Source organism: Amaranthus tricolor, chromosome 1 (genome assembly GCF_026212465.1).
Source record: "Amaranthus tricolor cultivar Red isolate AtriRed21 chromosome 1, ASM2621246v1, whole genome shotgun sequence".
In the NCBI taxonomy this organism is placed as follows: Eukaryota; Viridiplantae; Streptophyta; class Magnoliopsida; order Caryophyllales; family Amaranthaceae; genus Amaranthus; species Amaranthus tricolor.
The window spans coordinates 10,057,135-10,129,076 of NC_080047.1; the positions used below are offsets into that span (position 1 = coordinate 10,057,135).

General features: G+C 31.5%; 5 protein-coding genes across 6 annotated transcripts; 4 read left to right on the forward strand and 1 right to left on the reverse strand.

The window, feature by feature from the left end:
* The first annotated feature begins 1,757 nt into the window (after positions 1-1,757).
* LOC130825110 (cyclase-like protein 2) lies at positions 1,758-9,678 on the forward strand. 2 transcript variants are annotated; one of them, XM_057690157.1, is made up of 7 exons: positions 1,758-2,232; positions 2,462-2,506; positions 3,873-3,945; positions 5,499-5,596; positions 6,277-6,347; positions 8,135-8,270; positions 9,231-9,678. In XM_057690157.1, the coding sequence occupies exons 1-6, from the start codon at positions 1,875-1,877 to the stop codon at positions 8,258-8,260; spliced, it is 771 nt and encodes a 256-aa protein (XP_057546140.1). In that variant the 5' UTR covers positions 1,758-1,874; the 3' UTR covers positions 8,261-8,270; positions 9,231-9,678. The 2 variants fall into 2 exon arrangements, with proteins under 2 accessions (XP_057546140.1, XP_057546147.1); XM_057690164.1 differs by having other exon boundaries at positions 1,784-2,232; positions 9,221-9,568.
* Positions 9,679-9,808: 130 nt separating this feature from the next.
* Positions 9,809-13,922, forward strand: LOC130825101 (uncharacterized). Its single transcript, XM_057690146.1, has 2 exons — positions 9,809-12,859; positions 12,993-13,922. Exons 1-2 carry the CDS (start codon positions 11,362-11,364, stop codon positions 13,769-13,771), a joined length of 2,277 nt encoding a protein of 758 aa, XP_057546129.1. The 5' UTR covers positions 9,809-11,361; the 3' UTR covers positions 13,772-13,922.
* A 2,564-nt stretch (positions 13,923-16,486) lies between these two features.
* Positions 16,487-28,805, forward strand: LOC130825124 (DNA-directed RNA polymerases II, IV and V subunit 3-like). Its single transcript, XM_057690176.1, has 3 exons — positions 16,487-17,058; positions 26,707-26,944; positions 28,304-28,805. Exons 1-3 carry the CDS (start codon positions 16,616-16,618, stop codon positions 28,562-28,564), a joined length of 942 nt encoding a protein of 313 aa, XP_057546159.1. The 5' UTR covers positions 16,487-16,615; the 3' UTR covers positions 28,565-28,805.
* A 12,247-nt stretch (positions 28,806-41,052) lies between these two features.
* LOC130825132 (cyclin-D3-1) lies at positions 41,053-46,932 on the reverse strand. Its single transcript, XM_057690185.1, has 4 exons — positions 46,123-46,932; positions 45,837-46,038; positions 44,651-44,781; positions 41,053-41,686 (listed from the first exon to the last, which is right to left on the reverse strand). Exons 1-4 carry the CDS (start codon positions 46,630-46,632, stop codon positions 41,303-41,305), a joined length of 1,227 nt encoding a protein of 408 aa, XP_057546168.1. The 5' UTR covers positions 46,633-46,932; the 3' UTR covers positions 41,053-41,302.
* A 10,587-nt stretch (positions 46,933-57,519) lies between these two features.
* Positions 57,520-58,491, forward strand: LOC130825360 (uncharacterized). The gene has a single exon (XM_057690574.1). It carries the CDS (start codon positions 57,520-57,522, stop codon positions 58,489-58,491), a length of 972 nt encoding a protein of 323 aa, XP_057546557.1.
* Positions 58,492-71,942: the final 13,451 nt, after the last annotated feature.

Sequence of the window (71,942 nt, forward strand, 5' to 3'; positions counted from 1 at the left end):
ATTAGGTTGAAATGAAAAGCTGGAACATGGAGAACATTGTTAAGAATGAGATCTGGACTTAAAATAACAGTGCCTTTATGAGCTATTGTTATAAGATTGCCGTTTGGAATGGTTATGGTATTAGCAATGTTATCAAAAACATCAGTGTAAGACTTAAATAAAGAAAGATCACAACATATGTGGTTTGTAGCTCCACTGTCAATTATCCAAGTAGAGTTGGTCATAGAAAGAAAACAAGATTTACCAGCTAAAAGGCAGGTGTTGTCATCATTATTAGTCGCAGTTATTGGAAGACTTTGAGTATCATGTTGACCAAGAAGGGAAAGAAGTTGGTTGTATTGATCAACTGTAAGAGTTGGAGATGCAGTGTGATTGTTGTTGGAATTATCTGCTTGGACCATGGCAGCAACCTTTTTGTTGTTCCAATTGTCTCTAGTAGAATTAGTTGGGAAACCATGCAATTTGTAGCAATTTTCTTTTGTATGACCCTGCTTCTTGCAATAGTTGCAGAATAGGTTGGATTTTCTTGTGTTGATGTTATTAGTGCCATAGTGAGGAGGTCTATAGGTGATATTTTGAGACTGAGATGCAGTATTGGTATTGGTATTATAGAATTTCTGTTTATTAACGGCAGCAAGACCAATAACCTCATCAGTAGTAGGATTAATGGGGGAGACTAAAGTAGAATGTTTCTCCTCTTGCATGATCAATCTATAGGCATAAGATATGCTAGGTAGAGGTTGTTGCATGAGAATATTACCTCGGATAGTTTTGTAGGCAGGATTAAGTTTCATAAGAATTAGAATTAACCTTTGTTCTTCTCGCATTTGTAGTAATTTGCTGTTGATTCCACAAGTACAATTGGTACAATTACAAGTAGGTAGAGGATTTGAAGTATCAAATTCATCCCATAACATCTTGATCTTTGTGAAATAAGTGGAAAGACAATCGGAACCTTGGTCAATGTCAAAAATTTGTTGGGTGAGAGAATAGATCTGTGTTCCAGAAGTAATTCCAAATCATTCTTCAAGATTTTGCCAAATTTCTTGTGCAGTGGGGAAATACAACACACTTCTAGCAATTTGAGGATCTAGCACTTTCATAAACCAAGAAAGGATGGTACTGTTGATTATTTCCCAGGCTTTGAAATTAGGGTCAGTGGAATTAGGTTGTGGAATTTGACCATTAATGAAAGCAAGTTTATTCTTGGATGAAAGAGTGATTGTAACTTATCTTTTCCAATCGTTGAATCCAGTACCATTGAAGGGAATGGGAACCAATAAAAGCTGAGAATCACTAGGATGAAGATAATAGGGTGAAATGGGATCTTGAATGGGGTCAAGGGTTTTGTTGCCGGAATTGTTTTGAGTAGTAGACATGATTAAAGGAGAAAGATGAATCAGAGGAAGGAAGAAGAAGAAAGAAAAAAAAAATCAGGTGTAAAAAAAAAATCAGTAAAGAATGGTTACCAAATGAATAGAAGAGGAGTTGTAGGCGTCTGATACCATGATGAAGATTGAAGTATAACCCATTTGTGATGAGATCTAGTAATAAATTGTAGAAGAGAAAGAGAGAAAAGAGAAGACAATATTATTGATAATGAAAAATGAAACATTATTCTTATGCATACAAGAGAAAAGTATATATATATATATATATATATATATATATATATATATATATATATATATATATATATATATATATATATATATATATTTATCAAGAAAGAGAAACTAAGAAAAGGAAAGACTAGCTTAACAAAACTAAGAACATGTATTTTTATTTATTTTGTTCTAATATCATTAACAATATTCAACCTCTCACTCTCACTTACACTCGTTCACCAACCTCAGAAAACTCCAGTTTCCACTATGATCAACATCAAACTCCTTCTCATCATCTTCTTCTTCTTCACGTCATCCAACGCTCAATACATGAAAGAATCAATCAATCTTAATCCACTGATTAGGGTGTTCGGTGATGGTGGCCGCATAATCGATATCACCCACCGTATCACCCCATCTATGCCCGATTTCATTGCTCGTATTGATGGTTTGGGTCAGTTCATTTGGCTTGTTCAAACCATGAGAAATGGCTCAATAGCTAACTTCTCTAATATGAAACTTCCCACTCATACTGGGACCCATGTTGATGCTCCTGGTCATTTCTTTAACCATTATTTGGATGCTGGTTTTGATGTTGATACTCTTGATCTTGATGTTCTTAATGGTATGTCAAAAGGGTTTTAGTTTTCGAGATTACTTGTGGGTTACTTTTTGATTTTCGTTCATATCTATTTGTGTTAATGAATAATGAATCATGGGTATTTGCTATTATGTTGAATTAGATTATCTGTTATTTGTTTTTGATTTTCAATTGATAGTATTGAACTAGTGTATTGTGTTGGTTGGTGATTGATTTTGATTATTGCTACTGTTTTGTTTGGAATTAATTGTAGGTCCTGCACTGGTGGTTGATGTACCGAGGGATAGCAACATAACTGGTAGTGTATCACTCTTAACTTGTATGCATGTATTATTTGTTGAAAAATAACCCACACGTAATCCCACGTGAAAAAATTAGAGTGTACTATGACCAATTGGTTTTAGGATGGATCCTCAATGGGCAACTTTCCCTTATGTCTTGTTGTATATGAGTCTATTGGCATATTTATCATTATTCTGAATAATGTTCAATAAAGGAGTTACTTTTTTTTTGTGTTGTACTTGTTGCTAAGTTAAGAGTAGGAGATTTTGAAGAAGACCATCATCATGGAATCAATTTCTCCTATTATAATTAGGTTATGCCTCAACTATAAGCTAGATTTCCATGTTTTTTCCCTTTTACCGGTTACGATACCATTAAGCTGGATTTTTACTAGTTTTAGATTAGTATTAGAAAGGATTGAATAAAATATAATCTTTGTTAGTGAAGATTTGATTTGCTTTGATTAATGTAGCCGACCTCATATTGTTGAGAGTGACTTGGCATTGCTGTGTACTTGTGTTTTTGTTTTTGTTATTGACTACAATATATTAATTTAACTAAAATTTGATTGAATTGGAAAGAATAAACATCTCTTCCCTTTTTTTTCATCTTTTGTTTTGTGTAACAAAGGATCATTGTTTTTCTTTTTCTCTATTTTTAATTTTTTCATCCTCCAAATTATGGTACAAGCTTAGTATTATTGACTATCTCTTTAACGAAGTAGCTTGTATCACCAAACATTATTGTCAAATCACAGATGTGAAGTCATCACACTTTTCTAGAGCAAATGCTGAAAAAAAAAAGGCTTTACATGGGTTTGGTCACTGTCACATTTCATGTAATGAGTGTTAAATTGGGCCGGATTTATTGTCAGTGCCAACATTTGATCGGTGATTATAAAGTGTGTATACCATCTTTAATTCATCAATGTGGGACAAGCCATTCCTACAATGAACTGGTTTTACAGTGGCTAGCCGCTGACGACTTGTAATCTAGTAAGGTATATTGTTATATCATGGAAGGATTCCTTATAAACATGAGAAAGCTTAGTTTTTTGGGTCATTTTTTGTAACTTCATGCTCATCGAGGGTGAATAATGAATGTTTCACATCTTAACTAAACCAAGTGTTCTAGCTATGTATATCTGCTTGCTTGCACACAGATAATTACTGCATTAATTGCAATTTACACAGCATCTTGTGTCATATTTGTTTCTTTTAGTGCATTGCTAAATACATGGACTTGTCATACTGGTTCGTTTACATTTTAGTATTAGATTGGGCCTATATCCCATTCGTTTTCTGGTTGCCATATTCATAAGTTACTGTCGTTGGAATGCATTAATAGACTGAAGGCACTTAAAACATCATATTTTTATACAGCGGATGTGATGAAGTCTCTAAAAATTCCAAAAGGAGTTCGTCGTGTGCTTTTCAGAACCCTAAATACAGACAGGTAAACTGGCACTTGCTCTTATTCCTCCAGGCATACTTATTCTTGATCATTCGTAGATGTCCTTGAAATTCTAATAGAATTTTTCAAGCATCGCTTTCTTAGCTATATTGCTTAGTGAGAGAACTTGATTCATTCAATCACAAAAGCATAATTGAATTTCATGGTTGCAATATTAGCTATTGTGTCACTTCTATTGCTTTTATGCAAAATATTATGCTTTTGAGTGAAATGTTAAGGACAATTTAGAGGATACTCCAGAGCATTGGTGAAGCAACACGGGCTTGGGGAAGACTCGAAACACGTGCCTCAACTATTTTAAGCCCGAGCCCTTTCTGGTTTATAATTTATGATATAAGGGTTGATTAAATATTACAAAATCAAGGAAAGTTCATTGGTCAAAGTAATAGAAATGAATTTTGGGTTTGTGGTTCGACTTTTGAGCCCTTATACATGTTATGAATTAATTTCATATGTTATAATTTACTATACTTTTATCTTACATCATAGAATTTCCCATTTAAAAAACCAGAAATTAGACTTGTTTTTATAATCATTTTGTTAGCGAATCGACTGACTGTAATTGATTTGCTAATGTCTCGGCTCTTTGGTCTCCCTAATTTATTTTATTATCTTCACCCTTCCCCTAGAGTAACCCCTCAAAGATTTTGGATATTTGTAATGAAATACTAGGATTTGACATTGAGATTCTTCTAGTTAAGATGTCAAGCATAGGATTCACTTAAACCTTTATTAACTGCCATATATGTCAATTCATACTACTACTTGATGAAAGGACCTCTCTTTTAGGAATTCGGTTGGCAAGTATCGTACTAGTTTTGGCATGTGATTTCATATGGTATGTTATCGCTTCCGTGCACGACATTCCAAAAGCATGGTATCTTATCACAATTTAAGTGCACTGACTTATTATTTATTTACGACAATATGCTTAATGATAACCCATCCTTGCAACTTCTGCATAAAACTAGCTTATGTGAAGATTTTTATTTTTCATTGGAAGAAAGAAGTTTTTGCATCATTATCTATATGCATTATGAGGTTTTTGAACTCCTTGTTGAGTAATCTTCTTAGATAGTTATTGAAGTAGATTAGAGAAACCAGAAATATACACGGAAAGTAGATAAATGAGTATAAATGCAAGATAAAGCTTGTGGTTTCCTTAGCTGACTCAGTTGACTGACTGTTAGACTTATGAATCTTGAAATCTTTATGTGTGTGACAGACTGCCAAGTATGCAATGTTCAACCAAAAAATTTTAACCATTTGTCATGGTTTCTTAGAATGTGAACTCTTTTATTAGTATTTGTGATATAATTATGATGATTTATGATGTGATGGTTATGATATGATGTTGTTGATTGTTGTCGGTATCTGAGCTTCTATTGTAAGATGGATTTGAAAAGCTTATGATCATCATTTAAATGACTCAAAGTTTAAATTAACATACAATCTTGTCATCTAGTGTCTTCTAAATTTTGTCCAAAGTTGTTACACATCATAAGAAAGTGATTTACTATTTCTGCTTACACTAGGGGCCTTATGTTCCAGAAGGAGTTCGATACAAGTTACGTGGCTTTCATGGCAGATGGGGCAAAATGGTTGGTAGAAAATACTGACATCAAGCTTGTTGGTAATTTTTTCATAAATCTCCTCCAACTCTCTATTCTAGAGATCAATGCCTTCATTTTTCAGTTGTGAATGAAACCTAATTTATGCACGAGTACTGTAAATATAATAATGCCTGCACTTATTATTAGTACTAATGGAAGCTCTTTTTCTTTACCATGTTGTTTAACGCCCGTTTGGTAGGTGGTAATAAATGGGTGTAATATTGGTTGAAAAATCTTTTGGCTACTTTATTGAACATGCTTGTCCAACTTCAATCATCTCATTTTCTTCATATAATTCATTTCAATGCATTACTATTGGGAGAGGTGGTATTAGGTGGTAATGGAAATTTGTAAACAAAAAAACTTTTTTGTGATCAACGTTTCATTACCATGGGAATAATTGGAACTTTTGATGAAATTTTACGCTATAAATCATTCCCATTACCACCATTTAGTACCACTGATCAAACGGACCGTAAATATTGTTATAGTTAGACTACCATGTACGATTCTATAATGTATAATGTATAACTTTTTTTACTAAGGTTAGGATTGTCTATGTACTCTGTTTGGGCCATCAAATATTATCTTGATGCCCTTTCGTGAGGCTAATGTAAGAATGATGTGAAGACTGTTATAGAATGTATAAGATAAAAGTGTTTTCATGTATAATGTATTAATTATCACATCAATGGTGTAGGTGTTGACTACTTATCTGCTGCTGCTTTCGATCATCTAGCTCCTTCTCATCTTGTTTTCCTTGAAAGTAGAGTAAGAGCTTTACTCTTTTTTTTTTTTTTTTTGGTTTTGAATTAGGGTAAGAGCTTTATTGTAACTACTATCAGAATTTAGTGCAATAGTTTATTTATGTGATTAGAAAGAAAGCTTTTTAAGAAAAAAGACAAATATTAGGCTATATTCTTTTGACCTTAACTCCACTTATTTGAATCTTTTGATGCATATCTGAACTTACTAGAACTCATTGTAGCTATGAATTGAACTTGGGTTCTTTTACCTGAACTTGTTGGAATTCAATTTTAATTTATTGTCCTTGAAATCTTCTCTTAAGGTAAAAAGAATTAGGACTTTAAAAGGAAGTGTAACTTTAAAATACAAAAAGGTTTTCTATTGTAAATGTGAAGCTTGGGGTGTTCATGAGCTTATGACAGTTTTATATATTTACGTTGCAACTTGCCTTGTAATCAGCTTTATTGATACGGTTGCTTGAGTACTAATGTATCTTATGTAGGAGTAGTAGACCTTGGTTTTTGTCTGGTTATGCAATCAAACTTATACGACAGTTTCTAATAATATTTCTATCAAGGACAATATCCTTGAGACAATTTTTTGGGAGCTTATATCAACTTAATGGAACTAGTTGTTGCAATGAATTGAACATGGGATTTCTTTTTTGAACTTGTTGGAAATTACTTTTTCGTGCTTTTGTGTTAAACCCTTTTTTAAACTCTATGATGCAAGATTCATATCTTAAGATGGATTACTAAACCTACACCAAAGGATACAATTTGACACAGAGACACAAAAAAAAGATTCTTGGAGTCGCAAATATGGAAAATTAAATGATAAAAATTGTTTACGTTAAAATATTCATGTGCAAAGAAGACTGAAAGATGCACCGATCAAAAAGTAAAAGGTTGGAACTTTTAGGAGCTTTGAAGAGGAAGAGGAAGAGGTAGAGGTATGCCGAAGATAAACTCAATAACGGAAGTGAATAATGACATGGAGAATTGGATTTGTTAGAGCATATGATAATATATAGGAATGAATAGAGGAGTATTTTTACGTAGAGGATCATTGGAATTGATTTTTCGAATTGTCAATTAGTATTATATAGGGTTGAATAATATATATCCTTTGTGACTCCATATTGTCAGAATTAATACGTTGCTTTTTTGTTGTGATATTTCTCATACCAATACTGGAACGATACGTGATTTTTAACTTTGAAGATGTGTTTGCTTTGGCAATTGTCAGTTTTGGGTTTTATAACATCTGGAGCGAAGCCACTATCTTAAACTGTCCAACTTGGTTCTTTTGAGCATCACTTACGGCCTTTACAAATTCAATCGGAATTGGTGGCAATTGATCGATTTTAAGAAGTTACACATCAGTTTCGAATGGGTATTGTTCGGAACCATTACATGTTAACCAACCTTTGTCATCTGAATAATTTCTATGGACTTTGAGCAACCTTTGACACTTTTGCGAATTCAGGACAGCTATCTTTCATTTATTGTCTTGGCTTCCCTGTCATATCCAGAATGAGGCTACCCTGTTCATAATAGATCTTTCTAACATCAACAGATAGTACAACTTGATGATCCTGGAAGATCTATTTATTTTCCCGGTTGCATTATTCTCTTATGGTAGATTATGCATTCACATTTTCTGCTATCTTTATCATATTGTACTATCTGTTGACGGCAATTGTCGTTCAAAGATATATTGTGCATCTTATATAATATCTATGTATCCTGTGTACTGATGTCATTTCAAGATAATGTTACAACAGTGCTAATTCTTGTGTCATGCTGCAGGAAATTATACTTGTGGAAGGTCTAAAGTTGGATGGTGTTCCGGTAGGAATGTATGATGTTCGTTGTTTGCCCCTAAGGATGTTGGGTGCTGAGGGATCCCCTATAAGATGCATTCTCCTAAAATGAAACTCCCATGGTAAGTATATTCCATTTCGCAAAATTTAAAGGTCGGCTGGTACGTCTTGACTCAGAGAATATATGTATTGTGTGATTCTACATAAAGTGATGTGTTCACAAGAATACATTATAATCTCCTGATTTTGATTTCAATTGGAATCAGGTTTCAAATTTGAGTTTCATGTTTTATTGTCTTTATGTAAACATTGGAGAGATCGAGAAAGAAGAAATGAAAGGAACGGCGTAAGGTAAGGAGACAGTCAAATAGGGTTCAAATTTTTGCAATTCCTGCCTAAAATCGAAAAATATTTTTCTCCTTGATTACCTTTTGCACTCGCAGCTGATTGTATTTATTATATACTGAATATAAGATAAACACCATTAGAGCATCATGGGTTTGCCTAGTGGTTGAGGGCATTGTGTAAAAATGTGATAATGGTCGTGATCGCGGTAATGGAACGCTGATGCGGTAACAGGAGTGGTGCGGTTATTATAGCACCTAAATATCGATCGAAACCATAAGATATTCCTTGAAGCGGCCCAAAATGCAATTTTTTACACCTTAACATCACTGAAAATACCAGCTCGTTTATTTTAAAAACTACTACACGACCAATGCGATGCTGCCTTTTTTACTCTATGGTTAAGGGTTTTCCCTATCACTCTTGTGACAAGTGTTTTATTCGCAACACCTATAAGAAGGTTCTATTCTCTCTCGCCCATTGCTTATCGAGATTCTCTAGCCTATCCTCGTATAAAAAAAATAAAAAATAAAAAACTATTATCAGAAGATTATAACGGTTACACCTTTTTGAATGTATATCCATTTTCATTTTGCTAGATCTTTTCATGTATGCAAGCTGTTCTGAGTTCTTTATTTTTATGCAATTTCATCTATTTTCTGGCGGTATGGTAATCTTTGCGCATTGCTGCTGCGATTGAATCACAACCTGAAATTAATGTTTCTAGGATCTTGCAGGATAGACAACTTTCTGCGTTCTGGCTATGTAAGGCATTTGCCTACATCAAGACTCGAAATTGTATAATAGCAACACAGGCTACTACCAGTGAAGGACTTATATATTATGGAAAGATTACCATATCAAAGAAGGGAAAAGGCTCCTCTTGTGTAAGATTGTAACCCCTTTACAACATTTCGTTACAGCATTTTATTTTCCAATATCATTACGTGACTTCCATCTAGAAAAAATGTCGATTGAATGTACGCTACTTCCCTTTTCAAGAGTTTTTCTTTTCTAAGACAGCATTGTATTGTACATATAATACCATATAAGGGTTGGATACTTTTTCCAAACACTATTACTTGCAGTCGGTATATGTACCAAAAAACCATATTGGATTTTTGTACAATAAAAATGTGAACTAGCCACCATATTGTAAATATACGATATTGGTTGTGGTTGCGGTAACAGAAATGGTAAAACGGTATTAACAGGAGTGATACGGTCATCGTATCGTCAAATTTCGGCCTAAACCATGAAATATCGTTTGAAACGACCTAAAACTTGTTTTGTGTGAGAATCTGTTCTTCTTAATTAGTCCTTCCTGTAAAGGTTCTGTTGCTTAAAATGGCTTCTTCCACCTCTATTCACACCTCCAAACACAGCAAAAATGGTTATGACTAAAAATGAAGCATAGCATTTTGCAGTGTGAAATATTCCTAATTCTGTTTTAACGCTATAAATAATTAATGTGCTGAATTATTCTTCCCAAATAGTTTCACTTTCTATCATAATTTAATGATAATAATCATCTTCATATATAAGCATCATCAGAGAAACAACCATTGAATTATTCCTGGAATCTAAGCTTATACTTCAAGGGAAAGACACCATTACCCTCTTTTCTTCAGTTAATTTAGCTGATTCCATGTTGTCTTTTTCCTCTGATTGTACAACTAGCTATTTGCTATTCTAAGAATAAGGTTGCGTACAACTGATTTCTTATTCCCTGCCTAGACGAGAGTTTAGTTTGAAGCATAGAGTAAAAACAAGGCCGCATCGGATCACACATCAGCTGCATTGTAAAGGTTTTCAAAATAAACAAACCAATATTCCCGCCTTATAACGGTGTAAAAAAATCGCGTTTTTGGTTGTATCAAGGGATATCTTATAGTGTTAAATTAGGCTGGACTTATTGTAAATGCCAGCATATTAACGGGGGACACAAGTGCACACACTTCATAAGCCAAAGAGATATATACCATCCCAAAACCATATGGCAATGGGAAGAAGGTCTCTAATAGCTTATAAAGCGTGCACACCATTTTTAATTTATCGATGTGGAATAACTCATCCCAACACCCCCCTCACATGCGAACCCCCGTCAAGTTCGCATGTGGGAGTAATCAATTAGGGTAGGAACGCCATTCTTTTCGAACCTACCATTTTTAAATTGTTGATCGAACCATCGGCTCGGATACCATGTTAAATTAGGCTGGACTTATTGTAAATGCCAGCATATTAACGAGGGACACAAGTGCACACACTTCATAAGCCAAAGAGATATATACCATCCCAAAACCATATGGCAATGGGAAGAAGGTCTCTAATAGCTTATAAAGCGTGCACACCATTTTCAATTTATCGATGTGGAATAACTCATCCCAACATATAGTTTTGACTGATTTTTAGGCGCTATAATAACCGCATCACTCCTATTGACGCATCAGCGTTCCGTAACCACATTCGCGACTGTTATCGTATTTTTTACACTATTGGTGGAAGTCACTTAATACTAGTATATTTTTGAATAAAGTTTCCTGCTTTGGTTGCGCAACATTCTTAGAAGAATATCATAAGCTACATTTATTTTTTAGACTGCCATGCACATGACATGCAGGTTAATTGTTGTAAATACATGTGGAAGATGACTTAAAGGATTAATATAATGTGATAAAGGCATTGACCCAATATTGAAGGAAGACTAGTAGTTTGTCAACTTAGACTGCCTAATACATTCCTATATAAGTAGTTGTTTGCATTGCTGCAAACTATCATTCCTCAAACAATCTTGTTTATCTGTTAATAAGAATTAATTAATATTTTATTTTGAAAATTTCGTTTCAAGTTGAGAATACTTGGTTGAAGATGGCTTTGCCCAAGATGTTTTATCTTGGGTGTATTCTTTTGTTGTTGGCCGTCATGGTAGAGGCCGCAACTCCTCCTGGAATTGCGAAAAATCCTTCGCATGCAACATGTAACATCAAGAAGTATAAGCATTGCTACAACTTACCTCATGTTTGTCCCAAGTTTTGTCCTGATAGTTGCACAGTTGAATGTGCTTCTTGCAAGCCTCTTTGTGTTCCTGGATCATCACCGCCAACAGAGGATGAAGGCGGTGATGATGGTGGTGATAAGGGTGGTAAGAAAGGAGGAGACGATGATAAGGGTGGATATGATGATGATCAAAGTGGTAAGAAAGGAGGAGATGATGACAAGGGTGGTAAGAAAGAAGGAGATGAAAATGATAATGGTGGCAAGAAGGGTGGTGATGATGATGAGGGTGGTAAGAAAGGAGGTGCTGGTGATGATAAGGGTGGTAAAAAGGACGGTGATAATGATAAGGGTGGTAAGAAAGAAGGTGATGGTGATGATAAGGGTGGTAACAAGGGTGGTAATGATGATGATAATGGTGGTAAAAAGGGCGGTGATGATGATAAGGGTGGTAAGAAAGGAGGTGACGGTGATGATAAAGGTGGTAAAAAGGGCGGTGATGATGATGATAAGGGTGGTAAGAAAGGAAGCGATGGTGATGATAAGGGTGGTAAAAAGGGTGGTGATGATGATAATTCAGGATCACCGACATCCCCTTCAACTCCTCCAAACTATTCTCCCCCAACACCTTCTACACCTTCTCCTTCTCCTTCAACCCCCTCTCCATCCACCCCTACCCCACCATCTTCACCATCTCCATCTCCTCCCACACCTTCATCTCCATCATCGCCTCCTTCACAAACACCACCAAGCCCTACACCGACATCCCCATCACCGGCCTACACACCTAATCCTTCTCCAAAGCCTCCAACACCATCTCCTTCTACTCCCTCCACACCCTCAACACCATCTCCTTCTCCCTCAACACCGTCTCCCTCCACACCCTCAACTCCATCCCCTTCCACACCCTCAACACCATCTCCTTCTACTCCCTCCACACCCTCAACTCCATCCCCGTCAACACCCTCAACTCCATCCCCGTCAACACCCTCAACTCCATCCCCGTCAACACCCTCAACACCATCTCCTTCTACTCCTTCAACACCATCTCCCTCCACACCCTCAACTCCATCTCCTTCTACTCCTTCAACACCATCTCCCTCCACTCCCTCAACTCCATCTCCTTCTACTCCCTCAACACCATCCCCTTCCACACCCTCCACACCATCCCCTTCCACTCCCTCAACACCATCCCCTTCGACTCCCTCAACGCCGTCTTCTCCACCTCCAAATTCTTCTGGTGTTGCTGCTAGGAAGAGAGTTCGATGCCAAAACAAGAACTATGGACAGTGCTACAATCAACCCCATGTTTGCCCTGCCAATTGCCCCACTTCATGTCAAGTTGATTGTGTTACTTGCAAGCCTGTTTGCAGTAAGCCTCTATTCTCTTTAACCAAAATTTTCTTAACAACATTCAACTTTATTAACACATTAAAATTTCTCTAAACAAAAAATATCAGTAATGACTAAAATTCCTATTATAAATTGTATGTGCACCATTGTAGGTTGTGACTATCCAGGAGCAGTATGCCAAGATCCTCGTTTCATTGGTGGAGACGGAATCACCTTCTACTTCCATGGCAAGAAAGACCAAGACTTTTGTCTAGTAACAGACCCCAACCTCCACATCAATGCACACTTCATAGGCAAAAGAAACATAAACATGGGACGCGACTTTACTTGGGTTGAGTCCATCGGAATCCTCTTTGACAACCACCGCCTCTTTATAGGAGCCAAAAAGACCTCCATATGGGACGATGCCAAAGATCGCCTCTTAATAGCTTTCGATGGAGAACCCCTATATCTTGAGGAAACCCTAGGCTACGAATGGAAGTCCACATCCACTCCTCAAGTAACCATAACAAGGGCTAACACCGGAACCAACAATGTCATTGTTGAAGTCCAAGGAAAACTCAAAATCGCGGCTAAAGTTGTACCTATCACCGAGGAAGAGTCTAGGATTCACAACTACGGAATTACCCAAGAGGATTGCTACGCGCATCTTGATCTAGGATTTAAGTTTTACTCATTAACCGGGAAAGTTGATGGAGTGTTAGGAAAAACATACGGCAATGACTATGTTAGCAAAGTGAACGTAGGAGCTAAAATGGCGGTTATGGGAGGCGATAAAGATTATGCTGCTAGTAACATTTTTGCTACCGATTGTTTGGCTTCGAGGTTTAATGGTGATCAAGAAGAGAGTTCATTGGAGGCTTTGGAGCTTGCCCATATGAACTGTTCTAGTGGAATGCATGGTGATGCTGGGTTAGTTTGCAAGAGATGATCAACTTAAAAGCAAAAAATTCCAATTTACCTAAGAGTTTTACTAAAAGGTTTATAAGATTATAACACTTAAATTATTAGTTGTATAATAAAAGATATGATGTAAGAAACTTACAAGCATATGATTATACTAATGATTTCAATTTTCTTGTTAATTTGTTCATTGGTGAATGATAATCAATTAATCATACTAATAATGATTATATTAGTTCGTAAAGTGAAGTGCGCGGTTTTTCAATCTTGTTAGGAATTATTATCCAACGACTTTTTTTTACCGTCATAGTCATATTCATAATCATCAACTTAGTATTATTGAACAAATTCAGGGTTTGGAGAAAAGGTAGCTGACAAATCATACACTGTGGATACAAAGCGATTTGTACAGTCAATTAAACTCTCAAATCAAGATTGTATGAGAAAAGTTTAAGGGTTATAACATGTTATATACTCTATATTAGTTGATTTTGTGATACATATTCAAATTCACATTTGTAAAACGAAAATGAACTCATTAGTCTTTTATTTTTAACTCATGTTTTCTTATTAATGAACATATGCTGTTTGTTTCTTACTTGTTTCACCATACACCACACCCAAAACGACATAAACCACAATCACTCAAAATTAAATAAATACTATTCATCCGTTTAATTCAATTTGTTACATTTAAGTTAAAAAGCTATTGTAAAATTGAGTGAGACATCAAAATACATTTTATAGTCAATCATTTAGTCTTTGCCCATTATACATTTCAAACTATTTTTCATTAATACGTAATTAAATGCTAATCATCTTATGATCTTAAGATCATTAGAGAAGCTCACATTGACAAGGAATTCAATTTTGAAAGCTAACCACTAAAATTATATATATACTCTAGCGTTGCTTAAATAAAAAATCTTGAACTATGAGATTTTTTCATCATTTAAAAAGAATAAAAAATGAAATATTTTTAAAAAGAAAAGTTTGAAAAAATTATATTTTGACACAAATTAACAATTAAAAATAAATTGTCAATAAATTTCAAACTTAATATAAATTTTCTTTTAACCTACTAGCTACTAAGACTTAGTCATATAGACTTAATACACAATAAAAGAAAGTGTACAATACTCCATAATGGCTTATTCACTAGCACAAACAAATATACTCCTTAACTCTTTATTCTACTAACTCACATTTTTTAACTCATAGTCTTTAAATCTAAGATTGGTGCATATTATTTCAGTGTACGTCAAGTATATAAAAAGGCCTAATAACAATATTAATCATGATTATTTAATACTTAGCCTTTGTGTATTAATCAAGTGTAAAGATATGTAGATCAGTAGATATTGCTTAATATTTGGTTCATTATTCTCCACATGCATCACAACCCCAAAATAAGAACCCTTAATGACTAAGAAAGAAGCATTCTCAGTTTGTTATTCCTCTTACCACTACACTACATAATTAATTAAGTCCTAATTATACTTTAATCTGAAACTGCTATCCTTAATTAGAATCACTAGATCATAAAGTGAGCTTTAAGCTTAGCTCTTGCCGCATTTCAATAGACATTATGCTCTTTTGTTTCTTCTTATCAAAGCCATTCCAATTTGTAAAATTTTTAAAAAGTGATTGCATGACAAGATTCACAATCAAAGGTCTCTTTTGCTTGTATCCCAATCTCCTTTTCATGGGGTCTCAGGTTGGACTTAACATAGAGACATTGGGTCGATTTTGAGATTTGAGAGGCCTAAAGCGAAATATTAATTATAGGTCTTTAATTACAAAATATATACTATTATAAGCCCTAACTATTAAAATTTAAACCGTCGTTTTTCTAATTTCTTGATAGGCTCGGAAAATAGGCCCCTCTTGTCCCCTTATGGGACAAGCCTTGCGTTGTAGTTGGGCTTGGGCCTCTCATAAAATTTGGGATTGCCAATATTCGTAAAAGATCTGTACTCCCTAAAACGTAATCGAGTATATCTATCTTCGGATTACTTCTAGAGTAATTAGCTTATGAATTGAAATAGGAACGATTTAAATTTACATTCATAAAATCTCAATGGTTAATTATCCATAATATTAAAAGTAAATAGTATTTCCTCTGATTGATTTTGTTGTTTACATCTGTTTTTCACATTTTTCAAGTATAATTCGAATTTCAATATCTATAAATTCATTTCACAAAAAATTAGAAAAATATATATTAAAATTCTATGCATCGAGACGAATATAGCAAAATCACACATAGGTATATCTTAAACTTTTATATCCATGAAATTTTATGCTTAAATTTTTTTCTCAATTTTTATATAGAATATTCCCAACATAAGAAACAAAATGAAGCAAAAGATAACATATTAAGTCTTGTATATATCATAAATTCTCATTTAAAATGGTCTTACCATAAAATTAATTAAAATATTTTTTTTAATATTTAAAATAATTTTAATTGTATATCAACACGTTATTATAAATATTAAAACACAAATTTTAATTATTCTATAAATTCACCTAGACCCTATTTGGTTCACTTTAAAAAATGAGTAATTAGTAAAAATAAATTTTAATAAGTTAAAAATTAATTATAATTAATAAAATTCAGTTGCAATCAATAAAAATTAATTCTAATCAGTAAAATTCAATTATAATTAATAACTAAAATCAGTTTTAATCAATAAAAATGAATTAAATATATGATCGTAAACTCGTTGTTCATTTTACACTTTCCGCCTCGAACAAAATCTCAACGCTTGTCTCTTTCTCCATTTCTCCCAAACAAAGGGTTTTAGCTCTGTCGACCTCTCTCTGCATTTTAAAAATCCCTAAATTCTAAACCTCATAAACCCTAAAAATGGAGGGATTATCATACCAACGATTCCCTCGCATCAAAATCCGAGAATCGAAGAATGATTACTGTAAGTTTGAACTTCATGACACAGATGCAAGCATGGCTAACGCACTTCGAAGAGTAATGATTGCTGAAGTTCCAACGATCGCAATTGATCTCGTCGAAATCGAAGTGAACTCTTCAGTTCTCAATGATGAATTTATTGCTCACCGTCTTGGACTCATTCCTTTAACTAGTGAACGAGCTATGTCTATGCGGTTCTCCCGTGACTGTGATGCTTGTGACGGTGACGGTCAGTGCGAGTATTGCTCTGTTGAGTTTCATCTTCGTGCTAAATGTATTAGTGATCAAACCCTAGATGTTACTAGTAAGGATTTGTTGAGTTCTGATCATACTGTTACTCCTGTTGATTTCTCTGAATCTCCTTCTGATGATGCTGAAAACAGGTAATTTTTTTGTTTCTTTTATTTAATTTCTTTTGATTTCTTGTGTTTTGTTGAAAAGAAATTATCTTTTTGTCATAGGGTTTTGGATTTTCTGATTTTTCAATGTTTAGTGATTGTAGTTCACAACAATGGGCTTTTATATTGTAAAGAAATCGATTTGACTCAACTTGTTTGTTCTTTATTATGTTAGAGTGAGCTTGAACATGTTTTCATCATTTCAGTTATTTTGTTGAATTTTTTTTGCTGCTGGCTACCACTATTGACTTGTTTAGAATCCATGCAAATTTTATTTTTTTATAAAATTTGGAAATGGGATTAGTTGTAGTTGATTATCTTATGAAATCAATGTTTTTGTGATTAAAGGTGTAAAATTTGTGAACGTTTTATGTAGAAGTTAGCATTGGAAGTTGGTATAAGAAGAAAGAGGTAATGAGATAGACGGCAAGGGAAGGGAAATTTGCAAGTTGCCGGAAAGGTTGAAAGTTAGTTGTACAAAAATAGAAGTAACGAGCTAGAGAGCAAGGGAAGGGAAGGAAGGTATTTGTAGAATTAGAGAGAAAGCATTGGGGTTTGCATCACTTACCATTCCTTATGATTGGGTCATACTCATAAATTATAGCTGGAATGTTGTTTTTCTGGTGCATTTGGTAGGTGGCGCAAATCAATTATAGTCGAGAGGATCTTGTTTGCTTTCATGGATTAAAAAATGTTCCCAAAAGTTTTTTTTCTCTTGTTTTTGAAATGAGATTTTTTTTTGATAGTTTTTGAAATGAGATCTAGATGTGTCTTTGCTTTGTCTAATTGGGACTTATTAATGGTAGTTGGGTCCACATAGATGATTTCAGCATAGTAATTGTCGGAGTTTTTGTTTGGAAAAAGTTTGAGTGGAACTAGTACGTTGTAATTTTAGATGAGAAAAAGAAAAGTGGGAGGCAAGATACACTTGTTTACTGGACTCAAGACCCAACTCAAATGGGAAATCGACTTTGGCACTGCACAAGTTCTAACATGCTCTATTAAGACTAGAAGTAGACTATAAGGACTTTTTAGGTTATTTGCGGCTATGGCTAGGGTGGGGTTCAATTTTGTTAATTTTTGTGGTGTTTCATCTAGCTAGTGAAGCATAAAACCAATCTTAACACCCACAATGTAAGCACTCCTTTTATAACAAAGAAATACATCCACAAATAAAGAAACCAATGATCATTTTCTTTCTTCTTTTTTTTAGCTTGAACATAGATATCAACAAATAAGGTAAATAAGAGGAGAATAACAAACTACCAAAGATGGGCAGTTAAGAAGGAGAATATACAAGACTAATAATTAAAGACAAATCACCAAAAGCATGTACAAGGTGATTTAAAGACAGCAAAGACTAACATAAAGTTGAAAAATAGAGAGCTCTCCGAAAATATTTTTTTTTTCTTTTCTTTTCTTTCTTTCTCCTTTTTTTGGAAATGGAAATGGAAGCTCAACGCTTAACTAAACCGAGACAAATTGGTATGTACAAAATAGAAAGAGACCAATAAGTACAAAAGGGTGTATACATGTAATCCCCTAACCATAATGTAGAACAAACCCTCAAGACATGCTTCACTAAGACTAGGAAGGGTAAGGGCCATAAGACCTGTAAAGCGGGAGCACAAACACCAAAGTAAGTGGAAAAAATTAGGATCAAAGGGCTTAAAAAAAGAAATAAAATAACTGCATGCACCTAAAGAACTTGTAAAATCTAAAGAAATAAATTCCTCATTCTAGTCTATTCAAGTCACAGTTTTTGCAAGGAGAAAAAATGCAATGCTAAAAAGACAAGCCATGGGAGGAGAACACACATAAATAGAAAGTGACAAAACAAGGAAACTAAAATGTCAAGGCTCAATCGCTCACGAGTTCAAAATGTCACAAGGTGAAGGCTAATAGAGAGGTTTATAGTAACTAGATAGTTGGTTTTTGCAAGTTCAAGTGGCTTCTAAATCAAGTCAGCATGGGACGACACCCCAAACACTCTAGCCTTTCTAGCCTATTCACGAGTCTTGGGTGAAATGAAAACTTGGCAACCAAGACACAAAGTTCACATATCACCATCAGGACGACTCAAGACACATTGACTTGGTTGCTATCTTACTTGGACTCGGGTTAGAGTTTCGAATATGGGTGCGAATCCTAGTGTCCGGTATGCCATTTTTTAAATTTAACAATACAGGGACATTCTCTTAATTTTGCATACGGGTACTGGGTAAAGAAAATTGATGTCTTTCAATTTATTACCCATATGATACGTTTTTTATGGCTCACTTACCCAGCAATCAAATAAAAAATACTTTTTGTTTAATTACACACTACATTAAAAAGAAAAGCTGGAAAAAAAAAAACAACATTAAGTATGGTCCACAAAGTTTTTCAATCCATTATAAAATAAAAAATTGCCAAAAATTAGAAAAAACTAAGTGGTAGGCAGCTGTAAACAAAAAAATTTACTATCCTACATGCCATTTCTTATTTTTAATGCAATACCTCCTTTTTATAAGTAAGTGGTTGACCTAATTTCAATGCTTCTTTTCAATACCAACCAGTTATAGAGATAGTTTTTCTCTCTTCCCTCAAAACTACAATAAGGCTCCACGAAAATCCCCGATGAAGGCTTTGTTGAAGGTGAAAATTTAAGATTCACCATGCCACTACCCTTTGCCATTTCCTTTCAATCAAAAACCCTAAAGTTTCAACAAAAAATTTCAACAATTCCACATTCGAATCGTAAATCTAGCCATCTAGGGTTCTTTTATTTCGTTCTTGTAGTATCCATGTTCATTTCAGCGTACCGGGCACGTATCCGACACCGGTATTCGTACCAAACATCGGTAAGGTGGCGAAATAAGCGAGTTTGAATAACATAGCTTATATGCATATTAACAAACAAAAACTAAGGAAATCTTTTTGTATTTTTCAATAGGCGAGTATCTAATACATAAATGCAATGACTAAATGTAACTACATGAGATGAATATAACTAAATGTAACTAACGAGAGGGAGAAGGAGAGGGAGAGGGAGAAGGAGAGGGAGAGGGAGAGGGAGAAGGGGGACTTGTCAAAATTTGGATTCAAGGGATTTGGATTATCAAGGGGGAGAGCAAGAGAGAACAACACAAATTCATCAAATATAGGCCCTTGAAAGGACACACCAATAAGCACAAGATTAACCATTCATCCCAACAAACCTCAACACTCAAACTCAATTAAGGACAACATTACCGACATTGTGAGAAAGAGATGACAACGCATTAGGGCACGAGGGATAACCATTCACAAAAAATGTCATTGCTTTAGAGAGAAGAGGGAAAAACAACCACTAAATCAAAGACTTGACAAAGACTACAAAGTATAATACGACCAAAAGCACAAAGACGCAACATACACATAAAACAACTACCAAGAAGAACTACCAACCCTATCGAGAATTAATCAACAACTTTCATTCTAGACGATTAAAAGTAAGCTCCCGCCCTTTAAAAGACATGGAAAATAAAATGCACTCCCCCAAGCTTAGGTTGTGCTCCGTCCCTGAAGCATGCAATTGGTTCGAGTAGGGGAAGGGCGGGAAAAAGCAACTACTCATCGTCTGAGCTAACATTCATAGCACTGGAAGGCATAGAAGGGGGTGGTTTAGTTGCCGACCTATTGAGGTATGAGGCTCAACATCGATGTATAGTGTCCGATTATAGTTTGGACGGTTGTGACAGTTTAGGAGAGGGGGAGCTAGGCTAGCCCCCCAATGGGTGACTTATTCAAAAGGGGACACCCTCTCATGGTACCTGGAAGGTGTGACTCCTTCATTAAGTGGAGGAATGTTAAGGTCAGTCCTAGGATTACACCCCCCTTGTACTCGGTTTCATACCCCACGTAATTTGGCATGGTGTGGGCTAATAGGGGTATGTGGGTTGGTCGTTGACCACCCGAGCACATGGCCCTCTTGGTAAGGTGCGCATGGGTGGTTGACAACTGGAGCTATTTTTCCCTAATTGACAAATAAAACATAAATAGCTCGCTGTTGTTATGCCATTGTGGCATTCCTACTCTTGTCCTGATCAAAATAGTCACGGAGAGAAGACATGTCAAAGGGATCTCGTGCAGGATCACCAACAATGGTTGCGTGATGTACAATACCAGACAAGATACGGAGGTCTCTCCTCACGTGCTTGAACCCCCTCGTGTGCAAGCCCTATGGCGTTAGGGATGAAGAAGGGGTTCTCCACTTGTCGCAAAAGAGAGGGATGTTAAGGAAGGTGTCATTATCGACAGAATCCAAATCTTAAGACTCAGATGGGCAAAGGCTATAGGTGAGAAAAGTTATCATCCCACTTATAAGAATTTTCTCAGACTTGTCCCTATTACTTAAAGGAATGAATTTATCAATAAAGGCTTCCTTCAGACGAATAGGGGTAGGGGTCTTTTTGAATATCGATTCCGGGGGGTCCTTATGAAAATTTAGTAATTCGACACTTTAATAAAATAAAATATCCTGAATGGAATGATTTTGAATATAGATTCATTAGTAAAAAACCATCTCCTGCTTTTGAATTGTCGAAACAAGAACTGTATGTAAGAGTAGAAGCCCCAAAAGGTGAATTAGGAATCTTTTTGATAGGAGATCAGAGTGTTTTTCCTTGCCGATGGAAAATTTGCTCGCCGGGTTTTATCAATTTGCAAATTCTTCCTCAGTTAGTTAAAAAAATGAAATTGGCCGAGACAAGTTTCATATCCTTTTCCATTACGTTTCCTAACTCTGTTCTCCCATAAATGGCGAACATTCGAAGTTTTTGGATGTATTGTTGGACAGGGTGGATAATCTTCGATGTTTTCTCTTTCCTAAGATGAAAAGGAGGGTGGGTGGTTAGACGCAACTACACATCCTGATCGAGGAAACCATCGAGGGGAGCATTATCGTCATTGTCAGTCGTTCCTGCAAGAGGGCTATTGGAGTTAAAATCCCAAACCATGCTTAACTCTTCATATGAAACTCGAAAGAAATGGCCAAATAGACAAAAACAAATTGAGATGTCTGGTATAAACTCGTTATCACTACCATTAGTGCCCTCATCTTCTTCAATTCGAAGAGTAGAGAGGAACTCTAGCACATCCCCCCTAGCCTTGAGGCTAGCAGGTCAACGTCACAGGTGATACCAAGCTCATTAGTGGTTTCTCTATACATGTACTTGGTTGAGACGATCTTCTTCTTAAGGTTGAAGAATCTATCTCCTTCTTTCTTACTTCTAAGGTTAATAACGTAACTCTTCCATGGGGTCTTACACCTAAACTTAGATTTTTCAATCAAGTAATAATTACAAATGCAAACCCTAGGTCTCAACTAAGTTAATGATCCATACCAACAATTAAATTTTTCTTAAAGTTGGTGGATAACAACTAGATTTAACAATGAAGCACAAAATTCACTCTCAATCAAGCAAATAAGAAACAAAAGTTACAAACATTCACCAAATTCAACAACATATGAAAATTTAAGCATATAAGCAAAATGTATATATATGTCCCTGATGACTAAGAGAAGACGACTTTTACATGCCTTTTTGGCACTTTTGCCTCCCAGCGAATACCATTTAGGTTGTGCAATGTGCCTTCCGCATTTTGATGATGTATGGTGGAAATTTTTTCGAACATGATTGAGGACTTTTTGAAAATATTCACGGATGACTTCAATGTGGGAGGTTCTTCCTTTGACATATGTCTTACACATCTTTAGAAGGTTTTAAAAAAATGTCAAGAGACGAACGTTGTTCTTAATTGAGAGAAATATCATTTCATGGTCCAAGAAAGAATTGTCTTGGGCCATTTAGTGTCATCTCGTGGCAATGAAGTCGATCGAGCGAAAATTGATGTGATAAAGAATCTACCTCCTCCAACCAATGTGAGGGGAGTAAGATCCTTTCTTGGACACGCAGGGTTCTATCGTGTTTTATCAAAGGATTTCAACTATAGCTGAGCCCCTCACTGAGCTTTTGCAAAAAGACGTTGGATTCTCCTTCGATGAGCGCTGCCGTATTTTTGAAAATCTGAAAAAAGCATTAATATTTGCTTCTGTTGTGCAGATTAGGGCTTGTCGTTTGAACTAATGTGTAACGCTAGTGATGTAGCAATAGGGACAATTGGGCAAAAAAGAATAGAAATCAAGCGGCATTCACTATTTAGCAAGACCCTTGAATGACGCATGATTTTCCATTTCTTCTTTGCCCAAGAACTGCTCCTATTGCTACATCACTAGAGTCACACATTAGTTCAAATGGCAAATCCCAATCCGAAAGCTGTATAACAAGAGCAAATATTAAAGCTTTTTTAAAATTTTCAAAAAAAAACATGACAACGCTCATTAAAGGAAAATTCAACATCTTTTTGCAAAAGCTTTATGAGGGGCTTGACTAGAGTTGAAAACCGTTTTGATGAAACGCCGATAGATACCGGCATGGCCAAAAAAGGATCTTACTCCCCTCATATTGGTTGGAGGAGGTAGATTCTTTACCATATCAATTTTCGCCGAGTCGACTTTAATGCCTTGAGATGACACTAAATGGCTCAAGACAATTCCTTCTTGGACCATGAAATGACATTTTCTCCCAATCAAGAACAAGGTTCGTCTCTTGACATTTTTTAAAAACCTTCTCGAGAAGTGTAAGAGATAAAGGACAAATCTCTCACACTGAAGTCATTCATGAATATCTCCAAAAAAAAGTCCTCAATGATGTTAAAATTATACCCATCATACATCTTTGAAATGTGGAAGGTGCATTGTACAACCTAAATGGCATTCACCGATAGGTAAAAGGGCATGTGAAAGTCGTCTTCTCTTGATCATCAGGGACATATATATATATATACGTTTTACTTAATATGCTTAAATTTTCATATTGGTGAATGTTTGTAATTTGTTGTTTCTTATTTGCCTAGGTGAGAGTGAATTTTGTGTTTCGTTGTTAAATCTAGTTATCACCAACTTTGAGGAAAGTTTGGTTTTGGTGTTAGCTTAGTTGATGCCTATGGATGTTGCTTGATTGAAAAGTTTAAGTTCAGGTGTAAGATAAGACCTTGTTTGAAAACTAAAAAATCATTTGTGAGTGTGTTTGTGGGTGATTGATTACTTTTTGAGTCTTCCAACCATGGCACCTAAAAATCATTGAAGACCTCACACCTTAGCACCGCTTCCTCTTCCAAAACCCTATAAAAGGATTATGGTATTAACCTTAGAAGTAGGAAGAAGAAAATAGATTTTTCTTCCTTGCTTAAAAGGAGATTGTCTCAACCAAGTTCATCTGTAGAGAAACCACTACCGAGTTTGGAATTACCCGTGACGTTGACCTGTTAGCCTCAAGGCTAGGGTGGGATGGACTTAATGGCTTTTTTTATAAAGCAAACACTTTAACCTACCCACGCCATATGCTAGAGTTCCTTCCGAGTTTCATATGAAGAGTAAAGCAGAGCTTGGGGTTATGAACCCGATAGCCCTCTTGTTGGAACGACTGATGATGACGCCTTCGATGGTTTCCTCAATCAGGATGTGTGGTTGCGTCTAACCACCCGCACTCTTTTTCATCATAGGAAAAAGAAAGCATCGAAGATTATCCACGCCGCCCTGCGATACATCCAAAACCTTAAGATGTTCGCAATCTACGGGAGAACATACTTCAGGAACATAATGGAGAAGGAAATTTAACTTGTGTTTTGTGCATCAACAAGAAAAAGACGCCGACCCTCATTAATCTAGCTGAAGCCCTTATTAATGAATTCTTTAATTTGAGAGATTGGGATAAGTATGAGGAAATTTTTATGGGTGGGATGATGACTTTTCTTGCTCATAGCCTTTGCCCATCTGAGTCTTTAGATGATTTGGATTCTGTCAATAACGACACCTTCCTTAACATCCCCCTCTTGCAGACCTACTGCATGGTCAGAGGACATAGTCTACAAAGTCTTTGCTCGACCCTATTGCCAACATCTAATTTTCCGTGTGGTGTAGTTTGTCTGGGCCTAATCAAGGGTCTTGCTAGCATAGTGAATGACGCATGATTTTCCATTGCTTCTTTGGCAAAGAATTGCTCCTATTGCTACGTCACACTTTAGTTCAAATGGCAAGTCCTAGCTGGAGCTTGCACAACAGGAGCAGATATTAAAGCTTTTTTAAAATTTTCAAAAGAAACTTGGCAGCGCTCATCAAAAAAGAATCCAACATCTTTTTGTAAAAGCTTCGTGAAGGGCTTAGCTATAGTTGAAAACCCTTTGATGAAACATCGATAGAACTCGGTGTTGCCAAGAAAGGATCTAATCCCCTCACGTTGGTTTGAGGAGGTAGATTCTTTAGCACATCAATTTCAAGCAGGTCAACTTCAATGCGTCAGGATGACACTAAATGGCCCAAGACAATTCTTTCTTGAACCATGAACTGACATTTCTCCCATTCTCCCTATTAAGAACAAGGTTTGTCTCTTGACATCTTTTTATAACCTTTTTAATGTGTAAGACATATGTCAAAGGACGAACCTCCCACACTGAAGTCATCTAGGAATGGGTTCTACGCTTCACCAAAAGATGAGATGGCCGCTCATGCTATTGGGTCATGTTCAGGAGGCAAGGAACCTACACAAATAAGCAAAGTGGGGCAGGGGAAATCGAGGTAAACAAAGACAAAGGGGAAATACAATAGTATGCACCTGAAATGAACTAAAATGTTTAAGAATGCAACTAAAACTAACAAAGTCATAACATGAGCAATTAATTGACAAAATAAGGGTAAAAATGCAAGTAAAGATGCTAGAGAATAGACTCAATGACTACTTGATGAGTGACATAAAACTCACTCATCAACTAACAGCAGAATTTAGCAATTTTCTTATCTTGATGTTATTCCATTTCTTATTCACTATTTTTTTTATAATTTATCAATACAAACTCAATGAAAAAGAACGATGAAATTCATTGAAAATTATTTTTGCTGATTTCAAAAACCAATTGCAGCACTGAAAAGAGGGAGATGTTGGATTCTCAAATGCAATGAAGAAACTATGGGAATCGTGAGCGAGTTTCTGGTAGAGTCAAACTCATTGTTGCTTCATTAAATTAGTAGCAACAATACTATAAAAAAAGTTGCAATTATTCGGTAACTCGCAAAAATACCAAACATCAAATTACACTTACAAATTAAAAACCCATAAAGAGAAAACAGCAACTACTCCATAATTGATAATACATATCATAAGCGAGCGGGCGGGTACATCCGCGGGTATTTTTTGGTGTCGTTACCCTGCCATTTATCTTGGTGGTCTGGTGTTAGTGTTACCCTTCAAATATTAAATATTTTTGAAAAACATTGTCCAAATCGTTTTACTATCTAGTATATAGATGAGAATTAGTAGCTATGGTACTTAGTCAATGTGTAAAGGCCAAAGGCGGAATCAAATATTTACTGATATAGGAAACATGATCCGCAATTTGCTCTTCTGCATATTGAAAATTGTTATTACGTTGGAATAGAGTAAATGAAACCGATTTATTTATACCAAGTACCAACTACCAACAGCTTCCCCCTGCTCTTGCAGGATATAATTTTTTTCTTGATACCTTACTCATTTTTACTCTGGCTTCTTGTAGGGGAATCATAATTGTGAAATTACGTAAAGGCCAAGAGTTGAGGCTTAGAGCAATTGCTAGAAAGGGGATTGGGAAAGATCACGCCAAGTGGTCTCCTGCTGCAACTGTCACCTTTATGTATGAACCGGAGATTCTTATTAATGAAGATTTAATGGAAACCTTAACGCTTGAACAGAAAAAAGAGTGGGTTGATAGCAGTCCTACCAAAGTCTTTGACATTGATCCTAATACTCAACAGGTTGGTTCATATCATAAATCGTGATTTTGTTAGTTGTACAGGGTATATGTATAATGTAGTACTCTGCTTGTGTTACAACTGTGTTACTGTAAGTTGTCTTCTGTTTAGATGTAAATTTCATTTGAAGTTTCTGGTGTCACATGTTGAAATTAAAAACTTCCTTTCACGGGAAATTAGGTAGCTTTGTCAATCAACCAAAGTAGGAATTGAGGATGTTTTGGGGGTTAGATGCGTATTACTTTTAAACATGAGAGATCACCTTTGGCATCTTTTTATGGGAGTGGAGATACCATCTTCCTTATCTTCTTGGAAGAAAGAAAGTTTAAGGATTGTCTTGTTTTGAGTGGCACTTCTAGATGAATTACAGAGTTATTGTTGTCTGTGGACTACTCTTGCTTATTACTAGGCCTCTGCTGTAAAGCATTATTAGTTAAATTAGTGTGTTTCACTTGACGAGTTTGTTTTGTGGCCCATCAGAGTGAATGCTTTTAATTCCTGTTTTTTTATTTGCTAGTACGCTTCTGTGATTTTATTTTACAAAAGGAATGCTTTCTGCATACTGTTGTTGGTCTCCTTCTGTTTGCTGCTGCAATGGCCTTAAGGCAAGTTAAAGCGAGATCCTGAAATAGTATTTTTATATTGAAATATCGTCATCATATTGATTTTTCTCTGGATCTCACAGTTTAAACTTCCTGTTTCCATGTAACATAAGAATCATTAAAGATATATGGTAAACCAAGCAACTATATGAACAATCTGGAGTCTGGACTTGCTTTGAAACTAGTTAATGTATTCATTTTCATATACTGGTGTGATGGGCTCTAGGATTGAGATGTTTGCACAGGGTTAGGTTGGAGAACGGATATCCAAAATTAAATGTATAGGTGGCGGTACCCAACTCCCTATATGTTATGGTAGATTTTGGGTGAATGAAAGTTTATCTTAAGTCATTGTACGAAGTTTTGTATTTGGTCAATAGCTGATATTTAGTCGTGTTATAAAGTCTTTTGGCATTTTTGGGTAGAATTTAAGGAAGGAGAGTGAGGACTTTATCTTCCCCTATGTAGATATGGAATGGGAATCAGAAAGGGGGAGATTCATGTAGATCAATTTTTCTTTTGCTCCTGACAATTCCCATTATAAAAAGCTTTGAGAGGAAAATGCGAGTACACTCCTTGCTGATTCTCTTTTCCTTTCCCTCCTTGATTGCTAACCTGGCATGAATTAAAACAAACTTGAAAATAGTGTGATCGTTCTTATATTTCATCCTTGAAGAATCCTCAAATCTCAGATTTTACGACATGAACACTAATGCAGTGTATTGACGAATTCTGTATTTTCTTCTGTGACATCTCACAGGTCGTTGTAGTTGATCCTGAGGCCTATTCTTACGATGACGAGGTTATCAAGAAAGCGGAGGCTATGGGAAAGCCAGGGCTCGTGGAGATCTACCCAAAAGAAGACAGTTTCATTTTCACAGTCGAGTCTACTGGTGCAATCAAGGCTTCACAATTGGTGCTTAACGCCATTGAAGTCCTGAAGCAAAAGCTGGATGCAGTTCGCTTGCCAGAAGACGCAATTGATGCTGATAATTTTGTTGAATTAGGTGCCCATATGTGAGGCGATTTAACTAACATGGTAAATCTAACTGATCTAGCATCTCAATACATTTTCGTGTAAGCATAAGACAACTTGCTTGTGTGTCGATTCCCTGCTGAATGAATTATCTAATGTAATGCTGATCTTCATTCCTAATTTTTGAACTGTGCCAGACTATTTTGTTTAAAAACTTACAATCACTGGCATAAACCACAGCTTTAAAATCTATTCGATGCATCCATTGAATGCCCTTTTAATTTAATCTAGCATAAATCTATGTCTACAATCTACATTGATATAGTTTTTCGCGTTCAATTCATATTGCAAGGGGAAAGCAAAGTCGAATGTTATTCATGAGTTACTGTAGTCGGTTATTCACGAGTTACACGCAGCAGACAGAAGCCAAAAATTCCAACAGAAGGATGATCCATATGTAGGTTATAAGGCTCTTTGGCATTGTTCTTTCTTGTCAAAAGAAATGGCCTTGAGTTCAAAGGACCGGGCCACGTTTAACCAACCCTACTTTCAACTATCAAAGCCATAACGTGATTTTAGTACTTCATTGAGTGGTTGGTGCTGGTTGTATGCATAAAACTATCTTACTACACATTTTGGAATGTCTTGGCGTCGAGTTTTGTTAGTGTTTGTGAGCTTGTTGTGTTGCCCTTTTGGAAAGCTACTTTGTTGACTCTTCAAACTCTTTTACAGACAATATATAGTACAAATTTGTCAACTAACAAAAACATCATCTCTATTTTCCTCCATGTTTTCTATTTGATAATAATGGTTAGAGTAAAAATAACTTTGGGATGTTATAGGAAGACAGCCAGAGAATGAGTTGTTGAAGCAGTCACGAGATTACTAGGAGTGGTAAAAGATGATTTTTTGACTATGACATCTTCATAATATAAATTTTTTTTTTTGGATTATTTGTCATCACACTTTTAACTGTTGTTTCTTTTGCTATGTTATACGCGCATCCTTCTTTTCAAATTAGGCAAACCACCTTGCGTTGATTTTAGGGATTGAAACTTAAAAAAGTTTCAGTGGTTTCAAATTAGGCGCACCACTTTGCGGTGTTTATAGAGATCAAAAGTTCGGGCCATTAACGACATTTTTTATGGTTATATTCCTAGCCATACTGTCGTTCTCGACTTTTTAGATGCTCTAGATAACGTATCGGTTGAGGGTCTATCATAATCATATCAAAAGACATCCATGTTGTTTCGTTTATATGACATATGCTAAGTTACGGGTTGCATGGATCTTACCCCTCAAACTTCTAACAACCAATTAGTTTTGCCCTAATTAGCCATGCAAATTTAACTTTTTACCATTTAATCGGTGTTTTCATATATTTCTACATTGTTTTTGTTTTTTGGCAAGTATTTGTCTATCACATGGATTTCCCACTTAAACTATGCAGATGAAAAGTAGCCAAGTTTTTATTTATTTTTTTGGATTAAAATGGTACACTAAAGAATAAGGGAATACATAAATAATTTTTTCTATAGGTAGTAAAAACTAAACCTCTCATACATGAATGAAAGAAAAATCCCTTAACCACTAGACGTTTTCCCTGATTCTCTTCAATAGACGAGTAAAATTCGATCAAAAATTGTGAGTTAGTCTAACAGTTTGAAAGTTTTTCATTTTACTTTTATAGTAAGAATTTAATTCTCACTACCACTACGTTGAACACACCTTGAGTTGTTATACATAATACTCTTTATATTGGAAGGCAATGATTATTGTACATGGCATGAATATTGAACACAATCTCAAAAAAGAGGGCAATGGGACGAAACATAGGTTGTACTATGTTTGGTAAAGTTAAATATGTAGTATGGTCCTGCTATAGATATCATGTAGGTTATAGCATTAATGGTGAATTAAGGAAGAAGAGAAAATGTGTAACAAGTAGTATTACTTAATCTAGGCTTTCTTTATGTTCATACTTCCTTACTTTCTTGAGCAATGTCAATGATAGATTTCATAAATTGTTCTTAGGATATTTGGTATGTACAGAAACCTCTTGCTTGTAAATATAATGCATCAAAGTCAAACAATGTTAATCCCATTTGGTGCAAGAAAATGAATATTCTTCTTTATGACTAAATACATACTAAGTCTAAAAAGCTATCATAGATAACTTTTTCATGAAATGTCAACACATTTGGGCTTGGTGTTTTTTGGATTACAAGTCATGGTGTTAGGATGAGGTGTTTAAACCGTTCTAATGATCCGATACTTATCCGATTTAATAATTGAACATGATTTTGATATGTGTCTTTAAAATGAATTTAAAATTATATTTGAGTCAATGTGGACGCAAGATTTGATTTTAAACCGACTCAAAATCTCTTTATCTGAAATTAGTCCGATGGCCTGAATAAATATGTTAAGTGCAAATCTTATACAAAGAAGGGTGGATCGTCATTGGGGCGAGCCAAGGCTCCACCTTCTGAAGTTTGCAGCAATAATAAGTAGAAGTATTAATAACGGGGAAGAGTTGTTTATTAGACCAGACTCACAAATTAAGTTGAAGGTGGTAGGTTGATAGTTAAACTCCTTCTAATATTCCTTTTTATTATTATTTAAAGCAAGAATGTAAACCATTTTATTTGAGAATTTATCATTTTTATTGAAAAATTGCCAATATATACTCAATAAAAGTGATTTTTCAGAATAATTTTTTTGTCAAAAAAAGTACCTAGAAAATACATGATCTTTGTCAGAAGGTATATAAAAAGGAATCCTATCAGTATTCCGTTGGTATGATCATGGGCAAGGCAGATGATGTTTATTTGACTTCAAAAAACACATTTGAACAATAAAAACTCATCTTTTAAATTAAATCCATTCAATTTAATCTTTTCATTTCATTTAAAAACCTAACGTCTTTGTGCCAATTTCATATCGAGTCAAAAATTAAGTGATCTGATCACTCCTTAATCCAAACAACATCTTCTATCAATCAAAAGTAAAAAGAAGGGACAAATTATTTATTAAAATCGTCTTACCGTGAGACTACATAATATAGGCTCGCCCAATTCTAGTTTATCAAAATTAAATTTTAAAAAACAATTTATAAGTAGTTTTAAATTTTTTTAATATAAATAATTTAGGCTACTTGTATAAGTCTCTTTTAAGGTGAAATAATCTCATATAAAACTTGCCGGAAAGAATGAAAGTAAAATAATAAAAGGTGGTGATATTGTTTTTGTAAAAATGTAAAATCCAGGATAAAATCTTAGAAAAGAATTGGTGTTTTGTTGATAAGCCCACAGGCAAGTGGGTCGGCAGTCATAGAAATTTAGCATTCATTTCTTGGCCATTCATTTTTAATTTTTTTAGGGTGGTTTGATTGCATACCAAACCTTTTTATTTTCTTTTCCCTTAAAAAAAAATAAAATAAGAAGTGATATATCTTTGTCTGTAAAACAAACATGCTTACAAAATTGCAGCCTAGTATCTGAGATTTGAGACATATATATGGTGCCCTACTCTTCCTATTAAATACAAATATAAAATTACTCACTTGTCCTTTTATTTGTCCCAGTGAAATCCTAAAGGGACCTCTTACACTATCCCAGACTGACTGGGCAAATTTGTAATTAAGGTCACACTTCAACAAAATTGACTACTTAGGGAGCCTCTTTTTGCAATACCTCAAGTTTTTTTTTTTTTTTTTTTTTTTTTTGAAATGTTGCAACACCTCAAGTTGAGATCAATAAAGAATAACAAATGCTCCTCGGTCCTTTTAAATTTGTTATACGAAACAAATCAACAAGATTTAGATTATACGGGGTAGCCAATCATTCAGGGCCCCTCAAAAATAAGAGATCTCAAATATTAAATGATGTTATTTAAATTCGGTTTTAAGCAACATTTTTAAGTGATTTGTTTGTAAAGTTTTTTTATATTTGAAGTAATATAATGTTATCATAATTTTGTCTTGAATTATTTTTTTTGAAGTGGAAAGGGTCTCATTTTAAGAAATATCACAAAATTATAGGGTCTTCTAAAATTTTACTCCGCCCTTGCAAATCAAGATAAGAATTTTTTACATATTATATAGAAAATTCAACACGACAAAGAGAGTAGTCTTTAAAATGATCGATAGTACAACATATATTAGCTAGCAACTAAGTGTGTTTGTTAAGATGAGTGATCTTTTAGAAATTTCTTCAGGTTCCACGAGTGAGGACTAATGCATTAAAAAAGACTTATATTAGTTATGGTGTCGGTACTACCTCATAACCCTGACAAAGTCAGGGCGTTACAATTATCATTTTCTTTAATGACCTTTATATAACGAGTTATTTTAATATATGTTAATCATGTAATTTTTCGGGTAGAAATTAATTCCTCGCATCGAAAACAAACTTTTAAAACCTAACCAATTACTCGAGATGATTAAACCTATGTGGGTACACCCTATATGGCTATATGATGTTAAGGACCACATGCTAACAATGTACGAGTATGTCACAACCCTTTTTTACCAGCATTGTTTTTGTGTATTAAATGCTGTTTGTCTCTTCACTTTCTTTCTGCATGCACATCTTTGGAATGAAAAATACATTATTGGTTTACATTTACCTCACATTACATATATATATATATATATATATATATATATATATACACACACAAAATATATATATATATATATATATATATATATATATATATATATATATATATATATATATATTATATTAATATTAATATTAATATATATTTTTTGTTTTTCTTGCTGGACTTGGATATCCTGTTAGCTTTACTCTATTGGAGGTTTTCTATGAAAGGTTTCAATCTGAAATTATACCCTTCATAGCTTCATGTCCCCATTGACTTTTGGAAGGATCTCTTGAATTATTGCTTTTTTTACCATTTTATCCTTTTTACTTTTAATTACTCCGAATTTGAATTTAGCTTTGAGGTCACTCCCGCCTATGCATTTATTGAAAATAAAATATTAAAATATTAAAATTTTATGGTTAAGATTAACAGAAAAAAATAATATGTGTGCCAAAATAGAAATTTGGCAAATCATTTTATATTTTACCATATTATGTTTATTTTATTAATTATCATTTTTTAACTTATATTATGACAAAAAAATTTATATTGCCACTAAATAATTAAAGTTTCTGAAAAATAATACAACTATATTAATCAGAAAAAAAAAACTTTAAAACCTTATACTTTTTAAGGAAAATGATATATACAGTCCTAAGGGCTGTATATAAGAAAAAATTTTGTATTTTATTTATGTAATTTAATGTTTGTTTTGAAAGCATAAGAATTTAATTATAATTTATTAGTATACTATTTATTATTTCCTTGAAAGATAAAATAAAAATTTAAAATATTAATTATTTTTCAAATTTAGATTATATTCTCTTAAAAAGTTTAAATTATCGATAATAAAGAGAATTTGTTGAGCTGTAAATATCATTATCTATTTTTTAAATAGTTGTAATATTTTTAGACTTGAATTTTCTAGTAAATAAACCAATCAAAAATTCTAACTTTGGGCGTTTCAACTTCAAAAATTACAACTTTGATATATTATTTTAAAATCATAACTTTTAGAGATATCTTATTTTAAAAATCTTAGTGTTGTAATGTTATTTAAAAAATTCTAACTTTTAAAAAAAATTCAAAATAAAAAAATTTATAGACTGGTAAAATGATAACAGAAAATTTAAAATAATAATGTAAAGTTTAAATTTTTATAATTCAAGGACTTAAATTTAGAAGTTTTGAAATCAAATTTACCTTAAAACTTTTTAAAAGGGATACTTTGTATTAACTCTATGCTAATTTTATTAAATTATGATACTCCTAAATCCTTGGTCAATTATACGGTACTATTGAATACTGCAACTACAATATCATAATTTATAAATAATTTTGATGTAAAAAAAGTACAACTCTGAAAAGAGTATTATTAAATTTAAATGCTTGGACATGGATGTTTCCTGCTGATCAACTGCGTAATGCAGAATTGCCTTTATTTAAAAGAAAATCAGAATACAAAATACCACAAAAAATAGCAACATTTTTTTTTTTTGGTGGAAAATCAAAAAAAAATTTATTATTATTATGGTGTATTAAAGAATTGTATAGATAAAATAAAAAAGTAAATTAAATATATAAATGTGAATTAAAAAATGTAGATCATGATCAAATTTAGATATAGAGCAACTTTGTGAGATGAACAAAATAAGTATATGAATGAGAATTTAAGTAAGAATATGAATTACGGTTGAAAATAAAAATAAAACAAATTTAATGAAAAATAATTATTAAAAATCTCGTAGGACTAATATGGACTATAGAGGTGAAAGAATTCGTGATTGGACAGTAAATACTTTCTATGTTCTTCTAAAATAAAATTATTTAATTCAAAAATTTTTTACATACTTTAATTAAATGAAATGATGTTATTTAAAAGGGATATGGAATAGATGTGAATGAGGTTTGAAAGGCAAATGTATGGAAAGATAGAACAATAACATAATCTATAAATATGTACTCCATATATATGAAGAAAGATGATGATTTCCATTGAAATGTTTATGTTATGTTGGTAAAGAGTTGTTGGTTCCAATGTCCATACTCCTAAGACTAAGACCAAGGCCATACTGTCTTACTGTTTTTGTATATGAATTATATGAGTCTTTGTAAAGCCAGCAGAGCAAAGCAGTTGCTGCTTTTCTTTCTTTTCTTGTCATTCTAAGCTTTACAGCTGTATGACCATGAGAATTTGTGGATTTTTTTTTTTGGGAAAATCTCTTTATTAATTAATGACTTGGTTGCCTCAATTTTAAAAGAAAAAAATTTAATAAAAATTCAAAAATGATGGACTTAGATTACAAATGACTGTTACTTGGAATTATTATTTAGTTTGATTAGTGGTGTATAAAACAGGTTCGAGCTTGATTAATTCAAACTATTTGGCATTCCTAGTCTCATATCAAGAAACCTGACCGCATCTTGGGAAGATATATCGTAATGGATATTTGTGAAACTCATTCAGGTATTGGTATCTAGGGCTGTTCACCGGTCCAAACTTGAATCGGACCAGCCGGAACCCATTGGACCGGAAGACCTAAAGTAATTTATGATACCAAAAACAAATTTAAAAAATGGAAGATTTTAAAATTATTTAGCAAATTAATTATTATAAAATTAAAATATTTGAGTTAAAAAATTATTTTGTGTTAGAAATAAAAAATATAAAACCCTTTAAATAAGTATATACATAAATATTATTGCTCTTCAAAATTACTTTTATATATATCCGGCCTAATTCGGTCGAAACTCGAATTTTTCTGAGTTTAGACCGAAAACTCGAAATGAAGAATAATTAAGACTCTGAGCTTAAATTGAATGCAACCATTCCAGTCCGATTTAAGTCCAATCTCAACCAATTTCGATCGGAACTGCCGATCCGGTCTCAATTTGCACAACCTATGGTGACTCAGAGCTTATACCTTGGTACAGGTGTGATACTCGATCGGATATTGAGATAATTGGGTATGTGCTACTTTTAGCTCACTTTGCTCCTTGACATTCCGGCTTTCGGCCAAATGTAAGTCTTGTATCTCCAAGCCTCGGAAACATGTCAAAAATCCATTAATTTTCTTATAAATAATGGAGACAAACAAAACTCTAAATATCATCTTCTTCTTCCAGATCATTCTCAGTGTATCCGACCATAAAATAACTATGAGTAGGGTTTGAAAAGAAAAGAAAGGTGACAACTCATATCTATAAAGGAGAGTACGACCAAAGAGTTCCTCGACTCAAGAAAGATCAAGAGAAGTTCCAGCAACAAATAAAACTGAGTGAAAGTAAAGCTGACTCCGCAAGCTTGCATCTTAATCCCCCAAGCGTGACCCTTAAACATAAAATAAAAACAATAAAATAAAGATACATAAAATGCATATAAATAAAATAAAATAGAGTAAAAATTTAAATTAAAAACAAATAATAATACTAATAATAATAATAACGAATAAAAGTCAGAGAAGAAGAACACCTACAGGTAAGCAAAAGAAAATCAGTAATCTGAAACACAAACAAAACTCAAGACAAGCTACAAAAATACACAATAACTCAATAAGTACTAAAAATGAGTAAACAAGTATTAAATTACTACTACTACTAATAATAAGAGCATCGTCTCAACGACATACGCCAAAATCTTCTACAAAAGTCTTATATACACTTAGTTTATTCTATTTTAGTATACAAAAACGTAAAGTAGCAAATATTTCTCAATAATTGTACTTGATTATACATGTCAAGAGGAAACATACTATCTATGTGTCTTTTAAAAATTTATGTATACTAAAATAATTTAGACTAAATTCATACATAATTTTCTCAATTTGCCTACTTTTTTTTTCTGTCATTTCTCGATTCTTAATTCTTAATCCTTAATTTTGAATTATAAATTCTCAACCAACCTTAAAAAGTAGGCAACAAAGGGGTAGGACTAGGAAGCCTCACTCCTCCACAATTAAAGATTTTGTTCCCCCTTAATTTCAAAATCCCCCAATTCTCTCTTTGACCTTTCTTATACTTTTTTGGATTAGTGACTCCTATGAATTATGAAACTCATAAAAACAGAAAAAACATTTTACTACTTATGTAAATCAGATCAAAATAAATCATCATGTCTAGTGTTTGGTGAATAAATTACTCAATATTTCTTATACAAGCATGTTCGGAATAAATTATATTTCTGTGATTTTGTTATTAAATTCAATTTTTTAAATAAGACGATCTCAAATTTCTATCGGATTGGTTCAATATACACTTATTATCTTATGATCATTTTTAACCTTAACGTAATCATTTACAATTTTAAAGTGATGACTATTAATCTTTTATAGTTTTAGAATGATCAGTTAACACTTTAAAGTGATTACTCATAATTTTAAAGTAATCAATTAGATAATTATTAGATAATTAGGATAATTATACGAGCTTATGTCACCGTGATATGATCTTATATAAAACTTGTTACTGAAATAGTAAACAACTTTAGTGTTAGATGATGTAATGCATTATTGTGCTTTAACTATCAAACGTTTCGTTCAATTGATTTCTTGATGACATAGTATTAGAAATCAACATGATAAAAAATCGCAAGTTTGAACTTTATTGGCTCTACATTGTAAATGGATTATCAAAAGCAAATTTCAAAGGGGCAAAAAAAAATTTCAATTCATAATTATTTGCTTTAAAATCAATTACATCATATTCTAATTTAAAGCTCTCGCATAAAAGAATATATTAAAGTATAATTTTGAGGTTTCAAACGATTAGCTTAAACTCTTTATTGGTACTAAAAATTTAATTTTTTGTTTCTCAAAAAGCTAAAAGAAATTATAATCACTATAATAGTAAAATCAATCATTGATCCTACAATTATAATCTTGGGACATTATAGTATTCCTTGTTGTATGCCAATGCTAATGTATGTTGCACTAGGTAGGACAAATCACAGCTAACTTTCGGTTTATTGAATTTGGATTATTTATATCTTTAATTATGAACACATGATTTAATTTAATTTAATTAGTTGTTAATTTAAATTTATTAAAAATCTGATCCAAATAAATTTAGTGATATGTTTTGATTGGAACTATGGCCGAGCTTATTAAATTCTTTGATTTAATTGATATGAACAAAACTCGTGTTGTAATCTAATATAAATTTATTAGTTTGGTTTTATCTAATCTAATTTTGATCATATCAAAATATCTTGATAAATTTTGAAACCTAAGATTCAATCTTAAGAAATATGTTTGATTTATTTAGGTTTCAAGCTAAAAAAAAGTTTTAACCGACCAATACCTCAATCAAGTAATGATTATCTTAGAATGAGTACTCGTTTTAGGGTGATCATATTTTATAACATATCATAAGCGTCAACCATTTGACAAATTTAACACTTTCATAATATTTTATTTATTTATGTTATTTGAAAATTATGGTTGATGAAATAGACACTTAATAAAATTTCTAATTTATGTTTGGTTACTTTATAAATTAAGAAATATATGACACATGTAGATTTATAATAATAAATAAGATATATTGAGGCCGTATCTATCGATTTGTCAAGCACTCATTAAAGACCTTAATCAACCTTCTAAAAAAATCATCTTCTTTCACTTTTTATAAGGCTCATAAAATATCAGAAATAATACTAATGTTTGATCTAATTTTTTTAAGTGTGTCTTCAACGAAAAAATAAAAATTTGTCCCAGCTCACTAAGTATCGAAATAAAAATAGTATGTGAAGAAGTCAAAAGTTACTTCTAAAGGGTGTTTAAGATTAAACCAAACAATAAGAAAACTTAGAAATGTTTTTAAAAGAAACGTGTTTCACACATTGACTTACTTATAGCAATTTTTATGTTTTTTTAATTTACATTATTTTTTATTTTAAATTGTTTAAATTATTTTGTATTATTCTTTTATTTAGAAACAAATCCACCATATTATTTAATTTAATTTACATATTTTAATTTTCTTAAAATTTCTTCCATACAATTCAATCTCTGTTATTTTTTTCTTTGAGACTATACATGAAAAATTGTAAGACAAGTAGGCGTAGGGCATAGGATAGGAAGATTGACATGTGAAGAAATAGAGAGCCCCTCCCCTATAATGGTGGCACAAATGGTTCGCATGCACTGCTAAGATTCATATTGGTGGTTCCAAAAGTGGAAATCTGTTGAATAAAGCTACCTCCCATTACATTATAAAGGTTTTATGCTCTTCTAAACATCACCCACTAATTCATCGTTTTAGAGGTTTATAAAGTTGTTTCTTAATTTGTGGCCCTACAGAATGTTTAGATCTACTTTAATTTTTTTGTATGCGTCTACCACTTTTTTTTTTAAAAAAAAATATGTTGATTAGCCTGTCGGTATTAAATGATAAAAATAGAAATAAAAACTTATTATAAGTTTGTAAACTTATTATAATTTTGTGGGAAAATTTTTTAATAAGTTTAATATTTATAATTATTCTACTCTATTTATCTTATTTTCTCTATAAAATTCATGTCATTGTAATACCATTTGAAAATGTAATATTATATGTTAATGAAAAAAAATAAAAAATTTCTTATAATAAAGTTTTATTATCATTGAATAAAATTATAAATTTCAAGAAAATTTAAGCTAAAAATTATTCTCATTAGTCATTATCATTATTTGATATCAATAGTCATACAGATTGTTAGAAAAATGTACACTTTACCCATTTATTTTATAATTTTCACTACATTTATCAATGTGCTTTATTACGTTCGAATTATTATTTTGTTATCTAGACTCCTTTCTTCAAACCTATTGTTTGTAGCAATATAAGCAACATTAACTTTACCAACTAAATTATTTACCATCCAACTAAGGAAGAATCAAATTAAAGTTAGAATTTTAGATGAATAAAGGTCAAAAGAATAATGTAGAAGAGAATATTTAGAATTGTCAAATCTCATACGCAATGATCATAGCTTTGTTAATTTTAAATTATATTTGGTTAAAGTAGTTATATACTTGCTAATTTTTATCTCTGATGTAGATGTTGTATAACTCTTTAATAATAAATCAGGTATTATTAAAAAAAACCCAAAAAATTACATACTAACATTACAAAAAAAGTTAGATGAGGATGCAAAATTAATACCAAAATTCTATTAATTTTTTTTAATTTTTACCTGAGTAAAATTAATTTGTGGGTCAAATACACCATATAATTATAAACTACACATTCGGTGATTCTTAAAGGTAAATCATGGTCAACCTTCTTGTGGAGCTACACCTATGGCTATGGGTGAGAACTGAGAACATAACACCATGACCCAATAATTCAACCCAAAGTAAACAATTATAAATGAGTACTTTTATTGTCTTTATTTATTTTTTAATCATACTGGTTGGAGTAGGTTAAAAATGAACACTGATAAACAGTCATTCCATAACCCATTCCATTCTATTCCCTCCTTTCCTCTTCCAAACCAAACAGTAAAAAGAAAATTCCACAATACATACAAAAACAGTCCTCCTCTTTAGTCCTACTCCTACCCTTATTTATTTGTAGGACCCACTACCCCAAGGTCAAAAACCCTAAAAAGTCTAATTTTTATGCTACCCCATAAATCCTCACCATGGCCCACTTCATGTATGTTCCTTCCCTCTTCCTCACATCACATTTCACATGCATACTTTGAATTACTCCCACCGTTACATCTAATTTGAAGTATTTTTTATTTGATTCGTCCCATTTAATTTGAATCATTTTCATTTTTTAATAATGGTCTACCACTTTCTTTTAATCTCGTTCATACTTTTCAACTCGTTTAATTTTATTTATATAATTCATTTTCTCTCCATAATTACCACTTTTTAAAAGTTTCCCTCTTTCTTTTTTATGCAATTTTATCAGAACAGATCAGTACATCTCAGTTCCCTCCATCATCATATTCATGATTTTATTCATCATAATACTACATCCATCCATGCATGCATGCATGCATGCAACCATCCTTGCACATGAAAAAACATGATCATGCATCATCAAAACATAAAAATTGCAGGGAATGAATTTATACCCATATAATATAAGTTCAGTAGTATTATATGATATAAATATGTCCCCCATTTTAAACAACAGAAAAATATTCCGCCATGGATGATGTTTAAAAGCTTAGCTTGCTTAACGAGGACTACCAACAACTTCAAGGAAGACTCTAGAAAGTGAAGGTAATTGCAAGGGCATTGGTTGCTCATGAACTCGAGTCTTCTTCCTCGCCATGGGAGAAGACGAGAGTGAAGATGAAGAAGATGATAAATTGACAGCGGTCCAAGAATCATTAGAACTGTCGCAGCTAAGATAATATGCATCCATTACTCCACTTGGGCTACTTGGAATAATATCACTGCTTGAAATTGTAGTCATAGTCGTACTTGGAGGTGGTTGGCGATGAAAATTGAACATCATTTGATCAAATGGTCTTTTGTGATGATTGATGATATCGTCTGATTTTTTTGTGTTCATTGTCTTCTCCACGATTAGTTTGTAACACTCATTCACCTTGTCCTAGATCGATCAGTAAAATATAATTCGCTAATTAGTTAGCCTTTTGAATTCATAATTCGCATAAAATAGTTTAAAAATTAACTTAAAACTAATCATAATTCACTTTTCTATTTGCAATTTGTGAGACAATAAGTAAATTATGTGATATTGATTTGGATTATGAAAATGAATGTATTTATTATGAACAGATATTCAAGATTGGCAAATATTATTGATAATGACATACACTGTATTATGAATCCATACTACACGTTAACCATATTGATTATGAAAATGCCTACTTTATTTAATGTCATTCAACCATTTAAAAGTGACCATCAAGGGTGATCAATAAGTGTTTGATTTTCACCGATTAGTTTTTTAATTTTCGATTATAAAAAAGTGAATTTACCCCGATGAAATACTTCCATTATTTCTATTAAATTTCATTTTTTCTTTTTGGTTGAATTAATTTGCAGTTAAATAAAAAGAAATGTAAATGGAAGAAATAAGTAGTAGATGAGTTGGAAAATGAAAATAAATATGGGTATGAAATTTAAAATAAAAAAGGAAAATGAAACCATTGACAAAAAAATGGTATAAAAAGTTTGACTAATTTAAACATAGAAATAGGTACAATTTCATAGGAAATGAGCAATACTCAAAAATTATGTTTTATTGAAATTACCAATATATATATCTTAAAAACTACAAATAATTTACATAAATATTCCCATCAGTTAATGAATATTGAAAATGGACGTAAATTTTACAACTAAGTCAAATTTGTATCAAACGTCATAATGAAAAAGAACCAAGTATCTATCATCAAAACAATAAGTTTTTATAAAAAATCCCTTAAATCATTACTTAAATAAAAGTCAAGACAAAAAATTTTAATATTAAGGAAACATTATATTATATCATAATTTCCATAAACCTCACTAGAATAAAAGTTAAGATGAAAGCATTTAATAGTAATGAATTATATATTATATTCACGAATGATTTATGTTAAATATTATCGTAAATCATGAACCAATAATAAAATCACAAACACACCACATTTTTATTTGCTAATCATGTGAGGTAAAAATAATTACTTAAATAAATTACTAAATAAAATTACAAGTATTTATTTATTTATCTAATCAATCTTCAATTATAAATAAAGGTCAATAAAAAAATTCAATAAATCAGTCAATAGTAGTATAAATGTAGAATTATGGTCTTAGATTACCTCGAGATATGTAAATAATCACTTATTTAAGACTTGAGTTGTACTCCACCAATTGGTAACAAACGAATGTGCTTTAATTATTGCGCATCCCTAAGAGTCTTTTTAATTAAAATTAAGTATTACTATAAATACATAATTTTTGTCTTTAACCAACACAATTAGATTAATTAGTAGAAGTATTAGAATTTGAATAATACTACAATTGACCAAAATGGAGATACAAACAAGGATCAACCCTAGACTATGTGTCCTATCATTTTTCTTCAAGGTACTTAGAAAAAATTTTCATAACATTTGTAGAAATATAGATATGTACGTATATTATTATCATTATAATCAGTGTACCATATCATCATCATTCTATCAAATATATCCCGCTCATAAAAAAAACTATGAATTATCAGTGTATCATATCTTTCATGAATATGCATGTATATGTATTAATATCGTTTTTATGACGACGCCGAGTACTTTTTAATACAAATTAGTATTATTTTAAAAAGGTAATTGAAATGGAACTTAGAAGTACATTGCTAAATATGCAAGTTTTTTGGATATGATATGAGAATTGTTCTTTAATGTTTGACTAAATTTAGCAAATTCTTTGGTGAAACATGGGTAATAACACTTGTACAAAGCCCCCTCCATCTCTTTCCCTATACACCAAATACTATTAATTGTAGCTTAGGGGGAAGTTGGACTTATGACACAATTTCCTTCCACATTTCTAAGATTTTCATTCAAAACATTATTTTGAGAGCTAAAATAGTTATTTAAATTTTACAAGACAAGAGAAGTAGACTAATAAAAGCAAGATTTTACCCTTATATATTGATAATATTTTAGTTAAACTCATCACAAAATATACTACAAGATTGAAGAACAATCTTGATTACAAAGTAAAAATATTATAGAATATGGAAGACTATTGACCAAAATGGACACAAACTTACATGTGATTCACTTAAGGCGTGAGATACTTGTTTATTCTTAATGTTTAATTGTACATTTAATTTTAGCAAGTACTCCTAATGTAGTACATGGCTTTGATTAATGAAGTAACATTAGTTTAAGCAAATTAAATAGACCAAAATACCCTTCTCCAATCCTCCAATTGTATTTTTGTCTATACCAAGTTTTATACTCTACTACATAACATTTCACTATACAAATCTTATCTTGACAAGGGTAAATATTTAATTCACTAAATAATTTTTTAAAGAGAAAATTATCATTAATAATATAATTATTTGTTCATCCGTTAAAAATAATTCCACTATTTTTTAAATTCAATGAAACATAAGGACTTGTAACTTGCTATTCAGATTACTTACAAAGAATAAATAAAATGAAAAAGCAACACCCTTCTTTAACACCCAAACTCCACCGCAACCCCCACACAGTTCCACCCCAGCCGTAGCACAACGATCAAAAAAAAAAAAAAAAAAAGAAGAATATCCTTTCAAATTTGTTCGATCATTGCAGTGGTCATTTTGCTCTATTTATTTAAGATGCAGATTTTAAAAAAGGAATAGAATAATGATTAAATGGATAACCCAATCATTATAACCATGGCAACCTAAAAACTGATCATAGATTTATCATGATTCATATACAAGGGATAGAGTATCTGTGACCAAACCATGAATTCAAAATGTGGAGCCATTGAAAAATTATTAAACATTTTACATAAAATAAAATTAGATCTAAGAAAAATAATTAATTAATGAAAAAATAGCACTAACCTTGGTGATATTAAGCACACCTAGAAGCTGATTTTGGTAATCAAGTGGGTTACAAGGCTCAATCTGGTCAATGACATGCATCATTGTGGCAGTAGCCAATACTGATGGCATATAATTAACAAATCTCCAATCTACATTTCATCATCAAACCAACCAATCATTTATCAAATTATTATTATTATTATTATGACTAATCTATGATGATCAACAAGCATCCACTAGATCTTATAATAACATTATTAGATCTCAATAATTAACTTTTTCACGTCACATTCTCACTAACTAAATTTCAAATTTTACTCTAAATCCACTCAAATTGAAGTTAATAAATTAAAATTAAATATGTGATTTTGCAAGTAATAAAACAAAATATATACTATCACTTTTGTAAGCCTTGTAAGTATTTAGTTAATTCACATTACAAATTAGACATTTTCTATAAATATTTTCATATTTTACTTTATATGATATATAAATGAAGATGTGAATACTATTTGATTCTTGACTAAGTCAAATAAAAAAGTATAACTAATATGAAGACCACTTTTTTAAAAATACTTCTAATAGGCTAATATTTAGTTTTAGTAAGTATGTCATAAACATTACATAAGTTATAGTATTATCAAAAGTGATATCAAGCTATAAATTTATCAAAAATATCACATTATTTATCGAAATGGACGGTTTTGATAAAAATTTAATTCTCACTACCCATAAGAATATATATCCCCTCCTTGACCATAGTGCATTATCCATATCATGAGTGAAAATGCAAACTCTTAAATAATACGGTCTCACATTGAGACTATATTTTATTAGGTTGATCTATGTAGATTTCATACGTTAAAAATAATTATTTATAATTTTAAAGTAAACAATTAAAAAAATAAATTAATTATATGGATCCGTCTCGTACAAATAGAGCTAGAGTAAAAATATTAAAAAATTTATTTTTAGCTTTCTATAAAATTGTTTATAAGATATTTACAATTATATCCCTACTAGTATAAGTCAAGGTATAATCCTACGGTCTTACACATCTGGAAACTGAAAAGTATTTTTCGTAGAATAAAACAAAATTAGTCATTATTTTACTCAAAAACCAAAAGAAACAAATTCTAAAAAGTCATATAAAAGTAGTAAAAAAATACAAAAATAGTTATAAAAACATCAATGCGATGCTTACCAGAGAGGAGAGAGAGTAAGAGTCGTTCACATCTCCGGAGAAACTCCCAATGGAGATGATTCTTCAATCCTAGCCGTCTGATTATATGATCAAGAAATGATAATGGAGTTACTGGGTTCATCTTCCATTCTAATGTTGATAAGATCAATACCTCCATTTTCTGTATTGTTTTTGCTTCAAACATGTATTTTCCTGACTCCACCTTCAATAAAGATTCAAACTTTATTAAAAAAAACTTAAAACCCAGAAAAATCAAGGTGTAAAAATGGTGGATTTGATTACATACTTGAAGATCTAAGAGAAGAGGAACATGGGTTTCTTCAACTTTAGCAGCAAGAGAAAGACAAGTAACAGCAGTAAGTTGAAACATCCATGGTTTATCACTTTGAAATTGGAAGATTGAAAAGAATCTATCAAAGTAATTAACAGCAAGAACTGATGTTAAAGTAGAAAACCCATAATAGGAATTAACTTTTAAAATCCATTCAATAGCTTCATTTCTTGAAGAAGAGAAATCATTTAAATCCATGGTGTTTTTTTCTGAAATTTCTTGGGTTTGCTCTGTTTCTTTGGAAAACAGAGACAAAAGTTCTTCATCTTCCCAGAATAAATCTTGTTCTAATAATAGAAGAGGAAGTAAAAATGGGGTTTCATTTCCACCATTGTTAATTCCTTGAAAACTTCTAGAATGTTCTTCTTCATTTTCATCATCATCTTCCCATTTTTCTTCCTCACAATACAAAGCATCTAGAATGGAAAATGGGGTTTGTTCTTGGAAATCTTGAGAGGGTGCCATTGATGAGATTTAATGAAGATTATATATTTTTTTTAATTTGTTGTTTTTTAGATAGTCATGGTGTGAAAGTGAAGAGATTTAACAAGACATAAAAAGGTTCGGCATTGATGGAAGTGTTCTCTGCTTCTCACTCATGGAGTAGAGCAGAGGAGAGAGATGGAAGTGTGAGGATTATAAAAAGAGGTGAATGTGAAAGAAGGGAAGGTGAGAGAGTTGAGAGACTGAGTGAGGGGAGATTTTATCAGCCAAGTTATGAGAAATCACGCTTCTTTTTTATACAAAGACAAATTTTTATTTTTTATTATTATTTTCTTTTTTATTATTAGTGGGATGGTTTACTAAAACAAAATACTTATAATGCTTTCGGTGGTACTAGACTACTACGGGAGTCTACGCGGAAATGTTCAAAATATTTTGGACAAATTTTTATTCGACTTCGATTTGATCTAACATAAAAATAAATTTATAATTATATTAAAATTAATGTGGAAATAAAATTTGATTTTGAAACGACATGAAATACTGACTCGAATTCAATTCGATGACCCGAATAATCACCTCTGACTGTTTACTACTTTTAGGATATAAAAATAGAGATTGGATTTTGTCTACGTTAGTGTAAGTATTGCTTTTTAAAAAATTGTTGAAAGAAGTATAAAACATTGAATTGTTTGTTAAGTGATTATTGGTTATTAATTGTCCTTTGTTGGCCTTTTTCAATTACTTTTTTATAAATGTAACTCGATTTTATTGGATTTTAAGTTAGTTGGATACGTAAAGTTTAGAATGATATTTGGTAAAATTATTGTAAAATAGGATTAAAAGAAAAAGAGGTTGAAATAAGTATATACATATAAATGAAAATAAAAGCCTTAATGAATTAAAAGATTGTATGGACATTTTCAAATAAAAAAAGACTCAAAATAAAAAAAATAAGCAAAAATAGAAATATTGATTATAGTCAATTATGTGTATGTAATATTTATAGTGTTATATGAATAAGACCAAAGTAAACAAATATTTTTTAAGATTCGTTGATAAAAAAAGAATCTAATTTATAGAGGGTAAATAAGAGAACCAAATAAAAAGCTTTATTATATCAATTGACGCTCAATTTGATGATGAAATTTGAATTATAGTTTCTTATGTTATTTAATTAATATTTATATAATTAAAAATTTAAAATACTTTTAAATTTACTATTTGTAATCGATTAATATTCAAATTATGATCAAGCATTAAAGAATTGTTCGCTATTTAAATTAATAAAATTTAAATCAATTATTAAAAAAGCAAGGCATTACATAACATTATATAAAAAATTATTAATAAAGATTCATTTGTTATATATTTAGGTTGGGTAATATTTTTGATCGTACATAATTAAATTTATTAAGTTTGAAATATATGTATCTTGGATTGGAGACGGTTCAACTATGAATCTCAAAATAATATGAAGTCATTGTTTGTTATAGTTAGGTCTCAAATGGTGCCACTTGATCTACAACATTTATGGGAAAGAGGTTGGAGAAACAAGGAAAATGTGTCACCCAGTGTCACTAATCTAGTTCAACTAAAAATTTGAATTAACAGTTAGAAGAAAAATTATAAGAAACTACTTTATTTATAAATATATTGAAAAAACTATCTTATGTATTTTTTTATAAAAAACTACTTAATGTAATATATTTCTCTGCAAATGACTACTACTTAACAGAAAACGTTAGTTAACCGTTAAGTTTGTGGGTTTGACCAATTTGAGAGGTTAAGTTGTCTATGTGGCGGTATCTCATTGGTCCTCATATATTTTGTGAATTTATGTTTTATAATTTTTAATTATTTAAAAATACAAGGACCAATGAAATACTGCTACATAAACAATTAACCTTTCAAATTAGTCAAACTCTCAAACTTAACGGTCAATTCACGTTTTCTGTTAAGTGGTAGTCATTTGCAAAGAAATATATTACAATAGATAGTTTTTCAAAAAAAAATACATAAAGTAGTTTTTTGCAAATAGACCTATAAATAATGTAGTTTTTTAATAATTTTTCTAGTTAAATTATAGTTTATGTTATATGCTATATCACACTTCTTTACATAAGAGCACTTTAGGCAAGAAATATAGATTCAACGTGCCTTCACAATTAATTGCTTTTGATACAATATCAAAAAATCAATGCAACTAAAATTTTAAGTTGATAGTTAAGGTTTTAATTTATAAGAATATTAGATATACTCTATCATTCATTTTTCTTAAAAGAGGAGCAAGCAAATTATTTAGGAGTAGTTGATTGGCTTTTTTACTACTTTTTTTTGGGAAACATACAAAATTCAAGAACAGATTAATAAATACATCTCGTTTTGGATGAGAGACAAATCTATCTAATTAGTTTATTTTTTTAATTTATTATTTTAAAATTTAAAACAATCATTTAATATTATAAATGATTATTTTAAGAGTATAAAAGTTGATCATTCTAAAGTAATAAGTAAAAAGTAATTTTAATACAATAAATATGTATTGAATTAATCTAATAGATAGGTCCAAAAGTTACTTAAATAGATAAATAGGAAAAAAACAATAGCAAATAGGGAGGGGACTAATTAAGAAAAGGTGTGGGGGACTTGATTTTCTTGTGTTTTTTCTCTACAATAAGTTTGTCGGGGTTATACGTGTGTCTTCTAAATAAATTATTATTATTGCCATCAATTTTCTTGCGTTTTAGTTGACCACAAAATTGTTGAAACTTCAATTTTTGACCTAGTTTTGATAAAAATAAAAAATAGTGTAAAATTATAACGGAACAATGTTATTTTTTCACTGAGTAACTTGTTGATCTTTTATTTCGTTTATTTAGGATTAGCAGTAAAAAAAATATTTTACCCGTTTAATTTTAAAAAGGCTTCACTTATAAAGAAAATATTCGAAAATTACCTGAATGTGATTTCATATGAAAAAATTAAAGAGACATTTATTGACTAATATATAAATTGGATGTTTGATAAGCTACTCTTTCTTTTATCAAATAGTTTAGGATGAAATCTCATAGTGTTTGTGTGCAATCGAATATCCTCTTAAGCGAATGTTTTTATGTACAAGCTCAAATAACAAAATTGGGGTGAACTTGAATTTGCTTAGATTGTTTAATTGGTCTTTCTAATGTAGTTATAACATATACCACTTTTCTTAGAAGGAACTCGGGTTCAATTATCACTAGTCCCTTTTCCTCTGGCTTCCTTGCAATAAAAAAAATAAACATAAAATTATGCAAATAAAGATTGATATTGATATTAACTTTACATGATAAATTGAATAATATTTAATCAATTGACTATAGTTTTATTCAGGGAAGATTTGGATGGAATTCAAGTGATCCCGAATTTAGGTCCGTTTTAAGAGGGAGGATTCAAATTCAAATTTGAATTTGTGGGTCTAATTTTTTAGGGCCCTGATTCGTATATGGATTACGAATCATATATGGAATAAGCTTATTTTTGAGCATTAAATTAATTTTCGTTTTATTATTGAGATAGTGATAAAGTTATAAACTTGAATTAATGATAAAAATAGAAAAACTTATATGTAAATAAAATATAGAAAAATTAGCATAATTCAATCTATTTATAATTTTCCTATAATAATTCCACCTATTGATTAATCATGAATATCCCAACTTTAAGAGGCATTTTCCTAGTGTAAACCCCATAACCGGATGAATTGCTATAACAAGTTTTATTATTTTTTAGAAAAGATAAATTATAATAAAATGTTAAAAAAATATTCAAAAAAATTTATGATTTTTTTTATTATTTAGAATTTTTTATGTAAATTTTCAAACTTTTTCTCTAATTTTAAATTAATTTTCAATTTACTTTTTTGTTGAATTACCTACTATAATAGGTCACCGGGTTACCCAAGTTTACTCTAGATAAAATACCCTATAAAATTATGATTATTCATGGCTAATCAATAAATGGGATTATTATAAAAAAATCATAAAAATATTAGATTATTCTAAGTAATTTTTCCTAAAATATAAAATACATCCAATAACATTTTTCTTTTTTTTTTGCAGGTTCATCCAATAATATTATTCAATCTATAAGTATCGTAAATAGACCTGGGAAAACGGTCGGTCGGTCGGGTTTTGGGTCGGATCAATTTCGGTCGGGTCATTTTCGGGTCGGGTCAGTTTTGGATCAGGTCAGTTTCAGGTCGGATCACACTGGGTTTCGGGTAGGTTCGGATTGACCCAACGGGTTACCATAAAACATTAGAATATCCAATCGACTAATTCAACATAAAAATAAAATCATTAAAATGTCTAAAAAAAATCATTAGAGAAATTACATGTACGATTTTCAAAAAATAGTTGGTATGTCAGGTTCATTTAAGTGCAAGAAAAATAGGGGAATTAATACTTATTTTGAAAGACTTGTAAGATACGCGCTTTATAAAAGTTATTTTGTTTATTATAATTGTAACGTTAGATAAAAATGACGTTAAAATTATCTTCACAATTTTCATGTTGGAAAGATATACAACTAACTAAGTACTTATTTCGTCTTATAAGATACGCGTTTTATAATTTAGGGTAGCGACATTCGTTTTTTGAAAAGCTCATTCAAACGTGCGAAACGTTCGTATAAATTATATTGATTTGCTTACTGAAATGTAGAAGAATTAAAAACTCATTTGACTGATTTAACAAGATACATGTATTCAATTAAGATGATTATAATGTCCAGTTTTTAAAGAAAAATAATTACGATGGCTAAAAAGACGTTAAATACGTGTTTTTTTTGAGATCTATTGATGAGTTTTAGGGTTCAAGTGATATACTCAATATGTTGAGATACTTTGAAAACTAAAATTTTATTTGAAATGAATTCTAACATTGAAATTACTCTAAAAATTGATAATAAATCTGTCAAAACGGGTCGGTTTCCGGTCGGGTCATTTTCAGTCGGGTAATTATCGGGTCGGACATGTTTCGGATTAAGTCGCTTTCGGGTTTTGTCGGGTCGGGTCCCGGGTTCATTTTCGGGTCGGATCAAATTTTCCCAGGTCTAATCGTAAATTATCAACTTAGTTCGAATATTTTCTTACGCAAACAAAAGTTCTTCGTAAGATAATTTAAAATCTAAAATAGCACTAGTAAATTAGTAAAATAAAGTAAATATTAAGATTAAAATATACAAGTTTCGTATTTATTAAGTTTAACATTAGATTTCAAACTTATTTTAAGTTCGATAATATGTTGTCTGTTACTCGATAAACATAATACAAATATAACTATAACAAAATCGGTCTCGACACATGTTGAGTTTCATTAAAAGTATCATTGTCTATTTTCAAGATAGATTAGGAATTAAGTTTTTATTATGTTACTTTTATCGTTACTAAGACGTTGTTAACGCCATTTTTTAGTCTATTTTTATTATTTTGCTACAATTTTTTAATGAAAATTTCATCATTACTTTTTTATTTTCATCTACGTATTTCAATTATTCTTTGATAATATTTATACAATTTAAATAATATTTCTTAATTTTTATACAATATACTAATATAATTGTGATATTTTATACTTCGATAACACTCCATTATACATACCACTAATGCATAATTTATTACTACATCTTCTGGCTTAATCATCTTCATCAATTGTTATGAAAGACGGTGTTTTTTGAGAGATCATTTTTAATTGGGTAGACGAATTATATATTTTTTAAAATATTATAAATAGGCATTAAGAATGATATAAGTAGACATTCAAGATATTAAAAATAGACATTAAAAATACAATAAGTAAGCATTAAAAATAATAAAAACAGGCATTAAAAATACAATAACTAAGCATTATTTTTAATAGGCTGGATTAAAATACGTCTGAATCATCTTCATAATTAGGTTATATAAATGTGTTCTAAGTACCCACCTTTAATATTAACTTTATGAGAAAGGTTACATGGGATGATGGGAATAATATCCGTTCTATTATGGGTTTTTATCCTTGTTTTAATGTGTTTTATGAGGTGTTTAGTGCAAAATATTCTAATAGATGAAAATGATCTACAAAATTGTCGTACTTTCTCTAATTTATAATAGTTGTTACATTTTTATTTTTCATGCTATTCAATGCATAATATTAATCTTTAATTTCATATGATAAGAAATTTTTAAAAGTTAATATTATGAAAATATAAATTAAATAAAATTTCAGTTAATTATATTTTATATTATATATGAAAAAATATACACTTCCTAGTCCTTGTTGTCATCGTCTGCCTGATGTCATCAAAGTCCATCATTTGTTTGGAGCTGATAGAATAAACAATATTTTGGCCTTCTGAGTTCGATACATAATGACTTTTGTTTTCTTTACATTAATTATACCAAAACAGCTGATGAGATTAACACATAACTTTTCCCTTAATTCTCCTTATCTATTTTCTTTCCCTTATATTTTAACTCCTCATGCCCCCTATTTGTAAAATGAATGTGTTAACTGTTAAATTATAAATAATACGTGTTATGATCTTTAATAATTTGAAAATTACTTCTTAATAAATATCTTCTATCGTGACACACCAATCAAACTATAAATATAAGTTTTTTTTCCTTTTACAAAATACAAAAATTAGAGTTTTCATAGAAAACACAACTAAATATCTAACATGCAATATAACTTAGTGTGATATTTATGAACATAAATTTATAATTATAACACATTTATTTTATCATATAATTTAAAAAAATTTCGCTAAGTGAAGCATCGAACTACCACATATCATTTTACTTATCGACATGATATAATTTTTAGCTGTATTTATTTATAATCTCCCAAGCAATATATAAACCTAGTTTTAATTTAGTTAAAGAGTTTAAAGGAGCAATATATAATTCTATGAGTACAAATCTTTATTCTTGTTTTCATTAGAAACAAAATGAATGTATCATCAACTACAAATCTTTATTCTTCCTATTTCATCACTATTATAACCAAAATATAGTAGTCAAATTTCCCATCACCATGGAAATTTCATCATGACTTGCTATCAAAAACTCCGAACATTATCTTATATAAACTTAGTTCATATTATTTTATCATGTAAAAATTTTAAAATATAAAATATTTTTTAGTTGACAAGTATAATTAAGTACAATTATTAAAAAATACTTAATTTTTTTATATTATATTAAATAAAATTTATGTATACTAAAATAGTATGACCAGGTAGTGAGAGCGGGAGATACCATTAATTTTACACAAGTTCTGACAGCCTTACCATAAAGGAAGAACAGAGAGAAGAACAACTCGATGATCCGTAAAAACACATATCCAGGTCAATGCTTCAGTTGACCGAATTATACATAATATTTTTTTCTCCTTATTTTTGTTTTGTCCTTACTCGTGGAATGAAATCATGATGTTTATGCTTCTTCTAAGATTTCTAAATTATTTAATAATAATAAAAAAAAAATTGTCTTTTAATTTAATTTTAGTCCTTTAAAAAAGAGACACCGTGATGCAATGGGACTACTTATATCAATGCATTTTGCTCTTTTAGTTTGGTCCTATCTTGGTTTAATTAAATTATTCTATAGATAGTTGTTTTTTTTAATAAAGGGTGACCTAGAAAAATACTCCTAGGAAGATAAGGTGAAAAAAGCATAAAAGAATTAAAGGTAAAATTAAGAAAAGAATATAAAAGGGGTGAAATTAAAGGAAAAGGGTTTTAAATTGAAAAAAATAAAGAATGTGAAGATAATAAAGGGGATGAAAGTAGGAAATAAAGAGTTTAATTAAGTATTTCAACCTCTTATTTTAATGATTTACTTTTCAATTATTCCAAAAACAATATCCCCTTCTATATTGTTATCTTCCAAAACGTTTTAAAAGATTTGCATTGTTATTTTGTATATTAGGTTTCATCGTGGAGGCTTTAGTTTTAATAAGTGATATTATTATGAAAACTATGCAAAAAAAAGACTATTATGTTGAAAGCTTCTATTATTGAACTATTTTACCTGAGTATGAAGCACGTCTCGCAATGAAACCGTCTTTGTAAATATAATATAATTCTTTATCCATATTTTAATCTTATTTTCCCTCAAATAATTCAACCAAAATAAAAATAACTAGAAATCAACATTGTAAAAATATTTATGAAAAGAAGATAGTACCCTCCTTAAAAAATTATTTTAATCATTTAAATCTTTTACTTTGCCTTATTTTTTTATGGAATTATTTCCATACATTTACTAAGAGAAGTTATAAATTGTGTTGACGATATTTAAATGAAATATAAATGTGTGAATTACTTCAAAATAAAATTGTATAATCCATTTCTTAATTAACAATATACCAATTAAATAAGATTATTCAAAATAAATATAAGGCAAATACATAGAAGATATCACTCTATTTTATTTTGATCAAATGCCTCATTTTTTTGGTACCTTATTAATCGCTCGTAGTTTAAATTTTATTTTAGATTTATAAGTTAAAACATAGTAGAATGAGATCTGGTTCAACTCGTAAAAATTTTAATTATATTAATATCAATTTTTTAAAATTTTTAACCAAAATGTCTAGAATTTAAATAACATATCGATAAATATGCAAAATAAAATGTGACATTTGTTTAGATTAATGTCACGTTTATTTTACCTTAAATAATTATCAATCTATAAAAGTTAATTACAATCGGTAATCAGTCACAATTAGTAAAAATGAATTCAATTAATAACTAAAAATTAATTTTAATCAATAAAAATTAATTTTATTCGGTAAAATTCAGTTATAATCAATATAAATAAAAATTAATTTAAGTCAGTAAAAAAAAAAAAAAAAAGAAATATACTAGAGGTATAATGAAATAGTAAAATTTAAGAAAAAGAAGAGGGAAATATAAAGAAAGTGGAAAAATAAGTGGATACCCTGGGAAAGCTGAGCACGCGGCTGTAAAAATAGGCATAGCCATGTCGATCGGGAAGGAGCAAATTTCAATAGACGTCGGCTTTAAATGTGGTGCTGCCGTTGGTAATGCAAGTACTATGTACTTTCGTCATTGCCTTATTTACTCCGTCTTCCTTTACCTTCTCTTCTCTTTTCTTATTTCCTCTTCATTTTTTACAAATTAATATCATCAAATTACAAATTACTATCATCAAAGTATCAAACTTTACAACATTAAGATTAAATTACAAAATTTTAACCATTTTAGTGATCGGAAATTTTAGTTTAAGTGGTCGGAATTTTTTTTCAATGATCGAATTTCTGCCATTTGGCCTGAACGTTATAAACTTTAATTCTTCAGTAGCTATAATTCGCAAAAAATAAAAATTAAGACTTTAATTCTTAAAATTCCAAACATTTTTATGCTTTAATTGACAAAATAATTTTTTAAATTCCACTATTTTTCTATTTTTCTACATACAACAAGCAAGAAAAAATTATTCTTTTGAGATTAAAACTTTTAGTATTTACGATTTCCGGATCAATTTCTATGAAATATAGAATTTATTAACTATGAAAAAGGATTGAAGTTATGATAATCATTATAATTTTACGTATTTAGATTTAATTTGCCATATAAATCTTAAAACACGTAAATTAAATTTAATGTGTAGCTGAAACATGGCAAGAGTAGTAAATTGGAATAAGTAAAGATAAGACAAGTAGATACTCAATACTCCTAACAAACAAAAGCATAACTACAATTACAATAAAATTCAACAATGAAACAAAACAAAATAATAAATACTCGTAGCACATGAAATTAGTTTCATTTATACTTTTTTGTTTTATTTTTCTTAATGAAAATGATATATCTTTTATCCAGTTGAACATGTGAGAACCGGCCGAGAAGTAATTTAAATTGTTTAAAGTATTACAACATAAATCATTATCATGCAGATTTTCTACAATATTAACAATAAATATGATGAATTTTTCTATAAAAAAAAGACAATTAATACACCATTTATGCAATATTAGCTTATATTTTTTTCTTTTCCTAATTATTTTAGATAAATTAGGACCACTGAGTATCACATGAGTATTACTGTAGTTCACTACTTCTATAATAAGTCATAAATAATGATAATAGTATATACGATTGGTTTTTTTTTTTTTTTTTTCAAAAAAGTATCAACATTTTCATGAGAATTTAATTTATTTTCCAAGTATTCATCCGTCTTCTAAGTTTGATATATATTCTTTTTGATCTTTTATGTTTTTCCACTATGGGTTTTTCACACAAATTAAAAAAATAGAGTCTTTGGTTGAAGTGGGTATTATTTTAATCAGATAATAATATGAAATAATGATTGTATTGAAACTATGAAAGAAAATAAATTTAAACAAAAGTAAAATTATAAAAAAAATTGATTTTATTAATGTAATAATGAGGGGAGAGAACTGTACAAGGAGGAAAAGTAACCAACTTTCTAAACTTTTCAAATTGGAAAAGTTTAGAGGGTTATTCTAAAAAAATGATGGAAATTAATCCATCCTACAAAAATTAATACAACCATACATGAACATTCCAAACTCCTTACATTGGCCAATTTACAAATACATGGATTAAAAAGTTAATGGAGACTAATCATAGATTACAAGTATAATCTGAAAAAATGACCTTACAAATTCCAGATCAGCTTATATAAGCTGCTATACAGTACACCAAACATATTAGTTCAAAAATCCTTAACTGTCTACAAAATCTTGAATCATCTTCAAGAACAATAACCACAAAACAACCTTATCAGTTTAAAAAAAAATCGGTGCATCATTTCCTTCCAATGGCTTCAGGAAGTAAGGATGAGGAACAGGGGGCATAGTACTTTGGATCAAATGCATATGATCCAGAGTCATGTTCAGAATCAGAAGAAAAACACAGAACATTGAGGAACAACAGCCACAGCAACAAGATCATCATAAGCCAAGGCTCAGCAATGAGTTAAGGCATTTTATTTTTCAAGAAATGTTGTCACTAAAAGTTAGTGACTCACTTCCTCATGGCACATTTAAAAGGATTGCTCAAAAATACGGATATCATCATAGAACCATAAGAAATATATGGAAACAAGCAATTCAAACCAAAGAAGCAAACAAGCCATACGTTGTAGAATCGAAATACAAAAACTGTGGAAGAAAAAGAGTGGTGGTACCACCAAACATACTTGAGACTAAACCAATGGGCTATCGTACGTGCATTAGAGATTTGGCAACATGTTTAGACTTGGCATCGTCAACGGTTTGGAGGTTGATAAAAAGAGGCGAGATAAATCCATTACACCCCGTTTTAACCGACGCCAGCAAAATAAGAAAGGTGGAGTGGATTTTGGGCCTTATCCAAGATGACACCATTCAAAGACATCCAATTTACAAAGCCATGTACGATTTTATTCACATAGACGAGAAGTGGTTCTATTTAACCAAAAAAACGCAAAGAGTCTATCTAGCACACAAAGAAAAGATCCTGTATAGGGCAGCGAAGTCATCAAAATTTATACCTAAGGCTATGTTCTTAGGGGCAGTTGCAAAGACTAGATGGAATCGATATGGCCAACATACATTTGATGGGAAAATTAGAATTTTCCCTTCCATAAATAGGGTGGCAGCACAAAGAGACTTAAAAAATCGACCAAGGGGTTCAATAGAGATTAAACCAACCGAGTCAGTTACTCAAGAGGTGTATATGAGTATGCTTATACAACAACTCATTCCAGCTATACTAAGAAAGTGGCCAAGTGATGGTCCTTCCATAATTTTTATTCAACAAGATAATGCAAGGGTTCATATCACAAATGATGATCCGATTTGCCAACAACACAATAGGTAAGGTGGTTTAACATTCATTCTTACACAACAACCTCCAAACAGTCCGGATTGTAACATTCTTGATTTGGGTTTTTTTATGAGCATACAATCACTAATGCATAAAAAGATGCCCAAAAGCATGACAAAATTAATAACAGCAGTTGAAGATGCATTCGGAGAGTTACATCCAAAGACCTTAACTAATGTGTGGATCTCATTTCAACACCATTTAAATGAGATTCTAAAGATTACGGGGTGTAATGACTACATACAACCACACTTTGGAAAGAAGGTACAAGCAGACAGTGGCAGGTTAAGGATTCAAGTAAGAATGCCAACACAATTGGTTAGAGAAGCTGTTGCTTTTCTTAAAACCCAAACAGAGATCGACAACAAACACAAACACTAACAGAGAATGAGGATGTTGCACAAACTTCACAGATCATTCATGAAGCATATGATGAAGCAATTAAAGAAACTCGAGGATGATAAACTTCACAGCCCCTCAGTTTATTTTGTTTAAATCATCACAAAAAATGTGACTTTTAAAACTTAGGAGCAACAAAGTGTCAACCACAATCCATATTAATGATTAATGTGTATGTTTTTGCTTAGTCACTTCATTATTTTACATTATTTTAGAAAAAAGCCCCCTAATTCATCATAGAGGTTATGAATCCTCTCAGATTATAATTGTTCATCAACAAATGAAGCAACTAAAGATGCTCAAAAATCAAGTGATGTGTTTAGGTTTAACAAATGCTACTTAACCAAGTAATTAAAGTTATTTTTTCAGAATTAAGAGGTCAATAGTTCTCGACAAAATGACATCACAGGGGCTTGTATAAAAAAAAACCATGAAGAAACAGTCCCAGAACATCAACATAAACCAGAAGAACATCAACATAATTAAAAACCCAGAACATCAACATAAACCAGAAGAACATCAATAAAAGAACAGAACATCAACAAATTTTAACAAACATAAATAAAGATCAACATAAACCAATAGAAAGCAACAACACAAAAACTAACACCAAAATGTCAAGTATAATTCTAAAAAAATGAAAAACAGAACAACCTTATAATCATCAGACACATTTTTTAGGGTTTAATTTAGCCCTAGAAGCAATAACATCTTCATAAGTGTCAAGAACAACCAAATCGAGTTGATCTTCTTTCATATTAGGTGGACTTGAGGGATTTAATTCAAATGGAGAGTCAAACATCCATTCAACAATTGTTGGTGGTGATTCCTTTTCAACAGAAGGAAAAGAAGGCGGAGATTCATAATACATAGATGTAGCATCATCTTTAAGAGACTTGTGATATGCCTCAAGATCTTTTTTTGACCACCTCAAAATTTCATTTGAGTACGAATGTGAACGACCATGAAAGAAAAAAGAACAAAATTCACCATACTCACAGAGACCATCATAAAGAAACGAAGGAAATTGAAGAATCACTCTTAGATTCGTTGTTTTCCATCTCAAAAAATTAAAACTTCAATAAGGTAATGGCGGATCAAGGAATAGGGGGCATGCAATTTCAAAACATTGCCAAAAATCATAAAAAGAACCTCAAAATGTTGAGAATTAAACGATCTGTATTTTGGTCTAGTTAAATTGAACTAAAAATGATCAAGAAACAGGGGGAGAGATGTAAAGAATCGTGAAAATGGTTATTTGAGGAGAGAGAGAGAACCGTCAAAAATGGGAGGGAGAAGAGGAAAATAATTAGGGAAACAGGCCCCAAAAGATTTTTAAGATTCCAAAGCAATAAAACCGGGTACAATAAAGGGTAAGGGGGTTTTTAAGGGGTAAAAATGAATTTTTTTTTCTAAAAATTAGAAAGTATTTTAAAGTGGACAAACATATGAAACTACCTGTTATAGAAACCTTGGAAAAACATAAAAGAACGGAGAAAGTTATTTTATTTTATTTTAATTTATCCACTAAACTAAATATTTTATTTAAATTGATTTTTTAGTTATTCAAGCAAAAAAAAGTGTTAATTCATAATCAAAGACCATTAAGTATGATTTTCTTACTAATATTAGTGTGTCCAATTGAGGTTGTCTCATTAATATTTAGTATTTCTCGTTCTCCAAAAATTACTATTATGGAGTATTAAATTTCACGAAGATTAAAATATAGTAGGATCATTTAAATTGTTTGTGTATATATCAAAGGAAAACTTATCTAAAATAATCCAACACTTTTATGATTTTTATACAATAATCCCACCTATTGATTAACTATAAATAATTTATTTTTTAAAATTTTATTTTAATTTATTTTTTTTAAAAACTAAAACTTGTTATAGCAAGTTATTCGATTACCGAATTTACTCTAGGAAAATACCCTTAAAGTTGGGATTATTTATAGTTAAGCAATAAGTGAAAGTGTGATTATTATAGGAAAATTATAAAAAGGTTGGATTATTGATCTAGATAATTTTTCATATATTAAATGAACATTCGAATGTATGGATAAGAATAAAAAAGTGATAACGACATTTCTATCAAATAAAAGTGTAACAATCTCTTAGACACGTAGAATTCTATAACTCTTATCATTTTAAGGCTGTATGTTAAACCAAATTAGTGTAATAAAGAGAAAGCAAGAAAAGGGTTGGATTTGTGGCATAGTGTTATTAATCAAATCGGATATCCGTTCTATTGTGGCATAAGATAGCAGAAAAAGTGATAATAAATGGTGTGTTGTATTGTATGGTTAATGGAATGGCAGAAGAGGGAGGGACAGAGACAAGGCAAGAAAGGGAAGGTTTTGCAGGAAAAACAGCTCAGCTAGGCATACATTACACAACCTATTAGGCATTGAAAGTAGCCAGTAAGTAGTAAGGTTAAAATTTTAAGGGTAACCCTTCCTCTTCCCCTTCCCCTTACTTTGACGTGATCCTTAGACTTTGTTCTGATTAAACATACCCATCACACTTCAATTTTACCCTTACCATGTCACTCTCATCTCACTGTTACTATTTTCGGATTTGGACTACTTCACTTTGAATAAAGATAATACTTGTGTGGTTAATATTACTAATTGTGGACTTGTTCGTGTTTGGTAATGGATTATTGTTTTAGTAACTATTTCTTCCGTTTCAATCTACTTGCAATGTTTGCTTTTTTATGCACTCCTATGCATTAATTTAATTGTTAATATCCTTATTATGTATAATAAAAGTTATAAAAATTTGATATTAATAATCTTTGCAATGAGACGAATCAAACAAGATCTCACTTGACTTTATTTTAACCTATAGATTATAAACTAATCACAAATTAAAAGTTATGAATGAATAATGTCATTTTTCTAATGTTGCAACTAATTTGGAACGGAGGAATTTAATTATTAAGTTGTATGAGAAAGTGTTAACAGAAATATTCGATAAAAACTATTTATTGATTATAGATTGTTTATTTGAGTAACTGTATTTTATTTTAAGTTTAAAGTAAGTTTTTTGACAATAAATAAGTCATTATCATCATCATACCCAATGTATCCCGCTCATAGAAAACTATGATCAGGGGCTGGGGAGGAAAGAACGACGACAACTTATACCCATAAAGGAGAGTGCGGTCAAAGTTCTTTAAAGAGAGAAAAACCTGCAATTTACAAAAAGAATAAATAGAATACGTATAAATAACTAAAAATAAAGAAAAAAGTAAATAAGGAGGTAAAGAGAGATAAATAAAGGCAATGAACAATAACAAACGATGGGTAAAAGGGATAGGTTTAGTAATCTAAGACGTAAATAAGGCGCCGCCAACTGCCCCTATCCTTGGTCAGGTCTTTGGAGAGGTGAACTTCATGCATTTCACTTTTAATCTGTTCTTCCCACGTTTTCCTAGGTCATCCTCGATTTCTCTTGCCCTCCACAATGATGCATTCGATCCTTCTTACTGGGGCGTCATGTGTCTTTCTTTGCACATGCCCAAAACTATCTCAACCTGTTCTCTCGCATCTTTGCGGAGAGAGGTGCAATCCCTATCTTCACCCTGAACTCCTGGTTTCTTATCCTATCCATCATATTATTACCACACATCCACCTCCGCGTACGCATTTCTGTTACTTCCATCCTCTATTCGAAGACCTTCTTTATGGGCCAACATTCTGTCCCATACAACAACGCTGGCCTAATTGCAACGCGGTAAAATTTACTTTTTAATCTCTTCGAGAACTTTTATCAAAAAGCATCCCGGTTGCTGCTCGCCACTTAAGTCAACCCGCTTGTATACGATTAGTAACGTCTCCATTAATCTCCCCATTACTCTGAATCACCGATCTCAAATATTTGAACTTGGACGTACATGCAACAAGTTCTCCCCCTATGGTCACCTCTGGCTCCCCTATCGATTCTGTCTCATTGAAATTGCATCGCAAGTATTCTGTCTTTGTATGGCTTATGTGTAACCCCTTACCCTCCAAGGCTTCCCTCTACTCTTCCAATTTACTATTAGCCTACTCCTTGGTTTTTGTGACCAAAACTATATCGTTGGCGAAAAGCATGCACCATGGTACGGTTTCCTAGATAGATTTAGAGATTTCCTCCATGATGACCGTAAAAATGAAAGGACTTAGTGTTGATCCTTGATGTAGTCCCACTTTAATTGGGAAAGACTCATGTCTTGTATTACCTCAGTGTACCTTCGTGAAATACCTCTATTCTTGAGGCTATCCCAAACGATGCTTCGTGCTATGCTATCGTACGCTTTCTCCAGGTCAATGAACACCAGATGCAAATTCTTCTTTCGTTCCCTATATTTTTCCATCAGTCTCCTCAAAAGATGAATTTCCTCGGTGGTTGATCTTTCTGGCATGAATTCGAATTGGTTCTCTCTAATTACCGTCTCTCGTCTAATTCTTTTCTCAATCACTCTTTCCCACAATTTTATAGTGTGGCTTAGAAGTTTGATCCCTCTATAGTTCCCGCATACTTGCGCATCGCCCTTGTTTTTAAACAGTGGGATAAGTGTGCTAATCCTCCATTCTTTTGGCATCTTCCTACACCTCGAGATGACATTAAAGAGGTTAGTAAGCCACTGAATTCCCTCCTCTCCTAAACCCTTCTAGACCTCAATCGGAATGTTATCAGGTTCAATTGCCTTTGATCCCCCCATTTTTTTGAGAGCTTCTCCTATTTCCGCGTGGTAATATCAATAATTGACCCATGATCCTGTGTTCTTTGGATGTTTGAAGTTTGTCTAATTTCCTCCTTTAGACCCCTAGTCTCATTGAGCAGTTGGGAAAAATATTAATGCCATCTTATTTTGATGTCCCATTGTCTAAGGAGTACTCGTCCACCTTTATCTTTTATGAACTTCTCTATCCCTAAGTCCTTCTTCTGCCTAGATTTTGCCTTTGCCAACTTAAAAATATACTACTCCCCCTCTTTGGTATCAAGCTTTTGACAAAAGTATTCAAATGCGTGATCTTTTGCCTCCGCTACTGCTTTCTTTGCCCCCCGTTTTGCTTCTTTATACCTCTCCTTCTTATGTGTCCTATCCTCCTCCTCCGTACAAGTCATAAGCTCCTTGAATTTTCTGTTTTTGTCCTTTTTCTTCTTTTGCACTTCTTCGTTCCACCACCACGACTCATTGTACACCTTTGGTTTCCCCGTCGACACTCCTAATGTCTCCTTTGCCACCTTTCAAATGGTTTCCGCCATGGTCGCCCACATTTGATTTGCATCGTCTAATATACTTGGGTAGTTCGACTTCTTGAACTTGTTTAACAAGGTTGCGACCATATCCCCTTTAAGTCTACCCCACATGATCGTTTTGCCTGATCTTTATCTTCTTCTCGGCAATCTTTTTCCTCATACGAAACACTAGTACTAATAACCTATGTTGGGTGGGCATCTCTGTACCCAGTACGGCCTTACAGTCCAGACACAAGCTCCGATTAACCTTCCGTACTAAACAATAGTCAATTTGCGTTGTATACCCACCACTATTGTACGTAATCAAGTGTTCATCCTTCTTTCTAAAGATCGAGTTTGCTATAACCAACTCCTTTGCTAACGCAAACTCAAGCAAGATCTCTCCACTCTCGTTCCTTATACCATAACCAAACCCGCCATAAATTGAGTTATAGCTAACTGCCTCCTTACCTATGTGTCCATTGAAGTCTCCACCTATAAAAACTTTTTCATCGGTAGGGATGGTATCTATAACACTAGTGGAAAAAAACGTATCTGCTGCGTGTCATTTGCTGCGGTTTTTTATATACGCAGCAGTAAATAGGAAAAAGAATTAGAAAAAAAAAAACCAATCAAATGCTGCGATTTCTTCTTAGCCCGCAACAAATAATCCAATCAAATGCTGCGGTTTCTTCCTAGCCCGTAGCATATAATCACTTGGCCACTTAAATGCTGCGGTTTTCTTATTGCCTGCAGCATTTAATACTTTCAAAAACGTGCCTTATAACGTACTCTTCTGTTTCATGCATTAAACATAATACGTTCTTCTTCTTCAAAAAACCCGACCACAATTTCAAAAAACCCTGTTCTTCATCATCTTAGTTCTTGCTCTTCTTCATCATTCTTGCTCTTAACGTTATACCCATCTTCACGCTGCTACTGTTTTCATAAAACCCACATGAAGAATTTTCATAAAACACTCTAACGACTGCTATTGTTTCATCTTCTTCTTCACGCTGCTACTTCTTGGTTCATAAACCCACGACATATTTGTTACTTCTTTTCACTCGAAAAACCCATTAAAACCCACGACATTTTCTTGTTCACTGCTACTTCTTATTCATAAACCCACGGCTGTAACTGTTCATAAATTCGAAATTTCAGACTTTGGTCTTGTTTATCTTTAAAACCCATGAAATTAAGGTATTTTTTCTCTTTTTAATTTGTTAAGCATTTAAGTTTTGCAAGATATTCACGAAAACAATCGAAAATTAGGGCAACTGTTTGTATACTAATTTTGTTTCTCTGTTTTTCGTTGTAGATAACATAACCCACGAAATCAAGTTTATTATATTTATTTTACTAATTTTCAAGTTCATATCTTTATTGTTTAACATGTAATTTAGTGCTAAAGATATCATTTTATTTGTGAATTTTACATTATTCAAGTTTATGTTATTAGTTTGTTAAATATTTGTGTAATTTGTTAAAAATGTGATTTGTTGTTATACTTACGTCTTTAACTATTAGAATTAGAATATTATTTTATTTACAATGTAGTGCTTAATATTGAAGTACGAAGTATAGAATTAGAATATGAAGTATGTATATTTAGGGTTAAATAGGTTTGGTATAAATAAGTATATATTTTTAGGGTTAAATATGTTTGTTATAAATAAGTATATATATGTTAAAAGATGTGCATTAATTTTGTTTTGAATTAATTAAATCACACTAATTAGGATGACAAAAGATCGTTCTTGGATGTATGGAAGCATTGAATCGTCAGAATTTGTTGATGGCGTATTAGAATTTTGTAGTATTGCGGTTGAACATCAAGTTAGGACGGGGGGAGTTGGTTTTTTTTGCCCATGTGTCACTTGTGCAAATGTATCAAAGGTAGATAGTGTTGATATCCTTAGGGAGCACATACTTCGATGTGGGTTTAGGCCTCAATATCATGTTTGGGTTTGGCATGGTGAGGAGGGAGTTTACAAAGAGAAAAGTGTTGTTGAGGACGTCAATAATGTGGCTGATGTCAATGAGGATGTAGTAGATCATGTTGATGGGTATGATTAGACAGATGAAGAGAATGTGGATCGTGTTGATGAGATGATGGAGGGAGTCGAGGATGAGTTAGGAAAACGTCATCGTGTTTTTGACTTGTTGACAGAGGTTTGTTTTGCATGAAACTTTGCACACAACACTATTTGGTATATATTATTGTGTTGAAGTGGTTAGAATTGTAAATCATAGTCATATTCTTATGATCTAATATATTTCTATCCATACGCTTTTAGATACTGATATACAATGCATCTTTTCAGAGACGAAATTGTCCCCGAGATTGAGACCTTGGATAATGAGCAACATAGTCATGACACTTAAGAGGACCAAATTGTAAGATACGAGCATATGGCTGAAGACGCTCCACCACTTAACTATGATTGTGACATTGAAGACGCCCCATCAATGGATGCTCCCACTACCAGTAAAAAAAGAAAAAAGGCGAGGTCCTACAAAAAACCTCAAAAGTCACAGAACCCATGCATTTGGAACACAATGCATTGGGTTAACCCTGTGAAAAATGGCGTAGGCAAGATTTTCATATTGTACGCACGGAACGAGGTTCCAGAGGGTTTGAAGAACTCTCTATGGAATGATACTGTGGTAAGCAACTTTACTATTTTTATTCATTTAGTTTCATTTTAAAATTAATTTAATTGACACTAATAAATATAAATTTTTTTTTGTAGATTTTTTTTCATATCGTGAGCGATGAGGAAAAGAAGAATGTGTTTCTTTTAGCTGTTGCTGAAAGATTCAGAGATTTCAAATCCAAGCTAGTAACTGGCTGGATCACGAAGAAGCGTGCCCATACAACCAAAAAGGTCAAAACGGGAAATGAAGGTGGAGAGCAAGCACCTTCGAAGATGCCCTACGAAATATGGGGTCACATATCAAAGAAGGAATGGGAGGCTTTTGTTGCCAAAAAGAACAACTCCCATTGAAGTTGTAAGTATTCCATATTATATTATAGCTTTTGATTTGAATTTACTTCTTTTGATTCAATCATTAAAATAATAAATGACATTCGATTTCCATTGATAAATTAGGAAAAGCGTGGTAAAGCTTCTGAATCAACAAGCATAGCCCAAAAACGTATGATGAGGTCCAAAAAGAGTGGGTGGATGCGGGTTTATACCCCAATCAAAGTCCAGCCACGCCCCCATCTACGACTACCTCCGCATTCGTGAATACTGCTGCTGGAGATCGGGTGCGGGATTGGTATTGCGGACTTTATTCCCGAGATGCAAGTGGCAAATTTACAATCACTGATCCGGGAACGAAGAAGGTTGCTGATGCTGTGGTGAGTTTTGAAATTATTAAGTATATTCTTGATTTGTTTTGTATTTTTTGGCTTTGATCTACTTATACTAATTGTTATATATGTCACTTTTTATTTGAACAGATGGGCTGGAAGGAAAAAGAAGCTACGGGGGAGTTCACCCCAAGAGGCAATATTGACGTCAAAGCATACATTAACTTCTTTGACTAATTCCCTTGCATCTAAACACACGTTCATTTTAGCTCCATATGTGGAGAAGTAAGTTTTATTTTTGAAATTGAACTTATCTTTTGATTTTTAAGTTCACATAATCTCTAATTTGTTGATTTTAAATTTGCGTTTGTATTTTGCATTTGATACTTTTGGTCATTTGTCCTTTAACGAACATTGTGCACGTCTTCGACCTATTAAAAAAACCTCAAAGCCCACCTCGCAACAAAAAATTCAAAGCGTTGTTGAATGCGTACGTAATATTAATTAGTTTACCAATTTAATTTAATTAAGTGTTTTATATATATATATATATATATATATATATATATATATATATATATATATACATATATATATATATATATACATGTATATATATATATATACATATATATATATATATATATATATATATACATATATATATATATATATATATATACATATATATATATATACATATATATATATATATATATACACATATATATATATATATATATATATATACATATATATATATATATATACATATATATATATATATATACATATATATATATATATATATATATATATATATATATATATATATATATATATATATATATATATATATACATATATATATATATATATATATATATATATATATACATATATATATATATATATATATACATATATATATATATATATATATATATATATATATATATATATATATATATATATATATATATATATATATATATATACATATATATATATATATATATACATATATATATATATATATATATATATATATATATATATATATATATATAGTATTACTTTTCCCATGTGTTTCAGCACAATGAAAAAAGTGCTAGGACAAATGAGATCTATATCCAGAGCCACATTTCCAAAATGAACAGCAGTAAAGGTACACAATGCAACAGTATTTGATTTTATGGATTTTCAAGCTTCTTTTGGACTTTCGCGCATAAAGTAGTTCAAAACCTTGTTTGTTTGCACACAACTTGGCACACAACACTATTTGGTATATATTATTGTGTTGAAGTGGTTAAAATTGTAAATCATAGTCATATGTTAGAAATTAGTTGGTAAGTTGCGATTTTATGGGTTTTTAAGTGCTTTTGGCACTTTCGCGCATAAAGTAGCTCAAACTTAGTTTGTTTTGCACGAAACTTGGCACACGGCACTATTTGGTATATATTATTGTGTTGAAGTGGTTAGAATTGAAAATGATAGTCATATGCTAGAAATTGCGTGTTAAGTTGTGATTTTATGGGTTTTTATGCGTTTTTGGCACTTTCGCCCATAAAGTAGCTCAAACTTGGTTTGTTTTGCACGAAACTTGGCACACAACACTATTTGGTACATATTATTGTCTTGAAGTGGTTAGAATTGAAAATCATAGTCATATGCTATAAATTATGTGTTAAATTGCGATTTTATGCGTTTTTAAGTGTTTTTTAGCACTTTCGCGCATAAAGTAGCTCAAACTTGGTTTGTTTTGCACGAAACTTGGCACACAACACTATTTGGTATATATTATTGTGTTAAAGTGGTTAGAATTGATTATCATAGTCATATGCTAGAAATTACGTGTTAAGTTGTGATTTTATGCGTTTTTAAGCTTTTTTGGCACTTTCGCGCATAAAGTAGCTTAAACTTGGCACACAATACTATTTGGTATATATTACTGTGTTGAAGTGGTTAGTATTAAAAATTATAGTCATATGCTAGAAATTACGAGTTAAGTTGAGATTTTATGGGTTTTATGTTTTTTTGGCACTAACATTGATTTTCTCTTAGTGCTTTCGACAACCTTCTAATTCCGTTGATTGCGGCTACTACACTCTCAAATACATGAACGATATCTTAAAATCCGTGAAGGAAGTTGGAGTCGAAAACATAGATGCCGTAAGTATTTGTTACGTTCTTAAATTATAATATTATTTACTATTATTGGTAAAATCTAATGTTTATGTATCTTTTAATTTTATATTATATTATAAGTTTTATACGACATTCCAAGGAAAACACGCCCTTTGAGAAATGGAGAAATGTGGGAATTAAAAGACAAGATTGTCGCGTATCTTGCTAATTTTTGTTCTTGGTAAATTGTAATTAGTTTAGATTTTTAGGACTTTAATGTATATATTTGTATGTACATATTATTATATTATATATACGATCGATAGTTTATTATTACAAAGAGATTATTGGTGATTATTGGTGATTATTTGTGATTATCATTGGATTATTGGATTAATCATTGTTTATTACATTGTACATTATTATTGGATTATTATTAGTATTAAACAAAAAAAGAAAAAAAATTATAATATATGCTGCGGGCCTCCATAAAACCGTAGCATATAGTTTAAGACTATGTGCTGTGGTTTTATGGAGGCCCGCAGCATATAGTCTTAAACTATGTGCTGTGGTTTTTTTGTGGCCCGCAGCATAAGGTGCACTTTTCTGCTGCGGTTTAAAACCACAACATTTAAAATAGGCCATCTGCTGCTATCACTAATGCTTGGGGCCAAAACCGCAGCATATTATGCCTAAAAAAACCGCAACAAATGAGGTTTTTTCCACTAGTGATAAGGTCACCTAGGTTATCCCAAAACTCGCGTTTGACTTCCTCATCTAGCCCAACTTGCGGCCCATACGATCGATATGACCTCTTCTCCCACTACTATTCTAACTAGCATAATCCTATCATTGCACCTCCTAACTTCTACCACTTACTTTAGGATATCATTAGCTACAAGAATACCGACTCCACTTCGTTTTCCATTCAAATCTGCATACCATAGCTTATAACTCTTTAAAATGCTTGCTTTTTACCCCTTCCACCTAGTTTCCTAAACGCAAGCCACTTGAAATTTATCAGGGATGGCTATTCAGTGTGTTTCATAACATAGACTCAATTTGAGAATTATGTTTCTATTATAATTTGAGGATAATTTGTCCAACTTCGTATCAAATTCAGTTTTAAATTAGATTCATTTTGACATTTGACTTTGACTTTGTCCATATATTTAGTTTTCAATTTATTTTGGATATATTTATCTTTTTTTTTATTGATAGACGTATATAAGTAACCGTTGTTTATGTGTTCATCAATAGTGGTTGAGTTATGAGATTCTATCATAGAAAATATTTTCTTGAGACTCCGATGCTATTAAAACATTGATGAGCCTATTCAATAGTGGACACCATTATCTGTGAATTTGCACGTTTTTTAGTAAAAATTTAGCAAATAGTAACCAATTCGAGTTATTAAGTCCGATTTATGTTTATTTGTTACGTAGAATTTACACAAATTTCAATTATTCAAAAAAAATAATTTTGGTGAGTTTTCATATTTTTTAATGAATTAAATTCTCAAACAAAATGATATTGTAATCCAACATTGTTGGAGATTGGAGTCGGAGCCGAGTTGAAAAAATTACTAAATTTTATTGAAAGCAATATCTAATAACTTTTCATTATTTAAAGTAATCTAAGTCATAAGTAAACATTAATTCATCCTCTATTTTTCTTAATTACTACATAATAACCTTATGATTTAATAAAAACTATAGTGAGAATGGGGTGAAGTCCTCATCCTCCCATTTAAATCCTCAAATCCTCATCCTCAATTCTTGACCTTATTTTTTCATCCACTTGAAATTAGATGGACCCACCAAGATATAATTTTCAGTACTTGAAACCTCATAAATACTTACTCTTACAACTATATTCCAAAGTATATGTATGACAAAATTTAGTTTTTGGTATATTTGTGTAGGCAACGTGAAAGTATTATACTACTACTACTATAATTTATTACTACAACATTTTCTACCCATCATTTGGAGATATTTTTTTTGTATTTATCTATTTTCTGAGTCCCATCAAATTTAATCAAAAGACATTTAGAGAGTAAATTAAGAAAAAAAAGACAAAAATTAATATTACTAAGCTAGTGAGACACACATGTTGATAACATAAAAATATAAATTAAACTATGAATGAAAATCAAATATAAAAATGAGGCAGTTTTAGTACGATAAATTAAAAAGAAAAATACGATAAATTTAAATTTAATGGATAATGGAGTATTTTTTTATTGTTTTTTTTGATTATATGGTAAACTGAGAGAAGATAAGATGAGATTTGATGTTAATGGTATATTTTATGATATACTCTCTCTGTTCTTTTTTGTTCTTCAGGTTTATTTTTTGCAT

What these genes read in the sequence shown, in the direction of transcription:
- LOC130825110 (XM_057690157.1), top strand. Translation starts at nt 1,875, where the DNA reads ATGATCAACATCAAACTCCTTCTCATCATCTTCTTCTTCTTCACGTCA. An exon ending in TGATCTTGATGTTCTTAATG is followed by an intron (nt 2,233 to 2,461) that starts GTATGTCAAAAG and finishes AATTAATTGTAG; the next exon opens with GTCCTGCACTGGTGGTTGAT. An exon ending in GAGGGATAGCAACATAACTG is followed by an intron (nt 2,507 to 3,872) that starts GTAGTGTATCAC and finishes ATTTTTATACAG; the next exon opens with CGGATGTGATGAAGTCTCTA.
- LOC130825101 (XM_057690146.1), top strand. Translation starts at nt 11,362, where the DNA reads ATGGCTTTGCCCAAGATGTTTTATCTTGGGTGTATTCTTTTGTTGTTG. An exon ending in TACTTGCAAGCCTGTTTGCA is followed by an intron (nt 12,860 to 12,992) that starts GTAAGCCTCTAT and finishes GCACCATTGTAG; the next exon opens with GTTGTGACTATCCAGGAGCA.
- LOC130825124 (XM_057690176.1), top strand. Translation starts at nt 16,616, where the DNA reads ATGGAGGGATTATCATACCAACGATTCCCTCGCATCAAAATCCGAGAA. An exon ending in TCTGATGATGCTGAAAACAG is followed by an intron (nt 17,059 to 26,706) that starts GTAATTTTTTTG and finishes GGCTTCTTGTAG; the next exon opens with GGGAATCATAATTGTGAAAT. An exon ending in TTGATCCTAATACTCAACAG is followed by an intron (nt 26,945 to 28,303) that starts GTTGGTTCATAT and finishes GACATCTCACAG; the next exon opens with GTCGTTGTAGTTGATCCTGA.
- LOC130825132 (XM_057690185.1), bottom strand. Translation starts at nt 46,632, where the DNA reads ATGGCACCCTCTCAAGATTTCCAAGAACAAACCCCATTTTCCATTCTA. An exon ending in CTTACTCTCTCTCCTCTCTG is followed by an intron (nt 44,782 to 45,836) that starts GTAAGCATCGCA and finishes GATGAAATGTAG; the next exon opens with ATTGGAGATTTGTTAATTAT. An exon ending in GTGTGCTTAATATCACCAAG is followed by an intron (nt 41,687 to 44,650) that starts GTTAGTGCTATT and finishes TGATCGATCTAG; the next exon opens with GACAAGGTGAATGAGTGTTA.
- LOC130825360 (XM_057690574.1), top strand. Translation starts at nt 57,520, where the DNA reads ATGTTCAGAATCAGAAGAAAAACACAGAACATTGAGGAACAACAGCCA.